General features: G+C 39.1%; 2 protein-coding genes across 6 annotated transcripts; both read right to left on the bottom strand.

Moving 5' to 3' along the window:
* Window positions 1-6622: 6622 nt before the first annotated feature.
* On the bottom strand, window positions 6623-8735 carry PHLDA1 (pleckstrin homology like domain family A member 1). Its single transcript, XM_028162031.2, has 2 exons — window positions 7579-8735; window positions 6623-7140 (listed from the first exon to the last, which is right to left on the bottom strand). The coding sequence occupies exon 1, from the start codon at window positions 8718-8720 to the stop codon at window positions 7605-7607; it is 1116 nt and encodes a 371-aa protein (XP_028017832.2). The 5' UTR covers window positions 8721-8735; the 3' UTR covers window positions 6623-7140; window positions 7579-7604.
* Window positions 8736-23572: 14837 nt separating this feature from the next.
* NAP1L1 (nucleosome assembly protein 1 like 1) lies at window positions 23573-56880 on the bottom strand. 5 transcript variants are annotated; one of them, XM_057556428.1, is made up of 16 exons: window positions 56724-56879; window positions 46107-46143; window positions 41710-41795; window positions 40116-40218; window positions 33012-33153; window positions 32682-32762; window positions 31514-31642; window positions 29869-29940; window positions 28909-29048; window positions 28328-28473; window positions 28215-28234; window positions 26817-26939; window positions 26028-26057; window positions 25467-25517; window positions 24390-24461; window positions 23573-23700 (listed from the first exon to the last, which is right to left on the bottom strand). In XM_057556428.1, the coding sequence occupies exons 2-15, from the start codon at window positions 46121-46123 to the stop codon at window positions 24426-24428; spliced, it is 1176 nt and encodes a 391-aa protein (XP_057412411.1). In that variant the 5' UTR covers window positions 46124-46143; window positions 56724-56879; the 3' UTR covers window positions 23573-23700; window positions 24390-24425. The 5 variants fall into 5 exon arrangements, with proteins under 5 accessions (XP_057412411.1, XP_057412412.1, XP_007195056.2 ...); XM_057556429.1 differs by having other exon boundaries at window positions 24418-24461; XM_007194994.3 differs by lacking the exon at window positions 23573-23700 and having other exon boundaries at window positions 23780-24461.
* Between the last annotated feature and the right edge of the window lie 15209 nt (window positions 56881-72089).

Here is a 72089-nt window from a genome sequence, read left to right as displayed (position 1 = left end):
TCATTTTACTCATGAAACCTGAGGCTGAAGTAAATTAAATCACTTGCCCAAGGGAATTCAGCTAATAAAATCAAGACTTTTTGACTTTAAAGCAGGGTTTCTCAACCTTGGCACTACTAACATTTTGGGCTGGATAATTCTTTGTTATGGAGGACTGTCCTGCGCATTGTTGGATATTTGACAGCATTCCTGACCTCTACCACCAGTTATGAAAACCAATAATGTCTCCAAACATTGTCAAAGTCTCCTGGGGGAGAAAAATCACTCCAGGTTGAGAGCAAAACTCTAAAGCATAAGGTTAATCATTATGCTGTAGACCCCCTTCCAACACCACCAGCCTTCCTACAGAACCATGGTGGTGGAAATACACACACACACACACACACACACACACACACACACACACACACAGAGTCATAGACAAGATCCCCTGAGAAGCAGGTTCTTGACACTCTGATGTTTGACTGCAGGAGGTTTTGGGGGTGTTCTTGGGAACCTCCCCTGTGAAGGAGCAAGGGAAAGAGGACTGGGCAGACGGAAAGTTGAACTCCAAGGCCACCTCCTTGTTGAGACAGGCGTCAGCCATTTCTCCAGGGAGTACTGGAGCTGGGATGGCCCTTCACAGTTGTCCGGCTTGAGACAACAGGGCCTGGTCTTCATCCACTCCCCATAGGCCAAGCGCACCCAAGGAGGGGGTATGTCCTAGGGCAAGGTAGCTCTCCCTGAGACAAGGCTGAGGACAATTCCAGGGAAAGGGCTAACTGACATCATGACAGCCACCAACAGTCTCATATCTGGGGACCGAGTACCCTCTCTGTCCTCAGGTGGCAATCTGGGTGGAGCACCGCAGCACCCTCTCCAGGCGCATATATGAGTATCCTGATCGTTTCATTGTAACTCACTTAAAATACATAAGCATGTGAACGGAGACTGGAAAGCGATAAGCAAAGGAGAATAGTAGTACTATAAATAATGCCTTTTTTGTCTTTTTTCAAAGTTGAAAACAAGAATGTTGCCATCATACTGTTCTGACCATTTAAAAGAAGTGCTGAGGTATCAGAAAATACAATTCATAGCTTTAAAACACCATATATTATATATTCACATGGTTATAATGATCCCCAAACCTGCTTATGTGCCCTAAAACGCAGGGAGCTTCCTTTCATAGTCACACCAGGCACTGTTCTAAGCACTTCTACTAACTTATTAAATCTTCTCAATAACCAGAAGGTGGGAACCTTTATTAACTCCACTTTACAGAGGAGGAAATTGAGTTTCCAAGAGGTTAAGTAACTCAAGCTCTACATGGCTTGTAAGTGGTAGAACTGGGACTTGAACCCATGTACTCACAAATCCTGACTCTTACCAACCCTGCTTTACCGCCTGCTTCACACATTTATTTCACATTGTACCCCTGAAATTCCCTCACAATGGCAGTAATTGGTCTTCTCAGATTTCATTTCTTCTTTAAAAACAAAACCAGGGGCTTCCCTGGTGGCGCAGTGGTTGAGAATCTGCCTGCTAATGCAGGGGACACGGGTTCGAGCCCTGGTCTGGGAAGATCCCACATGCCGCGGAGCAACTAGGCCCGTGAGCCACAACTACTGAGCCTGCGCGTCTGGAGCCTGTGCTCCGCAACAAGAGAGGCCACGATAGTGAGAGGCCCGCGCACCGCGATGAAGAGTGGCCCCCACTTGCCGCAACTAGAGAAAGCCCTCGCACGAACCGAAGACCCAACACAGCTAAAAATAAATAAATAAATAAATAAAGTAGCTATAAAAAAAAAAAATTAAAAAAAAAAATCTTTAAAAAAAAAAAAACCAAACAGGGGACGAATCAAGATGGCGGAGGAGTAGGACATGAAGCTCACCTCCTCCCACAAATACATAAAAAATACATCTACAAGTGGAATGATCCTCACAGAACATCTGCTGAACGCTGGCAGAAGACCTCAGACTTCCGAAAGGGCAAGAAAACCCCCACATAACCAAGTAGGACAAATGAAAAAAGAAAACAAAACCAAACAAAAACAGTAAAGTAATAAAGCTCTCAATGTAAGACTATGCTAAGAGATAAAAAATGTCTTCAAATTTCCTATTTTAAAGTCTTTGAAGATTTAAACACTTTTAGATGCCAATGGAGATTTTAAGTAAAGATAACGCCATATTCTTTTAAAGAATCGAGTCTCGGGACTTCCCCGGTGGTCCAGCAGGTGAGACTCTGTGCTCACGCTCCCAATGCAGGGGGCCCGGGTTCAGTCCTTTGACGGGGGGAACTAGATCCCGCATGCATGCAGCAACTGAGTCCGCGTGCCGCAACTAAAGGTCCCGCGTGCCGCAACTAAAGGTCCCGCGTGCCGCAACTAAAGGTCCCGCGTGCCGCAACTAAAGGTCCCGCGTGCCGCAACTAAGACATGGCGCATCCAAAATAAATAACTAACTAAATAAGTAAATAAATATTTTTTAAAAAGAATCGAGTCTCTCTTCTGCTTTCAACACAAAACAGGAAGCTTTATAGATACCAGCTTGAAAGATGATTCTCCTAGAGTCAAGGCTTCACCCTCTCAAGGGACCTAGGAGGACTCAAATCTCTCCGGAACTCAAGAAGGAATTGCCTCCAAGCTAATTCACTAGGGACCATTTCTTGTCCCCTGGGCACTATGGAAAAATTCAACTCAAATTCATTAGCATTCAAAAAGCAATAATTATTTCACCAAATAACCTGAGTGAAATTCTATACCCTATATTCAAAATGACTAGGTAATTTTTAAAATAAATTTCCAACCTCAAAAGATGGTCTTTTTCTTCCCAGAGTGGTCATGGCCTTTACAATAGCCAAGCCCTTTAGAACATTGCTCCCACAGGTACACGCAGCGCACGTGACTGGTGAACAAGGCCTTCAAAAGGTCCACAGGTCAGTCATCTTGATAGATACTTTATTTGAAATGGAATGCATTTTGAAAATACGAAAAATAAATCACATCTCTCCAAAATCATTTAAGAGACATATTTACACAAATGAGGACCACTTCATTAAGTTCACAAATGTGATAGTTTGTAAAGCATTTGGTACATGGTGATGCTTGCTTTTCAAAGCTCGTATTTGCATATTCTGAAATTTTAAGCAATGTAACAGACAATTGTTTTATCTTTCTTCTCAAAATAAATACAATGGTCTGGAAGGACCACCTGTGTGAAAATCTCCTTCCCCACCACCCAGCTGATCACCAGCAGGCCAGCTTCAGAACAGGTAGTTTTTATGCAGCTGCTTCTAATGGTCCAGGGCCCTTCTGCTTCCTTCATTGGGCAATAATGCCCTTTCTAGGAAACCCTGTTGGATCCTTTACTCCATTTGGCAGATGGAGTCCTGCCAACAAAGTCACAGATCACTTTGTCATCCAATCTTATGTAAATCTAGATTGGCTGTTCTGCACCGCAGATCAAAATTCACCCTTTAAACTGTGTCAAGAATTTAGAAAATAGTTCTTAAAAACCCATCCAACCCAATTCCACAATTAATACATCTTAGGTTGTTTTAGGTAAATAGGTGTATTTCTCTTGAAAGAATCACTGATGGATTCATCGAGCTCTATAATTCCCAAATTTAGATTTTATTCTACTGAGGGCATTTTACTGGTAAAGCAAAAACGAATTAGTTTGACATTTACAAAAAAGAGAGGAAAACGAATGTTCACAGGCCCATCGTCATCCTACAAAGCTCTATTTTCTATGAGATTGCTCCAGTTTCATTCGTCTTAGATCCCTCTTGTAAACCTGCCACCGAACATGACACTGTAAACACTTGGAGCCAAGCTAAAACCAAGTCACTCTCCCTGGGGACAGAAAACAAGTGATGTGTTTGAACCCACACACTGGCAACAACTCATATAGTGTCAGACTTAAATGAAGAGTCTTTAAGAGAAATAGTGTTCGGAATATGAGAGCAATACAGCGTTAAAACGGGCCTCTCAGCTTAAGCCAGACTTCCTAACGGTGCTAACGTGTTAAGAGGAACTCTTTTAAGCAACAACTGGGCTTCGTTTTTTTTTTTTTTAACCTCCATTGAAAAAAATACGTGAAATGAAGTTATAAAGTTGGTTTGATTTCTACATGATGAGAGAACCCCCCTTCCTCTATGAGGGAAATGTTCATTTTGAAAGGGCCCTTTATAGCCATTTGCTCTCTGACCTCAGCACTCCCCGTAGGGCATACGCAGATCCATGTGGATCTCCACTAAGAAAGTATGTCCGAGGAGTTCCGTCATGATGCATAGCCGGTCCCGTGGTAGCTGTCCTCAGGGAATGGCATGAGAGCAAGTAAAGAAGGAAGCACTGTGTGAGGCCAGAGAAATCACCCTCCTGGGTGCTGGGGAGTTAGACATTTTTTCCTTCTTTCATTTGTCCCAACAGATAGTCATTGAACTCACTGTGTAAGAGGCTTGGTGCCAACACAAGTTCAAAGACAAAAAGTTCAGTTTCCAGATGGGACATTCCTTTTAATTTTCCAACTTTTTACATTTTATGTTTATTTAAGGGGTGGGTTTTCTACTGGACCTGTCCTCTCCTTCCTTTTCTTGGGTTGAAAGAAGAATCACCTTTCTCCATGAAGGTGATTTGTCAGGCCTCAGAATACCCTAGGTGGTTTGTATCATTTTCTTACAGGTAAAATAGAGCCACCAACACATTAAATGATTTGCATTTGTATTTTGTTTTGCTGAGTATCATTAAGTATGCTCATTTTTTGTTGTTGTTGTTCCGGAAAAATTATTAAGCCATAATTAGTGTTAAATTAAAAAAAAACCATCCTACTCCTCTCCTTTCTAATTTCTGAGGTTTCACAGTTAAATGCTAAGAGGGGTTCAGACTAGAGAGTCACTAAGAGGGTCAACTCAATATAAATATCACAGCAGAGCAAGGACTAAGGGCTGTGGAAAGATAATACAAGGAACCATGATTCCGGTGGCCACATTACAAACCAGAGCCATTGTGAGAAAGAAAAAAATTCTAGCAGCCACGAGGAAGCCTGGGCATACTTTTTTTTGACAACACTACCTAGCCGGTATGTAAGCTAACAACATACGAGTGCCTTTAAAAGCCTACAAGAATCTTAATTTTAAAAGTATTTGGTATGGATTTTACTTTTTTTATAGCATGAGAATCTGAAAGAAAAATCCTTCCGTCTGGAAAAAAAAGCTGTGGTTGAATTGGGGTTACATGATCTGCATGTATTAAAATGACAGTACAATGAGGCATTATTAAAAAGCACAGCAGTGGTTCCAAAGAAATCAAACCGAACTTGACTTAAGAACTCTTGAGATCTGCTCTCTGAGCTGCCCATCATATACACATTTTTTCACAACTGCAACTTAGCCTGTGCAAGTGGGAGTCCACTTAAATTCTGCTTGCCATTTGGTTGACTTTTATTTCCCCTACCACTTTTTGGATTTGAGTTATGATCTCAAATTTTCGTCATTTAAATATTGCACTGAGAAGTAATTTGACCTTGAAACTCCTTTTTAGATGGAGGGAGAATAAAGATATCTCTAGCATGAAATTCTATTTTCATTTCTTTGACTACAGAACCTACCAGTGGCCCAATACTGACCATTCCAATTTGGAAGCTGGAAAAATACTGATCCAGACTTTGCAGAAAAGATGATGGAAAACAGAGACCTGTTAGTAAAGCTAGGCAGATAGGAAGTGATTTTCAGCCGCAAGAGGATTTGGTAGCATCTATGGGCTCTTTTTAAACTTAAGTAGCATCTGCCCTTGTGGATTTTGACCATCCTTTTGATTTAACACAGAAGAGGGTTTGTTCTACCTTTAAAAGCACATGCTCTTCCCCCACCTCCCCCCCCCCCACCCCCCCGCAACCCCCCAGACTCCTGAACAAGTCGCTGCTAAAACAAGACTGGGGTTGTTTTCTTACTGCAAATCCAGTGTTTATCCAGTCCTTCCTTTTTCAATTTCTGAGTTTAGCTAACCTAACAACAAAACATATAACCCTTGGATTTCTCACAGAGCAATAAAAAGCAAAACAGCTGGTGTATCTGATCAACATTATTCTCAGAATGAAAACAAAAAGCTATGACTCCTAGTCCTTTGCAATATTTACAAACTGTATTTTAAACTATGAGATTCTAGAATATGCTTCTAGAACAAAGTAAAAGGGCCAGAAAATGTGGTTCACATCAAGTGTGCAAAGCTCTTGGAGAAGGGTAATCTCTATTGTGGATAAGAGCACAAATGTTCTCTCAAACAACTGGAATAGTTCTTTTCCCCCACTATGTTTTTTGAAATGAAACACCTAATGCATTCATACTCAGAAATCATAGAAAGCTCCTTATTAAACCCTTCACACATAGATAATCTAAGAAAGGCTTTTCCTACAGCAGACCCAGCCCTCCTTGTATATTCAGGATATGATGATCATCTTGCCATCAGTTGGGTTATGTTTGAAATATTTTCAATCAGCTATCATTACTACTGATTTCCTTTTAGAAAAAGCAATTCGATTTTTATAATTACATAATTCTGAACATTTAGCTTCTTTAAACTTCCATTCTACACAAAATATATGTCGAAGAAAAAAAAAACTCAAAAGAAAAAAAAAAGAAAGAAAACTCCACGTAGTATCACAGAGTTTAATTTCAACCACCTGGTATAACATTTAAGTGTCAGACCTTCTGAAAATGAATTCTTGATGTGTTCCCCCTCACCGCCCTTTTACTTTCTTCTTTCCCAAGATTAGAACTTACTAGGGAATAGGTTTTTGAAAATAAAGTTTCTTTTTTGGAAAATGGCCTACATTCAGAAATGTCTCAGAACAAGCATTTTTTAAAAAACTAATAAATAATCATAAATCAAAATACATTAAAATAACATTACAGTACATCATCGCTCCTAAAAGGTCCACCATACTGGAAGATCCTCTCAAAGGTTCATAAATAAAGCCTTCTGGACTCAAAATCATTTCCTGCACTGTGATGAAGAGTATGCAGAAAAACTAAGAGGAATCGCAAGTTATCGGTCGGATTCTGTCCAAACTACTTGGTCTGGTGCGGGCGGGGCGACTGTTTTGTTTTCGATCCAAGTGAAGACAATAGAAAGGTGCTCGTCCCACTTCCTCAAGTCCTCACAACCTGGAAAGAAATGACACGGATTGAAGTAGCTCGGACTCCTACAAGACCCAGGTCTCTTCGGGCCAGTCCCGTGGACAAAGCGAGCTCAGAAAGCCACCGGGGTCGCTCCCTCGAGTCCCCAGACACACTCAAGTGGCGCTGGTGACAAGGAGAGAAGCTGCGGCGTCGCTGGGGTGCGCACCAGTGAACACGCGTGGGTCAGCGTGGGCGGGCGGGCGATCAGGAGACCTTACTGCCCGGCCCGAACCCCGCACCCTCCCCTCTCTGCCCGGCCTCTCCCGGCTCCAGCCTGTTCCCTTCTTTCTGCCTCCCAGAAACCTGCATTAATTTCTCATTTTTCCACCCAAGATCCGAACCGGGGAAAAGGCTTCCTACTCCTACCACCCCCAGCCCCACTCCTCGGAACCTCCCTCGGGAGCCGAGCTGCCGGGACCTTACCTCGTCAGCCCCGGGTGCTGCCCTCTTCAGGCAGAGTTGGAGGTGCTACGGAGAAGCCGCTGGCCGTGCGGCTGCGAGAGCGGTAGTGGGTGCGGGTGCGGATGTGGGTGCGAACGCAAGTGCGGATGCGGATACGGATGGAGCGGCTGCGGCTGCGGCTGCGGCTGGGGCTTGGGTTGGGGTTGCGGCTGCGGCTGTGGCTGCGGCGGGGCTTGGGGGTGGGACTGGGGCTGAAGCTGCGGCTGCGGCGGCTGCTGCTGGACCAGGTGCTGCTGCTTCTGCCGCGTGGACTTGACCGCCAGGATGGCCTGACGATTCTTGTACTGCACCATCTGCAGCGTGATCTCCGCGTTCCAGCCCTGGTCCTGCGGGCACCGAAAGTCGATTTCCTTGCCCTCGGCCATCACCACAGTGAAGTACATATACTTGCCTTTGCGCTCCACGCAGTCCACGGTCTTCATGTTGGAAAAGTGCAGTTCCTTCAGCTTGACGGGCGGCTCGAGGCTGCCCACAGCGGGGCCTCCGGGCTGGGATGGCTCGACCGGCCCCTGCCCGGGCTGCTGCTGCTGGTGTTGCAGTTGTTTGGGCGGGATGAGCAGCAGCCCCTCCTCAGTGAGGATACAGCACTTTTTCTTCCAGAGCTGCAGCAACCCGTCGCTGCGCTTCTCCAACACACCCTCCTTCAGCGCCTTGCAGCCGCTGCTCTCCAACATCCTCCCGGCATAGGGGGGCCCGCCGCTCGGCTCGGCCTCTCCTCTTCCAGCCGCCCGGGCCGGGGGCGGCAGCAGCAGGCGCGCGCCGTCCTCGCCCCAACGGCTCCCGCGGCCGCCCGCCCGGAGCGCGCAGAAGAGGCTAACGCGCAGGAAGCAGAGCGGCGGCGGCGGCGGCTCCTCGGGGTCCGGGCAGCAGGGCAGCCGCGTCCTGATGCGCCACAAGGTTCGGGAGCTGCGAGCCGCCGGGCCTCTGCCGTCCTCTTGCGAGCGCTCACGGAAGGGCTCTGGCTGGGCCCCCTCGCGGCGCTTTTGAATGGGCCATCCCTCCCACCCCCGAGTGACACCCAGCGGAAAAGGCGGCTCCTGGCGCCCGCGCCGCGGGGGAAAGCCCAGCTCCGAAAGGCACTCCGCCGCCGGCGCACGCCTCATTAACTTGGGGCCTTTCCAAAGCCGGCCGCGTCCACGCCCCCCGCGTCCCTTGCTCCGCCTCTCGCCGCCCACTCGCTTCCGCGCTCCTTCCCCGGGATGGCTGCAGGGACCCGAGCCCCGGAAACTCCTCTCCTCCGCCCGGGGCCACAGCCGAGGGCGCCCGAGCTGGCCAACGAAGGATGCCGAGGCGCAGAGGGCGCTGAGAGGACATCCCCAGCCGTCCCGCCTCTCCTCCCGGTGGGGCTCTCTGCTAACAGCCTCAGAAAATGAGGATGGGGCTGCGAGGACGGGTACAGCTACCAGACAGTGCCTGGTACGCCAAGCTGACCCTCTGCCCTCGGGAACCCAGCCCTGGGGATTCGCGCTGCCTGGGCGAGCAAGGAGCCTGGGGGTGAGGCTCGCGAGCCGCGGAGTCCCGTGGAAGCGTGCCTTCCCCGGACCCTACGTGAACATCTTAGTGCACAAAGGCCGAGAAGACACGGTGTCTTTACACTCACATTCGCTTACGGTCACTAACCAGCTCTTCTTGGAGCCGAAGGGGCGATTGTTAAAGCAACAGCGCTACCGTCTGTCCCGTTTGGAAGGGGTAGAGGAAGGGGACCACTTCGGATGGCATCTCGCCTTCCTCTTCTCGAGCCAGGAGCGCAGGCACTGCCTATCTTTACCCGTGACACAAGCGCTCTAGCTTCCTTCTTGACCCATCCGTACAGCCCGCAATATCTCACAACAGTAATTCAACTCTAACGACAAATTCAGGTAATGCCCGGTCCCAACACTTTAAGGCAGTTTAGCCTTCCAAACGGCAGGCTAGCCTCCGCGGGTCCCTCTCTTTGCAAACGCCTAACGGGTCAGATCTCTTGTAATCTCATTTATCTGTAACGTGGGGAAAGTAATGCGGTACTCGCCCATAGCTCCCTCCTACTCCATTTAAACAATTTCTATAGAAATTCTGGGAAACAAGGCAGAATAAAGAGCCTAAGCCGAGACCAAATCTCTTGGGGGAAATGTATTAAGTAAACAGAGAACCCCAACTATGTACCGACCCTGAATATACGAAGAATTACACAAAGAAGAAATAAATCAGGTGTGGATAAGTCAGAGTTGGCCAAGGTGAGAGGAAAGGCTGCTATTTGAACTCAAGAAGGAAGAAGGGAGAGCTTAGCTCATCTGTAGTTTCATCAGGCTGGAAAAAAGAATTCAAAGGGGAAGAAGTGAGAGATGAGCTTGGAGAGCAGAGCAAGATTCAAATTCTTTGTGTGTCACACTTAAGAAATTCCAGGTTTATCCCAAGGTAACCGAGAACAAAAGATAACTTTTAAACACGGGAGGGTCCTGAATCTTAATCTAAGGAACAATGTTTCAGCAAATGGGACAATTCCAGCACAATCCTGAGACCCACTGAACTGCACTTAGTGGGCTCTCGGGGCCTTCACATTGTTGATGGATTAGTCTTTTAAGGAGAAAGGCAAAGTCATGTAAAGATTTCTTTACATGATTACATTTTTAAAAGGTTACATTTTTAAAAATTCTGTATACCAATGAATGACAAACACTGCACCTAACATCTCAGTTTTTCCCCTGCCTTTGCAGGACAAGTGAGCATTCCAGAGAATTTCCACATGACCAGCTGTTCATCTTTTTAACAGAATGCCATTCTTGAGCTCATTTAGAAAGGATACTTCCTTTAAGTGTGTAATTCAGAGTCTCTGAGGGCAGGTGTAGTTGGGAAAGACATTTCATATGGAAAATTGATACTATACAAACTGAAGTGGGTAAAACATTAAAATGTATTCTGGAAGCCCAAGCCATTTTCTTGAGAAACACAACATTTGGTGTTTCTATCCTTCTGCAGTTTATCAGGATGCAACAAATGCATTCTATCTAAGCTACTTCACAATGTCTGAACAACCAGCAGCACGATTTTCAAAAGCACTTGTTATAATTAGAGACTTTAAAACTCAGAATTTCCAGTTGGGTATTTCACGACTTAGTGACTTTGTGAACAGCTCAGAAGTAAGTATACAGTTTGCCTTCTCCAACCATAGTGCAACTGATTATTGGAAATCTCAGTAGTATAATATAGGAATCTTGTAGATAGGTGACAACTTTACTCTTAATTTCACCAGTCACCACCAACTCACAAAATGGCCATATTACCATTTTTAAGACAATTAAATAAATTCGCAGAAAATGAATTACAGGAAATAACTGCCCCCTCCAAAAAACCCCACAACTTCAGTTGTAGATCATGAAAACCTACAAATGTCACTTAAAAATTACTAAAGTTTAGAAAGCTAGCTAACAAGTCATTGCTTTGGTAAACAAGTCTGAAAAGGCTTAAGTCAAAGTGGATATTATGGCCAGCTGCATCAAGTTGTCTATCAGCAGCATCTGAGAGTTGATCATCTTCTGCTCTAGGATAGTTCTTCACTGGCTTCGAGGACATCGCTTAGCTTTCCTTTCACCTCCCTGGTCATTGTCTGTCTCCTCTACAGGTTCCTCCTCTTTCCAATCTTTTGAGTGCCCCAAAGCTCAGCCCTTGGTTCTTTTATCTACACTCACTCCCTTGATCTCATCCATCTTATCATTTTCAATAAGATCTATATGCCCAAGACTCCCAAACTTATATCCAGCTGCTTGTCACCAAAGAATAAAACAAAGACTACCAAAGTTAAAAAATAATAACACCCCCAGGCAAGGGAACACATACTGGTGAAGACATGCACTGAGTAGTTCGCTAGAGGGAAAAGTCTGAGGGGATTTTCGATCATAGAAAGCAGGATTCATAGAGCTTTTGCAAATAAAAGATAGGATGGAGTCCATAGGCTTATATATGACTGGTTAAAACAAATTCCTGGGTAGAACTGGTTCAGTAAGGGTCTGAAGTCAAAGTTCATGGTTTTTTTAAAGAGCCTTAGCTGGTTAGAACGGCTGTAATGAAAAATAGCCTTCAGTTTTTATATATTCCAGGCCACTGTTACTGTAAATTGATTTTTTTCCTTTTCTCTTTCTCTTCAGTACTATTGGGTATCTAATAGAGAACTAGAATATATGCACTCCCAAACTTATCTCCTCACCCTGACCTGTTCTACTTACCTGCAGTCCCCCTCTCAGCTGATGGCAATTCTATCTGTACAGTTGCTCAGGCCAAAACCCTTGGGGTAGTACTGCCCTTAAAACAAGCCAAAAGGAGCCCTGTGCTTTGAAGAGCCAGTACTACATGTCTATCTGGAACTCATACTCGTTCTAGACTATACTCCAGGTACTCATTCCAAATACCCTACCCAAATGACCTCAGCTATTTCAGAGTATTACATGACCATTGTGTGCACTGGTGTGTAAGGTAGGTGGACAGATTTTGAACATGCAGGCTAGGATGTCCACACAAACGTGCAGGGGGCCCCTTGCCATACAATTCAGAAGCAGGGATGGGAAGAGAAGGAAAGTGGGACACAGGCAGAGGATCAGCTTCCTCACAAGGAAGCTTCTGGCACAGGAGTTTTAAGGATCTGAATTTCAAACCTGGACCTCCAGGTACTTGTGAAGCTGTATATGGCAGGATAGTAGTGTGGGACATATTTTTATAGAACAAAACTTTAAAATATTTAATCACTGGCGTCTCCATTGCACTCTTACCCCAGGACGGCAAATGTTTAGAAGCATGCCTGCATTGCAAAAATCCTTTACTCTCTTTCCAGTACCCAATCCACAAATTGAGTCAAGAAATCCCATCGGTTATGCCTTCAAACCACATCTATATTCTGTTCATTTCTCTCCACTTCATCACCACCTTGATCATCTCTCCCCTGAAATACTGCCATGGCCTCCTAACTTTGCCTCCCTGATTCTACCCTTGTTGTCTTACCATCTATATTATAATCTATTTAAGACATCCCAATCACTGTCTTCAAGTCTTTGCTCAAATGTCATCTCAGTGAGGCCTTTCATAATCACTCTAAAACTGCAACCACCCAATTTCCCTTAATTTTTCCCATAGCATGTATTACCTCCTAACACAACTGAGTAATTTATAATGCCTATTGTTTATTTCTGTTCCCATTCCTAGAAAATGTCAGTTCTTCCAAGAGGTCAAAGATCATTGTTTTGATGTGTCCCAATCACCTAATACATTTCTTGGCACACAGAAGCTCAACATATGTAGAAATTTTAGGTTGACTCACAAGCCCACATCTGTCATAAAAAGATAATCAATGTCTTCAAATGCTTGACAGATTTTTCATAATGCATCCTACTTTTTAAAGTTTTCAAACTGTAACAAGAATTTATGAAAAGACTTCTAAAACTTGCCATACCAATACATGTATTTGGTAATAGTTTTTTTTTAAACTAAGTTTATTTACTTTATTTTTGGCTGCGTTGGGTCCTTGTTGCCACGGTGCGCGGGCCTCCCAGAGGTGGCTTCTCCCGTTGCGAGCATGGACTCTAGGCGCACGGGTTTCAGCAGCCGTGGCACTAGGGCTCAGTAGTTGTGGCTTGCAGGCTCTAGAGTGCAAGCTCAGCAGCTGTGGCACACGGGCCCAGCTGCTCTGGGGCACGTGGGATTTTCCCAGACCAAGGATCGAACCCGTGTCCCCTGCATTGACAGGCGGATTCCCAACCACTGCACCACCAGGGAAGCCCTGGTGATAGTTTTAAAAAACTGAATTAACTACTGTACATGCTAGGCCTCTCTGAACTTTAAATGCTACTATAGTCTATAAATGCTATCTAAAATACATCCTACAAACCTTTCTTTTCCTGAGCAGCATGCAGCTTAATATTGAGAGGTATTTATACATCATCCTATTGCTTGCTAGTAAGAGTAATCAAAAAAAATAAGAAACAACACAGTAATGGACTGAATTGATAGCATTTTCTCTTAGTTGGCAGATACCTGCTTAGAAGTTCATTAATACTGGCTTAAAGACATTTAACAGAAGTTAGAAAGTTATAAAGTGTTTACTTTCATTTACAAGTTGATTACAAGATTATAAAACTTTTAATCTATAAACTTCCTAATTTGCAACATAAAGTAGAAACTCATGAAAAATATCATTATTAAAGATTTGGATAAAGTTCAAATGTCTTTTAAGAAATAGTTAAAAGCCAAGTAATCATGAAAATACAAGTCACCTTCATTAGTGCATAAAGGCCGGCGTTCAGACTGCAATTTAGACTTCTTAGCCATTCATCTCTTAATTTTAAAAAATTCTATTCAGTAAAAATATTTTATAAAGATTCTTTTGGACCAAAACGCTGAGTTGAAAAGGTTAACAACTCTTCAATTGAATACAGAACTATTTTTCTTCACAGATGCATCCCTCTAGCTGCCTTCCTTTTCGCCTAAAGTTGATGAACTATGCCTCCTAGTGACCAATTTGTATAACACAGCTTAGAGCAATTGAGAATAGTGAAGTGTTCAAAAAACGGCTGTTACAACCCATTTACAGATCAAGCTGTCAATCAGCTGTCTCTGTCCTTTCTATTGTGCCAACAGCCTAATTTTAGGTTCTCATTTCTCTCATTCATGCTCTTGTAATAGCCCAGCCACTTGAATCCACACTAATACACTGCACTGCTACCACTTCCATTCCTAAATTATGATAGAAAATTTTCAGTCTCCCCCCATTCATATAAGAGAACATCCCAACTCCTTACTCTAGCATGAAAAGCCCTCCACAGAATTGTAAAGCTCTACCTGCCCTTACAATTTAGACTCTCCTTCCACTCAACCCTAAGTGAGCTCGTCACTTACCTACTTTGTGTTTTTGCTTTTCCTAATCCTCAGTAACATTTGAGCAGGCAACACTGTACTGCTACTCTGACTTCTGGGTCTTCAGGGATGGCAGTAGAGAAGCACCAGGTACTTCAGTGACTTGACAGTGGAAGCATTGGTAAACTTGTTTGCAGGTTTACTTTGAGCATTGCCCTGACAGATTAGCATTCAAGCCTCTGCCTTCCAATAAGAGCCCATAAACACCTAATATCCTAAATCTACTTCTACTCAGACTAGGTAAATGCTCCTGTTGCTTGCAACTCAAATATCTGACGGATAGCCAGTGGGCAAATCTCTCCTTTTAAGGGACTAGAATACATGAGGAAACTCCCTCTTTTGCAGTCTTCTTTTACAACATAGCACACAGTCCGAGAACAGACTTCAGTTTGATCATTATTGATACCTGCAAAAAAATGAATAAATCAGTAAATGAGCAAAGGCCTTTTTTAGGTGGTAGAGGAGGAAAAGTAAAAGCAGTGAGTATAGAGAATTCCTTCCAAAAATTCAAGGATAAAGGAGAACAGGTGGTATGATAAACTTGCTTGGGTGCTGGTGTAAATGGCAAGGTTACTTTAGAAGAGGAACTCAGGTTTCGAAGACCAAGCATTGGAGGGTGGAGGGTGCATCACAGATGACAGCTGACAGAGAACCAAGGAGCAAGAGAGATGGAATAAAAGAATTCTGTGGGGTGGCCAGGCCCAGAAAGATGGAGGAACACTTTTTACCAAAGATAGAACCCAGGAAACCTTTTTATGGCAAGCTTCCACACTGCCACTAAACCTATCAGGAAAAGCAAGGCCCCAGGTTAGAGGCAACAACAAAATCGCCACACAACTCATGACTACAAACTAACAATCAGCATCCTTTAACAGATCAGAAACTGGAACATTTAGCAGTTCTTGTTTCTAATGAGATTCTATTTACACTTTTGCTTAAGTCATTGTCTCAACTTCACTTGTGTATGCAGCGGTTCTGGGAAAGATTATCATGTAAGACAAAGCGAAAAACCCAGAAGATGGATAAGACTCCAGTCAGAACTCATCTTCAGGTTGTATTCCTAAATCACCTTTCTGGAACTGGTTTACGTATTTCTGAAATGCAGCTGTTTGCCTCCTGTTTTCCAGGATATCCTCAATCCTTTTCTAACCCTGAAGCTCTTCAGCATGCGTGGCTGATGTGGCTGTGACCCAGCCTTTGCTCTACCCAGGGTCTACTATATTAAGCAGCCCCCCTTTTGTGCTGAAAGCACAAATCATAAGCTCATCTCTGAAGATGGTTGCATGCCAGGAGTCTTTTGCCTCCTTCAGCCCCACCTGCTGCCTAAAACCTGCAAATAATGGGTCAGAGTGGCAGCAGCCATTTCAGACGATAAAGCAACTTTAAAGGTGGAAGCCACACGTCAAGGAAAACAAAGCAGAGGATGAAGCTCTCAGAGCAGGTGGGAGCACCGGCAGAGGCCAAAACAGCTGCCATCAAACACTGACTCCAACAAAGATCAGCTGGGCGGCCCTGTTATTTACCTTTTACCCTTACATGTCGAGAGGGAATAATTACCATTTTCAAACAAGTATTAAGATTAAATAAAACATTATTTCATTACCTTAAATGGCTGAATACACATTTGGGGCTTTTTTTTTAACGCTGATTTAGATTTATAATGCAAAGTCCCACCTAGTCTGAAATACAAATAGTAGAGCAATGAAGCTTTCTTCTGAACCCCAAACTATGGAATATACCCAACCTTTGAAAAGAAATATGTACTTAATTGTCATCGTATACTTACCATTTAAGGTTCTTTTACTAATCAAGCTTGACATTTTAATGACTCAGAGTGAGCTAATTATGTGTACATTTGGCAATCTCAATTGTCCAGATAAATTCAAATGATAAGATTCCAGTATGATAAAGTAAAACATTCTTTCTCCATAAACAGGCATACAATATATAATTTAACCTTTCCTGATGTTTCATTTTGGGAAACTATTGTAGCTTTTGTTTTATCAATACTGTTATAGCCAACTGTATTTTCCAAAGACAAACTGTGGCCACTAAAAGATTCCACTTCCTCTCCCCTTCCCCAAACTTTATCATTCCTCCAGCAAGATATAGAGTCCTCTCCCATTAAACCTTGGTGGGTTTGACTATAACCAATAGAGTACAGAAGTGATGACTTCCCAGGGTAGGATAAACCTTTGCCTAATTCTTGGAACCCAGCCACCATGCTGTGAAGCAAAGTCTAGGTAGCGTTCTAGCCCCAACCCAGCTGAAGTCTCAGCCAGCACTGACCACCTGTGTATGAAGAGCCTTCAGGTGAGTCTCGTCCCCATCCTTCAAAGTTGCCCCTAACGACGCTCAGTAGAGCAGAAATGAACTACCCAAGCACAGTTAGCAAAAATAAATCTTGTTGATGCTTTAAGTTTGGGGAGTAGCTTTTTTATGCAATACTAGGTAACTGCAACAACAACTGATTCAACTCTCCACATTACAGAACAATATACACAGTCCAGTTTTGTGGTTTTACTGGTTTTCTCAAAATAAGCAACTCAGTATGCAGAAATGTGACAACTACAAAGGAACTTGGAGCATCTTGGTTGACTCAGGAGATTGAACTAATGAGAATCAGTCACTTGTTACATGGCCCCATACAGTATCATGGCTGGTAAATTGGAAGGAGTCCAGATAAACCCTACTCCATCTACGCATTGGCTGTATAAAATTTCCTGTACAGCTACCATCTTCCTGTCCCCACACTGGAAACTAGAGAATCCAGCAGTGAACAAGCATTCCAAGAGTCCTTCTTGAACTGGCAAAACCAGTTCAGAACTAAAGAACCAAAAAAAAGTACGTGTTAGTTCAAAGAAAAAGAGACTGTGTTGAGCTAATAAGGTACGTGCACAAAGGACCCAGGAGAAGGAAGTGAAAGAAAAGACAGCCAAGCATAACTGAAACAGTACAAATGTAGGTTAAACAGGGCAGGTTGCTGATGTGCAAGTTGCTCTAAAGGTTCTAGGTCCACTCACCAAGCCAACTCAACAGCAAAAAGACAACCAGCCTAATCCAGGTCTAAAACCACCTCTGGCCTGAAGACTGACACGTCTCACTGTCCACCCCTAGACGGTCCACCCACAATGTCCAGGGATCCAGGTTAATAAATGTTTGGGATGGAAAGGGATGGGCTAAGTAATGACAACTTGGAAGTTTTGGAGCATGAGGTATCTAAATACAGTCAAACTTCATTTAGTTTTACCCTAGATGATTTCTGGACTTCACAAAAGAAAATAAATCAGCATTTTTTTAAAAATGAAATCAGATTTTAAAGACTGATTTTAGGTAAGGGGGATAAATTATTCTTTTCTTCTATTTTTCTTCTCTCTTTATAAAAAACATCAAAAACCTTCAAAATGGGGGCATAGGTTTATATTTATTACCCAGTTTTAGTCTCAGGGTTCTTTTGTACACCAAGTAGGGACACCTCTTAGCCAGGAGCCATTTTGCCTTTAGAATCAACAACAAAAACAGAACAAAAAAACCCCAACTAATTCTGAAATTAACTGCCAGAATCTATTATAAAAGGTGATCCCAACCACAAATTCTAGGTTTTCTTATGTTTAGGAAGCATGTTTACTAATTGCTCATTACATACATCAGGTTCTAAGTACTCCTGAACTACTTCAAGAACTAATGTGTTCTCTCATCAGTGCCCACTACCATCTTTCACAAAACATCAAAATAATGAAGCTAAAAGAACAAGTGGTAGATGAACTCCAAAGCTTATATTTAACCATTCTACTATCCAATGTATCAACTATTTTATTCCCATATTCATTAAAAACAGATGGTAAGGGTCGTTTGTTTAGGGCTGCCAAAGTTTCAGTCTAAAATCTTTTCCACTTTTATTCGTGGTTTCTTATTCCTATAGAGCAACCTCACCTACAATTCCCAGTTGGATCAGCTACTACTAACCCCACCTGTTTGAAGGTAGTTACAAATATGTACTGGGGTTAGGCTAGAAAAAAAAATCCTATTGTGTTGGATTAACTTTGAAATATTCAGTGTGTACTCAGTTTTTAATATATTTCCTAAGTCTGTCACCTGAAAAGACCTAGAAATAAGTCACCTGAAAAGACCTAGAAATAATAACATCCCAGGAACAAGCAAACCCATCACCTAGACTTGATTTCTAAGTACCACTCCCCATTAAAGGGAACCAGGGATCCTTGGGGAAATAAGTCAGTTTCAGAGCTGGTACAAAAAAGCCTAAGATGATCCCAGAAAATCTTTCTGAGCTATAAAGTATGCAAGAGCTCAAATGATGCAGGACACACCAAAAGCACACAGGAACCAATTTTAAAAGGATACCACTGATCAAATCTGAGATGACTGAAGCATCAAAATGAACTATGATTACACAGTAAAACTTCCTGATTTTGATTAATCATACTGTGATTCTATAAGAACGTCTTCCTACTGAAAAAATACAGCATTTAGAGGCTAAAAGGGCACAATGTCTCCAACTCTGTCAAGTAGTTTAGAAAAAAGATATATGCGTGAATATAGAATTATGTAGCAAAAACAATAAATGGTGATTTTGAGCAAAGAATGTACAGGAATTCTTCCAACTACTGTAATTTTAGAGTTAGAGAAAAGTTGCAATATCCATAAGGGCTTCCTTGAAATAAGCAACCTGGAACTTAAGAGGATTCATTGCAGATAACCTTGAATCTATTATTTAAAAAACAAAAGAACCCAGAAACCTTCATCCATTACTTTGACACTCTACCCTACTTTTAGACTCAGCCTCTAACCAGCCGCAATGTTCTTACCTACGAATGGCTGACTTAGTCTTAATCATGTCTTACTTTAAAGTTATCTTCATGGAAAGGTCATCGTCACTTGAAAACCCCTTTAAAAGGACTTCTACAGCTAAGCCTTCCATGGCTTCGCCCCTTATGTCATCCATTCTTTCACTGCCTTGAAAGTGCCATGGATTGTCCTACTTCAGGACCCTCATGGTGTGTTTCCTATAATACCTTCACCTGAACTGCTCTCTGCTCGGAGGCTCCATCCCTCACTACACAAATTCCTACTCACCCGTGAATTCCCAGCTAAAAGCTCTTATGTGAGATGTGAGTATTCTGGCAGAAACTTTTACCACTCCATGAAAGTTTCTGAGCAACAACTGCTTAACTTCATTATGAATGAAAAAATGATAAGTATTGATACTACTAACTCTTGATATGAAATCTGTCCACTTCTGGCACTTTTCATTTTTCAACACATCCCCAGTTCCTTCTTATTTTCAAACGTAAAATACATGAAGACCTAGCCTTTCTTAAGAACAGACAAAATAGCAGAAGTGGAAAGCAGCAGCAGCAGCAGACCTTCCACGAGCTCACCTACTGTGGCCTGGACCTCGACCCACCGCTGCACATATCCCAGGAGCAGCTAAGGCAGCTTCACGGCGCGCGAGGCAGTGGCGGCGGCCGCACCGCCGCCTGCGAAGGAAGCCGCACTGGCTGCCGAAGCGCCTGCGCAAGGTCAGGTACGCAAGGTCAGGTACGCGGCACCGCCCAAGGAGAAGCCCGAGGTGGTCAACGCACCTGCGCAACATGATCATCCTGCCCGACATGACGCGCAGCATGGTGGGCGTCCAGTCTACAACGGCAAGACCTTCAACCAGGTGTAAATCACGCCTGCGATGATCGGGCACTACCGAGGCGAGTTCTCAGTCACCTAATAGCCAGCCCGTGAAGTACGGCCGGCCCAGCACGGGGCCACCCACCCCTCCCGCTCCATCCGCCTCAAATAGCCTGCCGGCCAATGAAGACACAGACTTCTCTTTAAAAACAAAAAACACCCACACAGATGAACTAAAAAGTACTGCTTTTAACTAACACATCCCCGAGTTTCAAAATAATAAAACTCAAAATAAGAGATCTACAAAAGCTATAAACTCTCATTTCTCAATATGAAAATTAAGCAATTTGATTAACTTATTTCCTGCTGGCAATTTATTATTTCTAAATTGTTATGCTCCGTTTCTCATTTACTTCACACTTAAGAAAATTAGTCAATACCTCAATTTTTTAAAAAACTGAAAAACAAAGTATGGTATATAACGTCAAATGGAAGAAACACAAGATACAGCGTATATTGTATTTTTTGAAAATATAATTAACTGAATACAAGTTTTCTAATAAGCATTTATCCTTAAATAAAGTAATTCCACACTCCAACAAAGATGTTCCCATTTCTCTGAAGTAATCCTTAATTAATCCAAAAACTTGGCTTTTTCTCCAAGTTATATTTTTAGCATCTGGATTTTTAAACCAGTATACAAAAATCACCACTATATAAGTTAATCTCAGTTAATTTCACCATTATCATTTACATTTACTTTTCAGCTATTGGAGACTTAGTGCTTTAAGTAGCAAACTACCTAAATTATAAACACGGATTTTCAAAACAAAATCCAGTTCACAATTACCAAGTATATATACAGTGCAGAAGATTAAAATCTACGTTAGCATATGATTTCTCTTTCCTAAGGTTCCCATAAAGAATGTATGTTTCTTCTAAACTATCCATTAATTCTGTACATTTAAATAACATTTGGCTTGATTTAAATAGTCAAAAATATAAAGGCTATAATTTTTATAAGACTCAAAAAAGGACTCAAATTCTAAACCAAGCCCTAAAACCAAGAAAAGAATATTTGAATATTAAATAGTTTAATATTTCTGCATGGTACAATGAGGTTTTCACAATGATTCAGTTTTATTTTTATTTTCAATGATGGGAATGGCCTACAACTCAGAAAACCCACAAATTCATACTGTCTTACAAGCAGCAGTAATATACAGTTAATTCAGTTATCTTAAGGGCCTTATCATACACCAATCAATACCATTAACCCGTTCACAGAATAATTAAAATGTTTCTATCAAAGCTAATGTGTCCTTTTAAGGTTTATGTGTTGTTATTAAATGTGTTAAAAAGGAAACAGAGGTAGAATCCCACGTTTTAAAGCACTACTCTGTAAGCCAATTCCACACAATTAAGACATTTTTATGTCACATAAATACTAATACAGCTTCAGTGAACTACATAAAATAACGTTGAGATCCATGTTAAACTAAAAACCAATCAATTTATGGAACTGTTGTTCTCTGCTTATAACCATATTTGAATAAAAAGATAGAAAAAAATTTAAGTATTACTTTACAGGTGATCATATGAGATTTTACCATTTCTAGAGAGAAACAGAGAACTTCTTGGTAGTCACTGCCTGGGCTAGAGAATACTATAAACTGAAAATGTAAAGACGAAATTCGAAGGGCCTCAAAAACATCTATAGTTAACTCAGAGTATAATCTGTAGAACTAGGGAATCCCTTTCTGTCTAGTCTTCCAATAACAAACACAATTTAGTGGGGCTTGGGAGGTTGCTCTTAAAATGACACATTTTACAGGCCATCATGGCCTAAGCATTGAATAGCCTACTCAAAACATCTCTACTCTCCACTCTTCCAAAAAAAAAAAAAAAGTATATACTCATTCCTTTTTAAAAACCACCCAAAATATCACCAGTACATTTTATAAAATTAAATGCAATTTTATTAAGGATTTCAAATTACATGTCAAATTTCTAGAATGGAATAGAACCATTTTGAAACTGGAGAGATGGCATAGATGAACACTGATATCCCTTGAAACTCCAACTTTATTTAAAAAAACAATTCCTCTGCAAACCATATTCCCCCTTATATAACAAGACGAAATAGTATCTACCTCTTCACTTTGGCAACAGCTATTTCCTAAAGAAATGAAAAAAAAAAAAAGTAGTGATTTTGCTACTTTTTTAAGCTCATTAAAAATGGGATTCTATCTTTAGGTTAAAAATTTTAAGTTCAGAAAAAGCTGTGTTCAGATGAACTATGGGTACAAAAGGAAAAAAAATGTCACAGAATGTCTAATCAAAACAACCAAAATCATTTTGAAAATAAAGAGGAAAAACAGGTGTTTTCATGGCATTTTTCCCCCCTATAAGCTACTGCAATTGGTTAAGGATTTCCAGTAGTTAATTAAAATCTCAGGAGAGGAATGGATAGTACTATACAAAGAACACAATGTGTCTACATTCCAAGACCTTAATACTAAATTTTTAAAACAGAAGCTCTATCACCTCTAAAAAGGAATGCAGTGTAATTTTATTAATATAGCAGGAACTCTAAGGCCTTCCTATAATTACAACCCAATTAGTCCATCCTCATTGTCAAAGCTTTAAAGTTCATCCCCAAAAGTAACAGTAATTAGCCTGAGGTATTTTAAACGTGGCTCTACAGTCTCTAATTTAATGGCATTTCCCCCCTCTAAAAATGGTCTTATTTCTACTTTAGTCCCATGATATCTGCAGTATTTACTACAATATGGTCATAATTAAAAGAGCTGGAAAAAAAATTCTTGGACCTTTTCAAACAGTTGCTCGTCCATCCACTTCTATTAAAATAGGAGGCACACAAAGATCTGCAAGGGTTGCCTGACCGGATCCAGAATAAAGGTCCTTAATCTTTGTTTTCCAGTTTAACTATCAGACCTTGGTATAAATAAAATGCTGAATATCACATACTTGTGGTACAAATAGGTCCAAACTTTTGAGTTTTTGATGAGACTGAGAAACATTTCATAAAATTTAACTTAATATGCCTAACACATCTGTGAGGTAGTTAAGTAAACAGTACTACCCATTTTAATACATAGTAAAACAAAAGGCGTGGGTAAATGACACACTCATACTTTAAGGAATAAGAATTGGAATTAACTGTAGAGGCTTGGGGCCTTTTGTCTAGTTCTGATGAAAGGAAATAAAATTTACCCTTTTAATCTTTCTATTAAAAACATTAAATCATTTAAGATTTTGTTTTCTTTTTTTAATCCTCTCTCATTAGTAGATGTAGTACCTCTTCCAAAGTTGGCACCCTTTTCTTCAATAATGCGGTAAACTGGGTACATAATTTAAGCTAGGCCTCTGCTTCTACCTGAATTAGTACAAAATTAAGACATTATCTCTGGAGAACTAAAATTATATTTGACATTTTTATTTTAGGCTGCAAAAACAAAAACGAGCAAACAAACAACAAAAAACTTGAAATAGGCTTGTCAAATGATGTAAATTCATCCTTTCCAGGGAAGCAGAAGGTAGACCCTACCACAAAGAAAAGATGCTTAGTTAATGGAGGTTAAATTTAAAAAGTACAGTTAAAATAAAAATAATGAGACTTAACTTCTGAAAATACTAGGTTTTATTCACCTCCCTGTGGTAACCAATAACCATACTATTAGTTAATAAGATTTCTTTATAGTAACTGTCACCTGAAATACAAAAATCCATTAACAATCTAAGTTATCAGGTGTGGTCTTACTGGAAATTCTTAACCATATACTTGTCTTGACAAGTGTTGTTTTTTAAATGATGAATTGTCTTAGTATAAGTCACTGTATTTCTGTAACAAAGTAATGAAAGGCACAGCTAGTGCAAGCGAACTTAAACCCATTCAACTACCCGCTGAAAAAATACTTTGGTTCTTCAGGAAAAAAATTAGCAAGACAAAAAATCTGGTTCATTTCACAGTTCTGTTCATTTTCATAACTGTAATCTAATAGTTACAAGATAAAAATACTCCAGGAAGAACCAAATATGTAGCAATGAACAAACATGCGTGAGAGAATTTGTGCATTCAATGTATCTGGCAGAAAAACTAGTTAAAATGCTAAGTAGAACAAATTTGGTCTTTAAAATATCAGTTCCTTTCCTTTAAAAAAAAACTTGAGTCTACCAAGAAAATACAAAAACATAAGGCTGTAAGTAAATAATAGTTGTGTTTAGGCTATTACAGTGCAGGTTATCCTCAAGGCCACATACATCCTGCTTCACTGCTGCTTGCACTCTGCTGGGTTTTGATCCTTCTGTTAAAGGAAAACAACAAGTCAATCTATCTTTTTCTACCTGCTTCAGTTTAGTTTTCAATAGTAGTTAACTATCTTAATTATCACATTATCTCACTGTTCTGTCAAAATTTCTGCCAAATTAAAAAAAATAAATGATGGCAAATTATTTATTCAAATATTACCAAGTCACAAAAATGCTAAAAAATAAAAGCCCCAATTTTACATTGTAGAATGAACTCCATAAAGTGAAACACATTAAGCTATAATCTGAAAATAGCCAAGCAATTTAAGTCATATTACCGATTATTTTTGCCTTTTAATAGGTCAGTTATTCTAAAATACTAACTCCATTCATATTTAGCTGTTAACACCAATTCATACCTATTAGAATATTTGATTTTTTTAACTACCCTCTCTTACCTGCTCACTAGGTTAAAGTATCTTCTGGATATTTTTAAAGCATAAGCAAATGAATAAATACATTAAAGAGAAACCAGAAGTTCCAAATGAATTCTGATAACATACTAAGCATTCTGTGGGAGATAAAGTCCTTTACTAACCGTGATATGACAACTTCCCAGGAATAAGAAACTGGGACTCTCAGATATGGAGCAAAGAGATGACTGGGAGAACCTAAGAGTATTGCTCCCCTATTCCTGTGCACTCCTGCATTCAGATGATTTAAAAACTGACCTATGTTTATAAGCTTTCCTTTGGGGAGAAAACAACCTAAAGAACACAAGCAGTAAGTAATTTCAAGTGCTTCTAAAAAACAATTTAAAAAGAAATGCCCAAGATAATGTGCCATTAAAATAGAACCTGAAACTAGGAAAAATAAAGGTCAGAACCAAAAATAAACGTTTCTTAGGAAAGGTGCATTGAAATTACATGTACTACTGAAATGCCAGTGAGGAGAGATTTATTAAAGACTTTAATAGACTAAAATAAACTTTACATTCAGAAACACTAACTCATATTTAACCTGCCTTAAATTTAACAGAAAGCAGCACTAATTTTGCTCACCTTTGGGTCATAGTCTGGATCATTTTCCTCATCTCCTTCTTCTTCCCCTTCCTATATTAAAGTTCAAAATGCATCCATGAAGTAGGTACATAATAGGAAGAAACGGCTCATAATGTAGGGAGAATTTAATACAAGTTACTCTATAAGTCAACAGATTTTCATGATTACAGAGTTTGGTGACAATGCAATTTAATTTGAAAGCTTCTAATATGAAAAATTTCCCAACACAACTTGAGACATCCAGACAGGTTTTATTGAAAAGATTTACTGCAGCCAACGTTGAAAAAGTTTACTGCAGCTTTTGACTTCTTCAAAGAGCTGATAACCCTGCAGCAGAACAGAATTATTTGAAATAAAAAAAATGTTCTGAGTTTTGCAATTTATTTATTGAAACCTCATACATACATTGTTTGGCTGTAGAATTCTAAAACCATATTTTTTTCCAAAAACATTTTTATCCCGTATCACAGAGTAATGATTTATAGCAAAGGAATACATAAGTCACTCAATTTGCTTCTCAATGTGTTAAACAGAATTATTTGCTCATTTGGTAAACATTACCTCATCCGCTTCTTCACCTTCTTCATCATACTAAAAAAGGGAAAAAAGGATGACATTTGAATGAAGCTAACAAACATCTGAAAGTAGCATTTAGTTAATATCCACCATTGTATCCCCTAATATCTAAAGAGAGGAAAAAATACATTCCTTACAGTGACGGATTATAAATTAAAACAAGGACAATAGCTTCAGGAATCACCCAGCTCAGTGCCATTATCTAAACCTGACACTTTAAAAAATTAAAATAAAGAACACAGTACAATCATGGATGAAGTATGATCAGATAACTATGACTGTAAATATTACTTGCCTGTACAAAAAGGACCTAAAGGCTATGTGAATGATTGCCACTTAACAAGAAAGATATCCAAAATATTTGAGAGCAGCCTAATTTTACCTTAATCGTTACTTAATATTCCTATGGATAAAAATTCCATGCTTCCTAATAAAGATTTTTATCAGTAGTAGAAAATGTACAGGGTTACGTTTTGTTTGGTCAAAGACGTGTAATGGATTTACAACACTAACCCAACATAGTAAAGTTTTACTACTTCAGAGGAAGTAGCCTTCCTAATAGCAGGAAAATAAAAACTACAATAAATGAACCCAAAGATCCTAAAAGGACCTACTTAATTCAAGGAAGTTATCTAAAAGGACATAAGTAATCAGCCTAATTTGAATTATTCTGTCTTGCTTTTTAACAATTGCATCTATTCATTAAACCTCTCACCGATTCTGACTATCACACCCTCACCAAACGATTTCACTGCTGGATTCAAATTCACTCACATCATCATCATCATCTTCAATAGCTTCTCCAGTAAAGTATAACACTGATCTTGGGATTATGCGCTCACGTAAAAAGTGACCGATTTCAAAGTCCGCAGCAAGGATAGCTTCAGCATCATCATCCTGTTAAAGAAAAATAAAAGCACATAATTTAATAACTTATTTAATTTGGCATATGTGAGACTTGGATTTAAATAATATGCAGAAACTCTCAACTTCACTTTTAACTTTAAACTTTTAAAATTATCTTACATGTGCATGATCAAATAGTCTCTACATATGCCCTAGGTTTACAGGTTTTTAATAAAAAGAAAATAAGTTAGCAGGCCAGTATACATACTGGTTATTGCTTAAGCTTTCTCTAGCTTAAAAGTTACAAAAGCAACTTTGCTATATGACAACTTTCTTTTTAAAATATTAATTACTGAAAACACCAACTGGAGTAACAGTAAGAATCTCACGCTTTTCTAAGTAACATTATGTATATGGCACATAAGACCAGAGAAGATCATTTCACACTTCCTAAAAGACAGTATCCAAGCCTCTGTGTAATGCCAAATGAGATGTTGTCCTACTTGATAAAGACTAAGTCAATCTAAGATTTCTACTTAATGGCAAAGTACAGCACAGAAATGCTGTTGATATTATTCAAAATTAAAATTGTTCCATGATACTAAAGTTCTAGTTCTGTGATACTAAACACTGAGTAACTATTCTGTGAATTCCTGAATGTTTATTTTGACTCATCAACATAATCCACTCTAACAACAACAACAATAAAACACCAAAGGGTAGTGGGGGAAGACTCTGAAGGAAAGAATTCTAATCACAGGCAGAGGTGTTCTATCTGTAACTCAAGATTGTTTTGCTACCATCAATATTTCGTAACAGACTTAAGCCAAATTCAAAACAGACCTAGCCTACCTTGCCTGTGTAGATTTCTTTAAGGCAGTTCCTCATTCCTGGCTGTGTGCCAGGCATATTTCACAGTTTTCGGCTATACGACCACATATATAAAACCAAATTTCCATCGGAATAAAAACCACACAAAGAACTCTAAGCAGAATGTGGTTAGTGTTTAGTAAATAGTATAAATGATTTAATACATTCTATTTTCAATAAGGAAGAAAACTAGTTTTGAAAACTTGAATCCCTCACAGAAGTATTTGCAAGTCTCAGAAGAAAGGACTATCTTTAGCCTTTCACCATTTCTCAGTAGAGGCACCAAAAGCATTTTAAATGGAGTAATTTTTCACACGCATAAAGGTCTTCCTCTATGCATTGCAAGCCTCAGAACAAAATACTAGTAGCAACTATTCTACTCCATACATTTAAGAACCAGTCCTTTAATTTCATATTTAGTAAACAATTCAACAAATAAATAACAATTCAGCTTACCAGATCTCCACTCTCAGGAACTGCAAAATTGAGAAAAGAAATTCAAATGAATAAAAAGTAAACAAAGCTTACAATAAAACCACCATAAATACCCAAAGTAAAACACTATTTACCTTCAGGAGGGGCAAAAAAATTAAAGAAAGAGTCATTAGAAACTGTTTTGGTCACAGTACGAACTGTCCCACGTCCCTTGTGTTTCTGCTTCTTCTTAATGGTTTTCAAAGTGACATTCTTCCCTTTTTTCCAATCTATCTGGCACCTTCCAAAACAAAGGGGAGAGATGGTCTATCACAATTAACACATTACTTTCAATTGCTAGGAAAGCTGCGATTTTTCTAATTAAATGTTCTATTTAATTTCAAATTTAGAGGGGAAATTTGTGCTTTTTGTAGCAGTACAAAGAGAAAATTTTTATTTCTAAACAAACTTTTTCAATAAATATATTTACAATTACCACAAACTCACAATATAATAAATTTAAATGTACACTCCTTTGGAAAAATATCTGTAATAGTCTATGGAGAATTCTAGGAAAATGAATAAGCCTTTCTCAGAAAACATTTTACTGAAATGTGTGGAGATAAATATGTATGTATGTACTAAGCAGACACACTAGAAAATACCAAATATCACAAATCATAAGTAAAGCAAAAACAGATATAACATTCTGTTAAAGTAATAAAATTAAACTTACCCTGTACAACCCATAATTTCTGGTCCATCAAAAGAAAAAGGATCAGAATCATCTGGTTCTGACCTCATCCTATATGTCTTTGTCAACACTTCATTTGTGAAATATTCATTGGGTTCAAAGTGAAATTCTAAGACAAAACTCTTAAAAAAAAAGAAAAAGCATAAAAAGTAATTAAATTCCTACATGATAAATTTCAATGCTTCAGTAAATAAAGCTTAATCTATGATTTCTATAAACATATAAAATCTTAAGTGACAAAGTCCTACTCTGGGAAAGAAAGGGTCATATAAATCCCAAAGTATCTTAAAAGCAAAATGTGGCACAAAATAAACTGAATAAAACTTAGTTCAGCTAACACTACTATTTAGTAACATGTTTATGACATAGGTTAGGTACAGCTGAATAAACTGACCAACCCCCCACCCCCCCATCTCCACAGAGAGGGCTTTAAACCTTAGACTAGAACCTAGCTTGACAGAGAAAAAGCCCAACATTATCACATGTAATATAAGAACTAATAGCCTACAGAGCCTTTGCCCATGCTTTACATAATACTGATGGTTTTGGAGAGAAGCCGTTGGCTGATCTTTCATAATGGGGAAGTGGGAGCCCTCTAACATCTTCTGTTTTATTTAATTCCCAGACACATGTCTTTTAATACAGAATAAGCATTTTCTTATTCATGTTCCTTTGCTATTATTTTTATATACATTCTTAATCTAGGATCAAAAATTGACTATATTTCAAAAATAGTTTACATTCAGAGGGAGGAAAAGGAATAAATACTGCATCACAACTGTCAACGTCCAAACATTTATTTCCTACCATCAATTAAGTATCAGTTTTAATTTCTTCCCACTCCCATGTCTAACCGTTGAATGTCACCTTTCTTTAGAAAGTTCCATTTATCTACTTGTAAACAGTTGTTACAAAATTGAAAATATTTCAAAATTCTTTTACCATAGGCTGACCAGCATCTGAGAATTTCACTTTAATATCTTTCAAGTGCTTCAGAATAGGTTCATCATGTTCCTTCAAATTAAAAAAAAAAATTAAAATGAGTATCTGAATGGCATTAAGATTAGTGTTCTGTTATTGGACTAAGCACTTAACTGACAGACATTTTATTGTTCAGTTTTCTGTACGATTATGAACCATAAAGACTTAATTCTCCAGGTTATGCCTTATACTGAAGCTAGTTTACTTAGTTCTACCTTCTATCACCACTGGCTGAAAAAAGGTGACTAAATAGAGAACTACATCATTATATAGACTGAATGGGCTGAAAAGTTCAAAACCAAGTCTAAATAATTCATGTTTGCTTTAAGAATGTTTCCAGATCTGGACTTCCCTGGCGGTCCAGTGGCTAAGGCTCTGTGCTTCCACTGGAGGGGGCAAGGGTTCGATCCCTGGTCGGGGAACTAAATATGCATATACCACGCATGTCATGTGGTGCAGCCAAAAATATTAAAAAAAAAAAAAAAAAAGTTTCCCCGATCATAATTGCTGCCTTTTCCAGATGCTTGTTCCTTTTCTACTTTGCTAAAAAGTAGAAATGCAGTAAGCAGTCATTGTTTTGAGACAGTTTCTTTTTCTTGACATTAACATCCAACAATCACAATACAAGGTAACAAGTACTACAATCCAGATGACAGGGGATCAAGAAATGATTCAGATTAGGAGAGGCAAAGTTTCCCAGAGAAGGTGACATCTGTGTCAGTTTCCCAGGGAAAATGACAATTGTTAAAATAGGTAAATATTGGGCTTCCCTGGTGGTGCAGTGGTTGAGAATCCGCCTGCCAATGCAGGGGACACGGGTTCGAGCCCTGGTCTGGGAGGATCCCACATGCCGCGGAGCAGCTGGGCCCATGAGCCACAACTACTGAGTCTGCGCGTATGGAGCCTGTGCTCCGCAACAAGAGAGGCCACAATAGTGAGAGGCCCACGCACCGCGATGAAGAGTGGCCCCCGCTCGCCGCAACTAGAGAAAGCCCTCGCACAGAAACTAAGACCCAACACAGCCAAAAATAAATAAATTAATTAATTAATTTTTAAAAAATAGGTAAATATTTTTACAGTATTCTTTTAAAATGCAAATGTCCCTTGGAATAGTTGTTTCAAACTGAAAAGGTCACTGGGGTAGGACAACTGAAACTCCCCCATCCTACCACCACACTCCACATCTAAAAACAGGGATATATGAGAAAGCATCATACAGTGAGATGAGCAATTACCAAAGGGACTATTTCATTATCTAATTTTTGAAAACAAATTATAATTTATTTGATTACATTAATCAAAGCGGCAATTTTCCTTCTACCAATAACAGTTCTTTCAAAACAAAGCAATCATGGGAACTCCCTTGTGGTCCAGTGGTTAGGACTCCTCGCTTTCACTACCAAGGGCCCAGGTTCGATCCCTGATCAGGGAACTAAGATCCCACAAGCCGCATGGCACGGTGTAGGCCCCCTCCAAAAAAAAAAAAAAAAAAAAAGAAAGCAATCATTCTATAAAAATCAATAATAAAGAGACTAGTCATCAGAGCCATTTAAACTTCAAAGGTTTACCCTCTGAGGTAAACTGGTGTTTTTATGAATAAAATTACCTGAACCATATCACTGAGCAAGTCAACATTCTTAAAAACAGTCAACCAAAATTCAGGAATTCCTTTGGGGTCTTCTTTTTCTTCATCCTTTTTCTCATCTTCAATCTTGGCCTTTTCTTTTAGCTCCTCCTTAATAAAAGACAGCATTCATTATTACTGGATACCTAGATTAGACATCTTGATAAAATTTTTTACATCCCCTTAACTTACATGCAGTGGCAGAGAACCCAACAAACCCTCAATGACTAATTTTAACATTTAGCCAAAGAAGTTCTAGTCTAATTGTGTAAACACTGCTGTCACCCATACCAGACCTTACTTCCATAATATTTCTACTACCATACCCCTTCCAAAAAGAAAGCCACTAGGACCATGAGCTGTAGGAAAAAACTTTCAGCTTCATGGGAGAGAAGAGAAAAAAAGTAAGACTTAAGCACAGTAAAGAGGAAAAGCAAAAGAAATACAAACCTTGTCCACTGCCTCACCCATTGGTGTTCTTAATCAAAATATATTCTCTTCATCACCAACATTAAAACATCAATGCTGGAGAAACAGGGTCATGTAACAGAGCAATGGATTTTTATCACAGCTCTGCCGTCTATAAGTTGTGGGCAGGACATTTAGAGACCTCCATTTGCACTTTAAAAATGGCAACAATCCTTTTGTATGTCATCATTAAGTTCAAACGAAAAGTTTATATGAATCTATAAACTTTAAATTCTATAAAAATTCAAGGAAAAGGTGAATTTGGGTACAGATGGAGCTGGGCTAACAGTGGCTCATCTGCACTCACTATCCATCTCACAATAAAGATAATTATTTCCAAGGTATAAAAACACACTAAATTAGGGCTTCCCTGGTGGTGCAGTGGTTGAGAATCTGCCTGCCAAGGCAGGGGACATGGGTTCGAGCCCTGGTCTGGGAAGATCCCACATGCCGTGGAGCAACTAGGCCCGTGAGCCACAATTACTGAGCCTGCGCGTCTGGAGCCTGTGCTCCGCAGCAAGAGAGGCCGCGATAGTGAGAGGCCCGCGCACCGCGATGAAGAGTGGCCCCCACTTGCCGCAACTAGAGAAAGCCCTCGCACAGAAACGAAGACCCAACACAGCCAAAAATAAATAAATAAATAAATAACAAAAAAACCCACTAAATTAAAGTTAATACCAACCGAAATTTCATCTTCCTCATCTGGTTTCCATTCACATTCTTCTTCTGTAGGTTCATAAATGGCATTAATGATCTCAAATCGCTAAAATGATTTAAAAAAAAAACTTGCATAAAAACACTGGCATCAAAGCTAAAAACTAGATGTACCTCATTAAGAATGCTTAAATATTTAATTAATTCATACAACTTGAATTGCTATTATTGATAGTTCTCCCAAATTCCTCTAATAACCATTTTGCTGACAGTTCTAACAGAAGTTTGTTTATATTTCCAGAGCTTTATTATCTTCTTGAATTTTACATTTAAAAAACAAAGTATTAGAAAGCATTACCTTATCAAATAGAGGTTGATAGAGAACAGCATACTTTCTTTCAAGATCATGAACTTCCTCATAGAACTTGGCTTCTATCTGTGCACATTTAACTTGAAGGTTTTTGAGAGCATTCACACGTCTTTTAACTACCCTAGGCAAGCTGAAAGGTTAGAAAGCACCAGTTATATAGCATCACAGTAAAACCCAAGTAACACTTCTTTTAGCATACTGAAATTGAAGCATGAAAGTTAGTGAATAACAGGTTTCCTATTTGAAGCAAAAGGTACATTCAAAGTAATTAAAATTCAAGAGATATAAATACCCAGACCTCTTGACCATAAAACATTTCAAAAGAGGAAATTTAACCAGGTACAGTAAATTGATAAGAAAATGTAAATCGTATCACCAACCCTAAATCTTTCATTGTAATCAAGTTCAGCACTGGGCTTGTCAGTGCTGGCATCACAGGTGTAAAATGCAGTCTAAAAGTTAAAAAGTCACGGACTGACCATCCTAACAATGATAACCTGAATTATTTTTTTAAAATATGTACAATTGAGGGAATTCCCTGGAGGGCCAGCTGTTAGGACTCCGAGCTCCCACTACAGGGGACACAGCTTCAATCCCTGGTCAGAGAACTAAAATCCCACAAGTAGCGCAGCACGGCCAAACTAAATAAATAAATAAATAAAATAAAATATGTACAGCTGACACTTTAACACAAGTTTGAACTGCATGGGTCCACCTATCTGCAGGTATTTTTCAATAGTAAATACTAGAGTACTACACAGTCTGTGCTTGGCTGAATCCATGGATGGAGGAATGGCAGACACAGGGGGCTGACTACTGATTAACTCCTGTGTTATTCAAGGGTCAACTGCATATCTCACCTGTTTCAATTATTAGGGGAAAGAAGGGGAGCATATGTGTTTTTGGAAAAAGAATGGTATCCTACACCATTATTTTCTTTTTAGTCTTAGTATTTAATTTGGAATTTGAAATTACATTAAATAAGTATGTAACATTTTATGAAGAGGGGAGGTAGATTTTTAAAATAACCGCTTTTCTAAGATATAATTCCTATACAATTCACTATAGGGCATAGACTTTTTTTAAAGGTTATACACACCTAGTTTATGAGCCCCTCGAAAAATGATTAAAATTATGAATCCCTCTACCACCCAAAAAATGTTCACACTCAAAAGTTCCATAAGTTCATGGAATCTGTACAACAGATCCAAGATCCAGGTTAGAATTTCCTGCCATACACAGATTGGTGTAAAGCAAATTAATTCTCTACTTAACCACTTTAGTTAAGGTAATCAGAAGTAAAAATAAACAAACAACAAAAACAAAAACCTAAAATACCAACTTTTATTTCTTACAATTAAAATTAAAATGTTCTGTCAAGGTGGTGAAATAGCTTGGTCAGCTAGCCTCCCTGCAACTCCACATCTCAAAAAAAATCAACCCTGGAAACTTTAGAACCATGAAGCAAACAACTATTTCTCACACACACACACACACCCCCCACACACACCATCACACCATGAGCAATTTCTGAGTAAGACTGAAGGTTGTCTTTAACTGGTACAGACAGGGTGAGCTGCAACTTGGAAAGCAGGGATGGGGGTGGGTGGGTGGTGGTGACCAGAGTGGGTAGCAGTGAGGACAAGGTGGAAGAAAGCTTTTTGCAGAAAAGCTTTAAAGTTCTACACTTGCCTTCAACACTCACTGCCTGTCCCCTTCACCCTTCACAGAGCCCAGTGCCATTGCTCCTAGGATAACATGAAGAGCTGATGAAAGCTGGACTGGCTCAGAGCCCATAAGCACTCACTCTTCCACCCCCTCCAATCCAGAAACAACGGATTACAACCAAAGGAGACTGGCTCCTCCCAAAGCAGCCAAGAAAACTGCCTGTAATTGTCAGTCAACTCTGAGTCTGAGGTGACTGGAGCTCTCCTTAGGCTCATCCAGTCGCCTTTCTCTTTCTTTCTCCATGAGACTGTCACAAACTGAAGTCTAATCTTCATTCCTCCCTCAATACTCATTACCAGAGTAACTGATATCGCCCAGTGTGCTGGAGCTATAAGGCCAAAATAACTAGACACTTGAAGAGTACTATGAAAGAATGAAATATTTAGCATCTGAAGCATTATTAAACAAAGGATTTAAACAAGAATGTAAATATATTTAAAGAGTTGAAGAAAGATAGATCTTAACTCTGAAACAAGACCAAGAAAGCTAAAACAAGGTGGGAATATTAGGTATGAAAAATATAGTTAACTAAAATAACCAACAAATAGGACAAACAAGATATGTTCAACTGAAGAAAAAAATCCATGAGGTTTAAAACCTTCAGAAAGGCAGCAGGAAAGACAGACAGAAAAGCTATGAGACATGGAGGCACTGGTGCCAAATGAAACAATAGCTGAAAAAGAGAAGGGAGGTGGATATTTGAGGAAATGAGGGTAATGAATTTCTCAGTTACAGAAACGTGAAAGCCCTTATTCGAACCACTAGACACGTTAATGAGATTGATGACTATCAAAGAAAAAAGAAAATTCTAAAGATATCCAAAGAAAAAAGCAAACAACCTACAAAGGAAAAGGAATCAAAGGGATATCGGGTTTCAAAGAGAACACTGTAGACAAGAAAAAATGAAGTGAATTTTTAAGATATTTAAGAACTTTGAACTTAAAATGTTCAGATATGAAGGCCAAATAAAAACTGTATAAGGTATATGAGGCTTTAGGAAGTATGCCATAGATATTATATTCATGAAAAATATTTTGAGGAAGTAAAAAAAAAACCCAGGAGATGCTATATAACATATGGGTGAATCAAAAATATCTTGATAAATTTCACTGTTGCCTTGAAAGAAAAAAAAAAGAGGCCTAGAAGAAATATATTATTGGTAAATTTAACAGATCAATAGGGGCAAATAAACTGTGGTATTAGGTTATGATCCATTTTACCATAATAACAAAAAACAGAATGCATTAACTTTGAAACCAGCAGAAGACAACTTGATCTTTTCAATGGAAAACAGAAAAGGAGAAAAAAGTACCATAAATTAGATAATAAGAAAAGAGAAGAGCAATTAACTCCAAAAACAATACCACTTCTAAGAAATGTAAAGAGTTTGAAATTACTAATAAAGAAGAAAACAATCATACTAGAGTAAGATACAAGGATGGAAAAAGACATGCCAGATAAATAAAAACCAAAACAAAGCTGGAGCAGCTAAATAAAAACCAAAACAAAGCTGGAGCAGCTATCTTAGTATCAGACAAAACAAAATCTATGACACAATCCACAACTGACAGAATTATAGGACAAGAAAGATAAACTAAGATTTTTTATACATTCATCCCAAAAACTGTTAGATCAAGCAATCAATACGCAAAAATAAAGAGAATCTGAACAATACAACTAATATGCCTAAGCTATTGATTTCGGCATACAAATTTTCATACTTATTCACATAACATTTATAAAAACAGTTTTATGGCCGTAAAAGAGACACATTAATTTTTTTTAATTAAATGAACTAAGCAGGCAATTAAGAAACTGGGAAGGGAATAGAGCAAACCCACATAAGGAAATAACATTAAAGCCAGAAAAAAAAAGCAATAACAAAAAAATATGCAAATGGAAAATCAAAACATTAAGATTGAGACAACTGGCAAAACTAATGCAGATACAAAATACAGAATATGAAAGGGAAAAATCAGATTTTTAAAAATATGAATTATACACTAATCAATTAGAAACCTAGATAAGGGCTTCCCTGGTGGCGCAGTGGCTGAGAATCTGCCTGCCAATGCAGGGGACACGGGTTCGGGCCCTGGTCTGGGAGGATCCCACATGCCGCGGAGCGACTGGGCCCGTGAGCCACGGTTACTGAGCCTGCGCGTCTGGAGCCTGTGCCCCGCAGCGGGAGGGGCCGCGATAGTGAAAAGGCCCGCGCACCGCGATGAAGAGCGGCCCCCGCACCGCGATGAAGAGTGGCCCCCACTTGCCGCAACTAGAGAAAGCCCACACACGAAAACTAAGAGACCCAACACAGTCATAAATAAATAAATAAATAAAATAAATAAAGTATTAAAAACTATTAAAAAAAAAAAAAAAACTAGAAAAAATATAAAAAAAAAAAAAAAAAAAAAGAAACCTAGATAAAACGCATACAGCTTTAGAAGAACATAAAACTCCACAATTGGCACAAGAGAAATTGAAGAGGTCAGTTAGTATGTTATAAAAAAAGAAACAAACAAACAAACAAAAAGGATAAATTCCCCAGGACCTCTAGTTCCCAAATCTCAAAGGCCCAAGTCAATTTTTAGAAGAGTTCTACCAACTGTTCAAGGAATTCCTACCTTATACAAGTTGTTCCAGAAAACAAAGAAAAAAGTAAAAGCAATCTTGTTCATTTCTAGGCAGTTGAAATCTTGACTCTAAAACCAGGGATAGTGTGTGTGTGTGTGTGTGTGTGTGTGTGTGTGTACAGGCACACACAAGCTCTTTTCACTAATAAATAAGGACCCCAAATAAAATATTACTATCCAGCTCAGATTTCCAAAAACATATTTAATATACAATTAGTAGATTCAAAGAAAAAGTCAAAAGACCATCTGAATTGATAAAGGAAAAAAGGTCATAATAAATCACAAATAGACACATTAATGAAGAGATTACATACTCATTCCTGGTTAAGATAAGAAATAAGACAAGGATGCCCATTTTTAATGCTAATGTTTAACACAGTATTGAAAGTCCTGGCCAATGTTACAAAGAAAGAAAAATAAACATGCAGTGTGGTGTAATGTGGAAGATTAGAGTTAAAACTGCCACTTGCAGATAAGATCCTTTGGGCTATGGGAGAAATAACAGAACAAATTACTATACAGTAAGAGTAGCAAGGTTTCTGGACACAAGATCAACTTTAAAAAAATAATAATCAGTAGTACTCCTTTATCAAGAACAGCCAACCAGAAAATACAATAAAAAATACTATTCGTAACAGCAACACAAATATAGAGGAATTAACCAAGAAGAAAACTTTGTAATAAACGATACAGAATATGATCTGAATAAATACAAGGATATGAATGAGACAATTTAATACTAAAAAGATATTGGAATTCTTATGAAAATTCTAGTTTTTTGTTTGTTATTTTGAGGGTTTTTGTTTTTGTTTTTTTAAGAGAACCCTGATAAACTTACTCTCAACTATACATGGGATAAAGGGCTTACAGATGGTAAGATCAACCTTAAAAGTGTGTTCCATGGTGGGTGAGGGGTGGTAGAAGAAAGCAACTCACCCTACCAGATATTAAAACATACTATAAAGCCAGAGCAGTTAAGTGGGACAATGACAAAAGAACAGGCAAAAAAACCAATGAAGAAGACTGCTGCTCAGAGACAAACAAAGGTGTTTATAAGAATTTGATATATAATAAAGGTGGTAACACAAATAAATGGGGGAAGAATGAACTGTTTAGTGAAGCATTATAAAAACTAGCTCACCAAAAAAGAAAGGAAAGAAAGATGCCTATTTAATATGAAATACAAAGGTGATCTCTAAAGGGATTAAAGACCTAAAGGTAAAAGGTAAAACTAGTCAATAGGAAATGTAGAAGGAGTAAGGAAAGACTTATCTTCAAAAGAACAAGCCGTAGGTCAAAAAATTTAACAAACATAAAAATTAAGGATTTGTTTAATAGAGGACACCACGGACAAAATTAATAGAAATGACACAACAGATTATTTACAAAGTCTAAAACTGATAAGGGATTAAAACCTAGAATACATAAGAACCCATACAAAACAAGAAAAAGACAGTAAACCAGGGCTTCCCTGGTGGCACAGTGGTTAAGAATCCACCTGCCAATGCAGGGGACACAGGTTCGAACCCAGGTCCAGGAAGATCCCACATGCCGTGGAGCAACTAAGCCTGTGCGCCACAACTACTGAGCCTGCACTCTAGAGCCCACGAGCCACAAGTACTGAGCGCGTGAGTCACAAGTACTGAGCACACGTGCCACAACTACTGAAGCCCACGTGCCTAGAGCCTGTGCTCCGCAACAAGAGAAGCCACCACAATGAGAAGCTCGCGCTCTGCAACGAGGAGCAGCCCCCGCTCACCACAACTAAAGTAACCCCACGTGCAGCAACAAAGACCCAACGCAGCCAAAAAAAAATTAATTAATTAAAAAAAAAAAGATAGTAAACCCCAAAATGTGAATGGGCAAAAGGGTACAAAATGAGCAACCTAAAAGGCTCATTCGCAATCATTATGAAAGGAAGCTCAACTCATTAGAAATCAGAAAATACAAGTAAAACAAAATGAGCCTGCACCTCTTAGACTGGTAAAAACAGAAAAACTATAAAGCTGAATGATGTCAATTGTTGGCAACGACACAAGGGTAAAGTAACCTTCACATACTGGATATAGGCATTGCAGAAAGCACCTGGAAGTACTGAAGGCCTGCATATCCCGTAATTAACAATTCCACCGGTAAGTACATATCCCAAAGAAATTCCTACACAGCTCCTTAAGAGGACATACACAAGGGTGAACAACATCACAACTGAATTCGTGTTGATGAAGCTTGGAGACAAACTGGATGACCATCAAGGAAAAAGCATATAATAAAGCATGGTGGACACACATCACAGAGAACCAGGAAACATTTAGAAGCTAGAAACTAATGACGAGAGATACATATAGACAGCAATGTGGATAGATCTTAGAATTATAAAGTTATGTAAAAAATTATAAGCAGAATAAGATATTTGGGCTATTATTAGTGATTTATATCGCCAATGGAATAAATAAGAAATCTGTATTTCTTCTAATTCTGTGCATTTCTAACAAATCTCAGAAATGATTTAAGATCAGTATACTTCCTACAGAGATGAACCAAAATAAACTTTAAAAGACCAACTCTAAATCTGTATTCAGCAAAATTTTAAACTCCCAATAATCCTAAACTAGATACTAATGAACATTAGCTTTCCACCGTGACATACATAAGTCCCAGATGGCCTTAAAAATATACACTTGCAACGTTGATTATAGAAAGATAAATAAGGACTATGAAAAAGAAGAACTTGTACCTTTCAATGTATCCTGTTGGTGTTTCTACCAGACCATCAAGTCTTTCTTGAAGGGCTGCAAGAATCTGAGGATTTTGCATCATCTGAACAGTCAGCTGACGCGCTTTAAAAAAAAAGGGCATTGAAAGAAGGATTTTATGAAAATGTATCATACTATTTGAATAGGACAATCCAATCATGAAGCTTTCCTGACTAGCGCATAAATTGCTGGTATGAGTAGAGACGAGCAGCAAGCTAAAGAAAATTCACTCTAGGAAAACCCAGTGTACAGGAAAAGTTCAGATTCTAATGATGTCTAACGTACACCATTTCTCAAGGCCGCTGCCACAACTACTATGAACATTATCCTTTCTTTTCCTACTACCTTGTGTTTTACCCACCTTGTGTTTTGGGAAGCTCAAAGATTCATCCAGATGCCTATCTATGATCCTTGATAACCCTTTGAAGTCAAACAACACATACAAGAAAACTGCAAATATAGTGACAGTTTCAAGCCTGGGACAAAGATGGTCAAATAAATCTGAACGTTTCATTGATGCTTGTATAATGTGCTTGTGGGTATCTGAACAGAGAAAGTTAACAACTGATATAGTCAAAAGTTGTAACTAAAGCCGAATAAAATTTGGTTATTAATGGCATCTAAAAATTATATTAAATCCAAAAATAACCTAGATTTATGCAAAACAAATTATTTTGCTATCTTATTTTCTTCATCAATACAGACTTTACCAAAAAATTACCATTAATTTTCCCAATTTATGTTTTTAAACATCGATTTACTTCTAATACTGATTTTATTATTGGATGATGTACAGTTGTGATAACCAACATGCTTTCAGAAATACCAATATTGGCCACTAAAGATACAGTCCTGTATCTTTTAAAAAAACGCTGCACAATGAAAGCTGAAGCTAGAAGTTCAGCAGTCTTTTCAGAATAAACCTCACTCTGGCTTAAAAATGAGAAGTTGAGTCATCTGGTACGTTGATATTCTTGGCTCCTAAGCTACAGGGCATATCCTAAAGCAGTATAATTCCCCACTACCATTATTACCCCCTTTAAAAATAATTTGCTAAAGAAAATTTTGAATGATTTTGTCTACATTTAATAAATGTCTCTTTTTGATTGGTTGGAATGGATTAAAAAACACAGACATACACTACATATTTTCTACATATTAAATACTAAACATTTTCAAATAAGTCTAAGCTAGTGTTATTTAGAAGCACCACTAGAAACAACTCCTACCACCACCTATAACATACCTAAATTGAGACAAATCTCACAGGCAACTGTTTGACAAGCTATGACATCACCTCAGCAGTCGAGGGTACACACAGTGACTTCTGCTGGGTCACTACATCCATTCCCTCCTCCCTTACTACCACTCCTCTCCATCTCCAGCTCCCTCTGCCCCTCCCTTCCTCCCTCACCGCCCCCCACCCCAAACATACATTTACACACAAAACTGTTACTGCAGGTTTGGCTAGTCAGTAAAATGGACAAGTATCCAAAAAGAGAATGGTATTTACTACTACCCTCTAGAAGACATGCGCCAGCAATCACTGGCTCCTGAAGGAATTTAAAATAATACCTTTGATTTTTGTTTCTTCACCAGTTTCTTCTTCTTCTACTTCTTCAACATCATCCAAATCTTGATCAAGTTCAGACTGTTCTTTGCTATAATATTATAATATCACACCAAGGTTCAAATGTACCAATTACCCAAAAAAAATAAAAAAATTATAGAAAACTTCAGTTCATTTTCTAGGTTAATAGTCCTCTTTCAAAAATATGAAGTAGGAAATCCAAAGGGTGATTCAGTTTTCTAACTTCATATGTAAACAAGGACAAATTAGAAATACTTAAAATTTCATTTAAAAGCATATGGTCTAATATAAAGTTTATACTTTAAGCTTTAAAAATGTGGTTTGATAGGTTGTGATTCAGAGGATATAATGTCAGAAAGTATGTGCTTTCTACCCAAATCTATTGGTTTCATTCTTCCTAGTAACAGCACTCTGATTTTATATGAGATGGTAATACACCAAGCTAAAAAGTCTACATATCCCAGCCTACCTTTCAGCTAGATGTGGCTATATAACCATATTTTGGCAGTAAGGTAAAAAAAAGAGAAGGAATGTAGAATTTTATATATATATAAAGCCTCCTTAATAGAATGGTATACAGCTGGAAGCCTTTTCAATATTGCACCCTCCCTAGAACAGGGATATGATGGCTATAGCTCCAGCAGCCATGTTGAACCATGAGGCATCCTAGAGAATGGAACTCACCAGCTAAGAATAAATTAAGGAGTCTGGAAAAACAGAAGGATCCTGGATCCCTGGTGGCTGTGGAACAACCGCATCAGCCTGTACTTATTATCTTTGGACTTTCCTTTTTCTTCACTTCATAGGGGAGATGGGGAAGAACAGTAAAAGTTAAGAAGACCTGAGTCTACTTCATGCTTAGAGTAAAGCCAGGAGGATGGACCATTGAAAGAGAAGGTAAAAAGTAATAACATTCTTTCCATTTCATCTTAAAAATCTAGTTTTTGAACATGAGATTACAATCAGCATTAAAATGGGGAATTAGGATATCTAACTCAACATACAGATCATCATACAATTCCTTGTGTTATTTTACATTTTAGTACGGTATTTGGTTTAGAAAATTAGTTGCTTTCATGTCTAGAAATAGCATTTGAAAAATTAATTTTCATATAGGAACAACTATAGAAAAGTTCAACTGTATTCTGCTAGAAAAATCTGTTTCTGTCAACGAAGGGAAAAAAAACCAGCCTTCCCATCAGAAACAATACCGATTATTTTGGGAATATCTTTTACTCACTATAAAGTTAAGCATAAAGATAACATGGAACAGCTCTTCCTCCAGTACCATCTCATTCAATCATTTATTGAACATCTAAAACTTAAAGCTTTAAAACAGAAGTCCACAAACTGTGTCATATGGCCAAATCCAGCCCAGTCTTATTTTTATAAATAAAGTTTTATTGGAACACAGTCATATTAATTTATGTATTGTCTCTGGCTTCTTTCACACTACAACGGCAGAGCTGAATAGCTGCAACAGAGACCTCATAGCCAAATGCCTAAAATACTTACGATCAGGTCCTTTAAAGAAAGTCTGTGGACTCCTGCTTTAAAGAACAAGGATCTTCCTCTTCCTCCTACCCTCCTAAGAGCTCACAGGCATCCAATAGTAAATAATGGGGTGGGAAGGGTAGGGCAGAATCAAGCTATCACAACCAATTTACTCTTTTTTCAAAGTTTAAGACAAAATGAAGGTTAGATGGCAGACTGCACATACTCATCTGATCTTAATCCTTCCAAAATCTCCACTAAAATTATGACAAAGGGGTTTTTAAACAAATACTGAAGGACAAGGAGACAAAAAGCAGCAAATTCACCGAGAACTGAAATCAAAGTCAGCAGTGGTAGAGCTGAGAACCAGCCTAAATGCAGAATCTTAAAAAGGCCACTTCTAGAACTAGGGCTTGGGTGTGAGGGTGGATAAAATAGGGAGAACTAAGCAAAAACTAATAAACAGTTAAATCTTTCGATCCTCTTTCTCCCTCCAGCAGAACAGTTTCTCCTCTGGAAAGGGAACTGGAAGCTCAGACTAGAGGATCACAGATATATACATACTACTGACAGAATGCTGAATGCAGAGACCCCTCCCCAGCTGCCTTCTCCCAAGTTAGTTCCCAAATGTATGGAAGCCAGATCTTTACCCAAACACTCTTTACTGGGGTATGTGACCAGCCCAGAAAAAAATGCCATTCTGACAGTGGGGAGTCTCACAACAAATGTCTGCCCTGGTGAGCCCACATTAAAATCCTAAATTGAAAGCACTCCCTCCCTCCCAACACTCAAATTCTCCAATTAACTTTTAAAAAACATCCTTCAACTATGCATTTTCCCCACCCAGTCTTAAGGAGCAAACAAGTATTACCTCCTATTTGAGGAAAGCCTCCTACATGGAGACCCAAACAGTAAAGAAAAATTTAAGACCCAACAGACTATACAGGGGAAAGAACATCCAGAGAAAAGATATTACAATCCGTGAAATAAGAACAAGATGCTACAAAAATAGGAACAGAGAGCAAAGGAACGCTTGAAAACTAAAACAACAGAAATTTAGAAACTCAATACAAGAGTTAAAAGATAAAGTTTCTTCAGCTTTGCCCAGAAAGAAGAGCAAAGAGACAAAGATGGAAACTAGGACAAAAGGTAATCACAAGAACCAGTCCAACATATAACAGAAGCTCCAGAAATAGAAAATGGGAACAAGACAATCAACAAAATAAGTCAAGAATATTCCCTAGAACTGACAGCTATCAAGTTGCCAGACTGAGAGGGTCTACCACTGAATGCCTAACAAGAGATTTAAAAAAAAAAAAAAAAAAAACACCTAACAATGTAAAAATTTCTGAACTCCAAAGCCAGAGTAGCTTCTAGAAATAGATATATATGTCTACGTTTTTAAAAAAGTGTTACATACAAATGATCAAGAATTATGACGACTTTGAACTTCAACACAGCAACACTAGAAGTAAGGTGACAATGGAGCAATGCCTTCAAAATTCTAAAGAAAAGTGATTCCCAAATTACAATTCTACACCCCAAATATCAAGCAGAAGGGTAAAATAGTCATCTTCAGTCATGCCATCTCAAAATAATTTACTTCCCTTGTACTCTTCCAAGAAGGTACTAAACCAAAGAACCAAAAAACGAAAACATGGGATATAGCAAACAGCAAACCCAAGAGAGGAGAGACAAAAGGAAACCCCAGGACGATAAAATAAATCCACAACGACAATTGTGCAACCAAGGTCAAGCAATCCACACTGGAGCAGTGTGATTCAGGAGACAATCACTTTGACAGCCACTATCACTAAAATGTCTGCTGCCACTCTTCTTTTTATGCTGAAGACAGTATACATGGGAGGATTGGCCAGATTCTTATAAATACTTGAATGTGTTGCCTTTATGATAAAAGTTTCCTGCCCTCCCACCTCCATGTTCTGCTGCCTACAACAGCTGTGGATAATCATATCATAACCCCTTCATCCTGAAATGTTCTGTTTTACCTATTCCTGAGTTGGCAGACTATTGTGAAATTACAAATAGCAACAAACAGTGCAGGTCACCTCATTCTCCTTCACCATACTTCTGCAAGACATCCATCCACACTAGAACCCTGACAGATGCCAACTTCAATAAACCTAGGTTTCCAGGATGTATGACCTTGCCCAATGACTTCTCCAAAATAAGCCCTTGTAAAGACTCAGGAAAGCTGAAGCCAGTCCATGACCCAGATAGTCTCTTTTACTTTTTATTTTCCTACCTTGGACCCTTCAACTAACACTGCTTTTTTCTTTACACAGCTAAGTTTGTAACTGCTATTCAGATTTTCAAAAGTAAACACTGATTAAGAATTTGTAGGTGGTAAAACTCTAAAGAAAAACAAAGAAGTGAATTAGACAAAAGCCAAGATAGTACTGACACCTCTGGAGAGAAAAGAAGGATGCAATTGAAAAGGGGCACACAGGGCTTCTAAAAGTAATGATCCATTTTTAAAAACTTGTACACAAGTGTACTGTTATTCTTTAAACTCTACACATATGTTTCATACACTTTTTATCTTGTATGTATGATACTTTACAATGCAAGTAGTAAAATCTTTGAAAAATGGTAAAAATGAATTCTCCAAATATTTATGACTCATTATTGTGCTCAGCACTTCCCTAAGAATAAATACTGACAAACGGTTTACTATATTTATGACAGTGATTATGTATACTATATTTTGTCTTGAATACATTGTACCCAACTTTAAAAATAGCAGGCACTAAAGCATGTCATTACCATACATTTTCATAGTACATAATTTGTACCACTGTTAACTACATCACACGGTACAAAGTGATGCCAAATCTGAAAAAGGAACCAACTATCTGCCACTTACTTGTCGATGTCTGCCATGTTGTATGAGCGCCAAATATCTATGGAGAAAAACATCAATGTTAAAAAAAAAAAAAAAGAGCATACGACTTATTTATAACCAATAAAAATATATGAAACCAAAACCCTTTAAATGAATACCACGTTAAAACTATTCCAAGAAAAAACATGGAACATAGACACTAGTCACTGAAGTAATTTTTCAGAGGATGCTGCTTACAAGTTACTACTTGGCATTCAGAATCTATTGGGCAAGGATTTCTACAATAGCACTGTTGGTGAAAATCTAATGTATGCTAGAATCACAGGAAAGGAACAATACAAAGAGTCTTTATTCAAATTCCTTTAACAACCATGAATGGTCAATTTTTGCTTAAATTTCTGGGCTGCTTAGTACCTCACACTTGATTTTTTTTTTTTTAACTTTGACAAGTTTTCACATATATATACACCCATGAAACCATCATCAAAGTCAAGATAATGAACATATCCATCACTCTCAAAGTTTTTCCCCTGCCCTGTTAGAACACCTCCCTTCTCCCCTTCCTGCTTCCCACCCCAGGCAACTGTTGCTCTGCTGTCACTCTAGTTCATACTTTCTAGAATTTTATAGAAATGCCATCATACAGTATGTACTTTTTTCCCCCCGGTTCCGGCTTCTTTCATTCAGAAAAACTATTCTGAGATTCATCTATGTTGTAGTACTTATCAAATAGTTCATTACTTTTTATTGTATAGTGGTATTCCATTGAAAACATATATTCTATTGTACGTTTAAATATTCAGCTGTTGATGGACATTTGGGTTTTCTTTTGGCAGGGGGCTATTATAAATAGAGCTGCTATGAGCATTTCTGTATAAGTCTTTGTGTGGACAACTGCTTTACCTCTCTCAAACCCACTTGATTTTTAACAGTATTAATTTTTATCAAATTCATGTTAGAAAGTCAAAATCTGCCACATGCTGTACTGTACTCATTATGCTCCCCCTGGAGATCTTTTTTTTTTTTTAGTTTAATAATTCTTGTTATCAAATGTCAGCCCTTTAAACTATTTAATGGCAGTTTTAAAAAGCTCTGGTCCCAACCTATGTCAAGTAAACCTTCCTCATCTCCGTGAATGTACCTCATGTCACATCACTGAATACCACCATACCCCCAGCCTACCCCGGATATGCTGGCATATTGTCCATAATGTTCTTGCTTATCAGACCTGAATACTGTTAGGACTGATCAGAACATATCCTAAGTTCTTTCGCACTATAAAATTAGTATTAACTTAGAGAATACTGCTTTTAGAAAACCAAAACCTTATAAAATAGATAACTAATAAGAACCTGCTGTACAAAAAATAAATTAAGTTAAATTAAAAAAAAAATGGAAAACCAAAACTTAAGACAAAATGTGTTACACTGAGCCAGAAAAATGGCTGAATGCCAGAGGTAATGCACAGATTACTTTTTTAAAAGTTAAGGTTAGAATTCCACATTAAAATCAATTTTTAATCTTTTAAAAATTAAAACCTTAGTCTTTAACTCACAAGATGCTACAAGATGTGATTCCTCATACGAACATACTTAATATGCTTTTCACTTAAAGAATTAAGTTACTGATTTTAGCAGTGAAGTGCTATCATTTGGAATAGTATTGCTGATCCAATACCCACCCTTTAGACAATTTAGGAATATTTCTTCCTAATGTATCCTACTCTATTTTATACACTTTCTGTTTGCTGTAAATAATTTCTAACAGCATTGATAAATTTCTCTAGTGATGCTGGTTAATTAGCCAGCATTAACAAAACATTTAGCAAAAAATTATGAAGATACTAATTCAAAAATAAGAAAAATATTCAATCAGTCAAAGAAACACAAGCGGGATTCAGATTTGTCTATGAAATCAGAGTAAGGATTTTCTTTTAATGCAGGGAAAATTATGGTGAATATGCATTCTTAAATATGGCTAGTGTTCCTATAAACCATTACCTTTCTGGAGAGCACTTTGGCCATGGGAATAACAAAAGCCTTAAATATGTCCATCTCCAGCCTTGGTTATTCACTTATGAGAACCTACCATGAAAAAAATTAAAGGATCTAAGGGTCTGTAAATGTTTCATGCTCGCCTAATAGGTTCTTCCCAGTCCTATACATTCTTTGGCTCTCAGCTCAAAGATTTACTTCTTCAAGACAGAACAGGCTGGCATTTACTTCTTCAGAGATGCCTTCTCCAACTTGTACATCCTGGCTAAGTAAGATTTCTTGGTTGTACACACTCCTATAAAGCTCCATTTCTTTCCCTCATAGGATGTCTCAAGTTTGTAATTATAAATTATCGTGATTATTTGACTAATGTCTGTCTCCCCCAACTGACCAGGCCATAAAATTCATGATTACAGGGATTATATCTGCTTTTTCCAATCACTGCATCATATCCTTCAGAGTAGTATACAAAGTAGTATACAAAAAAAAACACTTAGTATTAATGTGCATACAATGGAATGCTTTGCAGTAAAAAAATGAAGCAGATCTGAGTTGATATGGAAAGAGCACCAAAGCAGGGGTAAAGGATGTATGGCAAAATCCAATCTGGATATATATGAATGTGCATACTCATACATGTACATACTTTCTTATGAATAAGACATTTCTGGAAAGATACACCAGAAACCTAACAGGAGCTACCTATAAGAGAGAAAAGACTGGAAGTAAATGAGAACTTACGTTTCATTCTGCATTATTTGGTTTTCCTATACAGATACTTATTTAATAACATTTTAGAATTTGCTGGGTTGAATATACAGTGTAGTAAATTCAACAATTATCAAAAGTATGAAACAAAAAACACCCAAAACTTCTAAATTCAAATTTTTAGAACATTTTAACATGTTCACAGAAAAATGGCTACACTTCTACCCTCAGTGTCCACCTTGTGGCATTACATTTAGAATTCAAACTCTTATAATGAAATTCTTTTGATTCTTTATTACAGAGGATTCAAGATAGAACAGAATGGCATTCACTTCTTCAGAGAAGCCTTCTCCAATCTGCTCATTCTGGCTAAATTAGGTTTCTTGGTTGTATACACTTTTGTTTTTTAAAGAGAAGTATGCCTAATTTTGCAGTCAGATCATTTGGGTTGACGCCAGCTTTGCAGCAATCTAGCTCAGGCGAACAACTTCTGGCCTTATTTCATCATCTTCAAAAAGCAGGAGAAAATTTTTCCCTCATTGGATTTCTCTTATTAAGAAGCAAATTCATGTAAAAGATTCGTGTTTGACACCTAGTTAACACTCAATAAACACACACAATGTTTTTCATTCTGTCCATTTTGAATTATTCTTTACATGGGGTCAGTGTTTCTGCAAAATAATTACCTAGGATGATGGTTAAAAACAGCTTCTTTCAGTTTTGACAAATGCACAGACTGACCAGTAAATGCACCATGGTAGTATAAGATGTTAACACTAGGGGAAACTGGGTAATGGGCATATGGGATCTCCGAACTACAACTTTTCTGTAAATCTAGAATTACAAATAAATCAAAAATCTAAAAATAAAGGAGCTATTCCCATACCCAGATTCAAAACCAAGGAGTGGACGCAAAAATCTGCATTCGAAATAAGAAACCCAGCTTCTGAGGCAGGTGGTCTCAGACATTCAGATCACATTGAGAAACACAAGTTTAGGTTAACACCTACATTGATTTTTTTTTTTATTGTAGTCAACAACATTAAGTAAAATCAATGAGAATTTTATTTATCAGACATGAAATTGCTTTCTAAGAGTTCTGAAGAATTTCCACTCCTGGTAGTGACAAGCTAGATTATGCAGACCAACTCTACCAATGAAAACTAATTAAAAGTACAGAATAAAAATTTGTTAAAATCTTAAAAGCATGGAAAAATGTTAATAAGATAGTAAGAAGTTACTAACCCAAAACTGAAGGCAAAACAGGAAGCAAAAGGATAAGTAGAAGGAAGCCACCTTTGCCCTGAGGGCAACTGCCAATCTCAAATTTGAACTACTGTCTGGTGAAACCAAAAGCCCTGGACTTATTCAAGGTAGGAAATCTTTATAGCAAACCCCCCAAATTAAGCAGGAACATCAAAGTGCTATATTCTCAGAGATAATAAACAGGTCCTCCTGTTCAAAAGCCCAAATTCACCTCATCTGCGTTGCACCCAAAACCTTAAGCTATGAGCTTAAAGCCATCTCAGCATTCCTAGGCACCTGTATATCCAAATGTAAATGAAAGGTGCCTTCATCCTAGACCTCAAATAATTCATAAAGCAATTTTCGAGAACAATAGGGGCCCGTCCTATGAATGGACTTGAATACTGTCAAAAAGACCACAAAGAAAAAACAATCATGCTTATTAAGTTTGAAAATACAGTGTCTGTAGCAGTACCTACAAGAAACAGTCATTTACTAAAGGTGATAGAGCAAATCTGACAAAGAACTAAACAGAACTTCTAGAAATAAAAATAACAGAAATCAAACTAAATGGGCAGGTTTAACAGTAAACCAAACACAGCTGGAGAGAGAATTAAGTGAGCTGGAAGCGAGCTTAGAAGAAATCTTCCACAGTATGGCAGAGACTAGAGGATAAAAAATACTGAAAAAGCATTTTAGGACACAATAATGTCTTAAAAAGATTCAATGGAAGTTCTAGGAGTAGAGGACAGAATGGGCAGAATATTTGAAGAATAAATAGCTAAGAATTTTCCAGAACTAATGAAAGACAAGCGCTACAAATTCCAATCAGGATAAATAAAAAACCCACACTTAGATATATGAGTGAAAATGTAAGACAATAGAGACAGAAGTCACCTCAAAAAGCACACAGAGAAAAGACTTAGACTAACTTCAAAGGCACAGAAGACTGGCGACTGTTTTCTCTTCAACAGACACCAAAAGACAACAGAACGTACTGTGTGCTCAATGTGCTGAAAATAACTAAGGATCTTAGAATATCACACCCTACCAAAACATCCTTTAAGAATGAAGGTGAGGGACTTTCCTGGTGGCAGAGTGGTTCAGAATCCGCCTGCCATTTCAGGAGACACGGGTTCAAGCCCTGATCTGGGAAGATCCCACATGCTGAGAAGCAACTAAGACCGCATGCCAAAATTACTGAACTTGCACTCTAGAGCCCACAAGCCACAACTACTGAGCCCGTGTGCCACAACTACTGAAGCCCACGCGCCTAGAGCCCGTACTCTGCAACAAGAGAAGCCACTGCAATGAGAAGCCCATGCACCACAATGAAGAGTAGCTACTGCCCCCGCTTGCCGCAACTAGAGAAAGCCTGCGCTCAGCAACGAAGACCCAACGCAGCCAAAACTAAATAAATTTTAAAAGAAGAATAAAAGTTTCCTTCAATTAAAAAAAAAAAAAGAATGCAAATATAACAGGTACTTTCAGGCAAAAATATCTCCAGCACTCTCATTAATAAATGCTATTAAGTATATTCTCCAAAGGCAAGTGATCCCAAACAGAAGATCTAAAGATACAAGAAGAAATGAGAGGAAATAAGGATATCAGCATATACCTAAACAAATATTTTAAAAGACATAATATCTCCACTGTGTAGTGTTAAATTTAAACTACCATAACATTGTCAGTGGTGAGAATAAGGGGGGAGGAAATGGATTATTCTAATGTTCTTAAGTAAGCATGTTATAATTTCTAGGGTGACTCCAAAATTTCAGAAAGAGAACACGTAGCTTCCAAAGTACAAGGAACACCAAGTAAATTATACCTATTTTTACATCAACCTAAAAGAAAAACAGGTTTTGGACAAATAAAAAGTACACACACACAAAAATCAGATTTAAACCTAATCATAGTGATTACATAAGTCAACCAAAGGCTCCCTTTTAAAACTGTCAGACTAGATTTAAAAAAATCCAACTACATCCCACTTATAAGAAACACATCTGGGGCTTCCCTGGTGGCGCAGTGGTTGAGAATCTGCCTGCCAATGCAGGGGACACGGGTTCGAGCCCTGGTCTGGGAAGATCAGACATGCCGCGGAGCAACTAGGCCTGTGAGCCACAACTACTGAGCCTGCGCGTCTGGAGCCTGTGCTCCGCAACAAGAGAGGCCGCGACAGTGAGAGGCCCGCGCACCGCGATGAAGAGTGGCCCCTGCTCGCAGCAACTAGAGAAAGCCCTCGCACAGAAACGAAGACCCAACACAGCCAAAAATAAATAAATAAAATAAAGAATTAAAAAAAAAAAAAAAACACATCTACAACGTAAGAATACAAAAAGCTTCAAAGTAGAATACAATCCTTAACCAAAAGGTGGTTATCACTGTTTTAAAGTTTAAAGAGATTAAAGTTTACAATAAAAGGTTCTACCCACTACCCAATCAATATATGTTATAGAAGATGTCAATGGAAAGACACAGTTCATAACATGACTGAAGGCAAATCTTAACCCAAGAACTTGAACACGAAGAAAATCTTCCATTGGAAAAAGAGGGGGAAACAAGTGATTCAATCAGACCATCATTTGATTATTCTGTGGTCTTATAATAGCTAGATGTCCAGACATCAAATGACCTACCATTCCAGTATACCTGATTCTGTTCTCCTTACTTTCAATGAGAAGGAAAGAAAGCTAATATTCATGGAGCTTACTCTATAAAAGATTATTACATGCTTTCCTCTTATTTGCAGATTAGTAAGCAACTTGCTCAGCAACACACAAGTGAAAAAACTAGTAATTAAAATCTGACTTCCAATACCCATGCCAATTCCACTATTCCAAAAGCCAAGGGGCCTCCCCTATCAGCCTACTGCTACATAGATTATATAGTAACCTATAGTTACATTCCTTTATAGAAAATGACTACTTCATGGTGAAACAGCCAATCATTAAAAACTACAAATGTTTTAGGAATTCCCTGGCGGTCCAGTGGTTGGTTACGACTCCGCACTTTTACTGCCGAGGGTGTGAGTTCGATCACTGGTTGGGGAACTAAGATCCCACAAGACATGCGGAACAGCCAAAAATAAAAAAGTAAGAAAATAAGAATTAAAAAATAAAAATTTTTAAAGAATTAAAAAAAAAAACTGCAAATGTTTTAAAGCAAAAGAGTTCAAGGGAACCAATAACATCCCAAGGAAAAAATTTCCCTTTACCTCAGAACTCATATCTCACTCCAAATGCATTTTAAACTAATCTGTATTTTGGACATTGCTGTTCTATTAACAATTTCGGTGGTCCAGGGGCTCAGTACTTTACTTGATTCCAGCACAACCTCACAGTTAGAACATCTCATTCTTTATGTTCACTTTTTTCACTTCAGGGATATCAAAAGTCAACCTAGAACTGACTTTTGTATTACACTCCCAAGCCAAATGAACTCCTATTTGAGAACACTATCTTCTGTTCAAGGGATCAAGGTATCATCTGACCCAACAGCAGAGAAACATACTGATATTTCGTGAAAATTCACTCAGCATTAACAAACTAAAACAACTTATTCACATATCAGACATATGTTGGAAGAAATCTTCAGGATTGTAAGTGCTTGAACTTTCCCTTGAAGCCCAGTGGAACCCAAGCAGAGTGCTTTTAAATTCCAAGCAGATGTGTATACAGTGCAACAGTTTAAGTCAAGGGAACTCCCTTTAAACCAATATAAAATCCTTATTATAAATCATCACTGCTCAGTTATGTAACCTTGGATAAGTTCTTTAACTGCTCTGTACCTCAGTTTCCTCATCAAAATGTTGATACTAGCTATCTCCAGGAGCATTAAATGTGTTAATATACATGCAGAGTAAAACATTGCCTGAATAATCATTCAAGAATATTTTCTGCCTGTTGTGCTCTTCTTATGTACCCTCTTTACCTGAGAAAATAATTCAAATTAATAAACTCTTCAAAATTATAGCCTCCTTTCCCAATAAAAATCACAATATACAAAACTTCTGAGCAAGTAAAAATACATCAAACTATGTAGCAGTAAAAGGCAGAGTTGTTAACCAGAAGTGTAGAGGCCACTTTCCATGGCAAGCCCAGTAATGTGATCTAGTGGTCTGCAGTCAGAGTACTAAGCAACTTACAAGGATGAGTGAAAGCAACCGTGCTCACCTTCTAACCCCTACTCTGCCCAACAGGGAGAGAACTTACTCAGATGAAATTAGTATGAAATGGGTCTTAATGTTACCGTTTTAACAAATTCCTTCATGTAAAGAAGGTTACAGATACTACACTATCTCCCACTTCCCCCACTTTCTTTTTCTTCAGGGCACTAATCACAACTCAACACTTTCTATCTAGACAAGCAATTTGCCTGTTTGGCTCATGAAATAAGGTGTATGTCCAAATAGGAGCTAAAATATTTACTCAAAGAATCAACTAAGAACACAAGTAATTACAGCATTGATTAGACTTGAGGATATGAATAGATTGATCATTAGTTTTCTAAATTGATCAGGATTCATCCCCTTTCATTAATATTTCAAATTTACAATCAAGCAGAAAATAAAGTAAGCAAAGCAGTATGTTGACATCTTCATACCTTCAAGTCAATCAGATTCTACCTTTTTTAGCCCCTTTTCCTACAAAAGGACGCTATACTGAATACATTTTGGGGAGTTTAGAATCAGTCAGTCATCTCGAGGCAATATGGGCAAGTTGAGTAAGTAATAAAAAAAAAAATAGCACCTGGATTAAATTAGTTCTGGCACAAGTGTTGGGTTTTGTTTTTTTTTAATCTCTAGAGGACAAGGGTGTCACATTTAGTATTAGCTTAGTAATTTTCCCTGTCAATAGGTCCTGTATCAAAAATAGGTACTTTGCAACATATACATTTTATTAAAGTTTTCAGACTGGTATGGAAGGACCAGTCTTCTTAAAAAGCAAATAGCACATTTTAGATTTGTGCCATTAATTTGAACTCAGAAAACTTCGAAAGAAGCGTGAGACTTCAGCCCCAGAAAATCACTGTAAACCTCATTTACCTCCCGTCAGCTTTAAATAAGTCATTCTAAATATAAGGTTTTTCCCTTATCCAAAGGTGTATTACTTCCTAAGTAAAGTACGTGTAGAAGTAGTATTAATTAAAGCCGACAAGAAAATAGGAACTAAATACTAATTTGCAAAGGTATTTTGATGCTACGTATTTTCAAAAATGGCAAATTTCGTTTTCCAGCTCAGCTCTCCTGAAATCAGGCAAGCAGTTTTAAGTTGTGAGCTTTTAAAACGCGGTCCTTACAGAATCATCAGACAGTGAGAGAATAAAATTGGGGCTCCTTGAGGACATCATGTGCCTGGCTCTTCTTGTACTCGGAAAACCCAGCCCTCCCCTATAGGACCTCATTACCCGTCTCCCGGCCCTGCCTCTTTTTTTGAGGGCAAAGCGGGCGCACTGACAAGGCAGCAGACTATACACTTCGCTCAGTACGTTTGCATTTACGCCGCATTCCACCCCATAATACCTCCTCCACCATAACCCCACTCACCTTAAAAACAAAACAACTGGTTAACTATCTTAGAGTGGGAACGTGAACAAAGGAACTAATTTGTAAGAAAGCAATATAAGTCCTAGAAAAATTAAAGACACTGCAGGCCAAATCCTTTACTCCCACGTTAGAACTGTTCAGGCTTAGACTGATTAGATTCAATTCTCCCCCAAATAAAAAACCCTGGTCAAGATATCCATCCTAATTCTAATTTGTACTTGAGATACACAAAAGAATCTCTTGTTAATAACAGCTAACGTAAGCGCTTTACACGTGTTAATTCTTTAAAATCCTAGCAGTGGAGGCCCTGCTTCATCATTCAGCACCTAACGTTCACACTTTCCTCCGGTACCAATAAAAAGATTAAGACCAAAGAGAAGCAGGGAAGAGTTGGAAACCCAAGGGCTGGACTTATTGGCTCACTATTCATTTTCACGTCCCACCATCTCCACAACTTTCAGTAAAGTAGGGACAACCAGACAGGGGTCTCCAATCAGGCCCCGCCGGCGACCACGTGCGGAGGGAAGCCGCCGGGGGTTTCCCCTCCCAGACCCATCGCCGCCTACAGTGGGCGGGGAGCCCAGGAGCCTCGCTGCCTCCCCGCCCCCTCCCCGCCCAGGGGCCTCGTCCCCTCACAGCCCCTCCCTCCCATCGGAATTCGCAGCCTCCGCGGTTCTTTCCATCCCCCAGCGGCCTCCCTCCGAGTATCATTTTTGAGTGAGCGGGGGCGTCGAGGCGGCGGTGGGCTACAGACCTGGGCCCGGGCCGCACCCCAGGCGCCTGCCGGTCCCTAGCGGCGCGGCCGCCGCCTCCTCCGGGCGCCCGGGCGTCGCCGCGGCCTCGCTCCCGTCCGCGCTGAGAAGCTGGTGGAGCTCAGAACCTCGGCGCAGACCAGCACGCGGGCCGCACCGACCCCCGCGCGTGTCCTGATCGGTTCCCCCGAGAAGCGCCGGCCGATCCCGCGGGCCCTCTCCGGCTGCGGGGTCGAGACTCCGCAAACGGCTCGGGCTCTGGCCTCACAGGACGGCCCCGGAGGCCCGGGCGGCCAGAGGCCCCCGCTCGCGGTTCCCCGTCCCTTCACCCCTTCCCTCCGCGCAGGCCGCCTCTACGTCCCCCCTTCCCCTTCGAGTTCCCGTCCGTTACCGGTGGCTAGCACGGGGAGCCAGGCGGCCGGAGCTGCGCAGGCAGTGACTCAGGGCGACGGCGGGAGGAGCAGAAGGCGGCGCGGCGAGCAGATGGCGCTAAAAAAGACCCGAGAGCCCGCCGCTCGCGCTCATATACAATTAGCGTCAGCACGTAGGGCCCCCTCCACCGCCCTCCCCCTGGCCTCGCCGTCTCCTAGCAACGCGAGAGGGAGGCGGGTCCAGGACAGGTTGCCTAGCAACAGAACCGTCCGTCTTCCCCCGGCGACCTCCAAACCTCCCGCGCCAAGCTTGGGTTCCTCGGGTTCCCGCCTCCGCCCCTTACTAAGCCTCCAGCCGTCTCTTTTCTACCCGCTTCGCTGGAAAGGAACTCGCAATCCCTTCTGTTCCCGGGAAGGGCCCAGACCCGCCAGCCTCGCCCCCCGCTCACCTCGTCCCCCTTGCGTGGTACTGGGAAGGGTGAGGGCAGGAGGCCAGCCACCGGGTCCCGGCTTGCCGCATCCTGACGGCGAGCGCTCCTTAGTTCCCGACGCTGTCACGGCCTAATTCCTGCAAGTCTCCGGTCCCCGGTAACCATTTTCTCTCCCCGCCCATTTTTCCCCCTCAGAACAACAGTTCTTTCCTTCTGACCACCTCGGCGGCGTCTTCTGCTGGTTTTGCTTCTCCTAACTCAGTGGGTCTCCGTGGCTTCCGGGGATGCTCTTCACTGCTACCTCTCCATCCTTTTACTAGACTTGAGATCCTTTAGGACTTTCGATGGATGAAAATAGCATGTTTGTGTATTGTCTGGATGCTTTATAATGAGGACAGTGTTGTTTCATCTTTTTGAAAAAGTAAACCATGTAAAGCCTCAGGGCCTGTGAAACCTCATGGCTATTTTTCAGTTGAAGCTGGATTGACTAATGTTAACTCTTAAAACAGTGGTTCTCGAAGTGTGGTCCGAGGGTCCCCAGACTCTTTCAAGGGGGCAGTCAAAAGTATTTCCATAATAATACTAAAATGTTATTTGCCTTGGCACTCTCATTCTCTCATAAGTGTAGAGTGGAGTTTTACAGAGGCTACATGACATGTGATATGGAAACACTGAAAACAGAAGCAAATATTAGAATCCAGTCATCTGCTGTTCAACCAGACGTTAAAGAGATTTGCAAAAACATGAAACGATGCCACTCTACTCAATTTTTTTTTGTTTTGAAAAGTACTTTTCATATAAAGATTATTTTCTGTTAAAATGAAATGAAATAACGAATGTTTAAAATGAAATAACGGGGCTTCCCTGGTGGCTCAGTGGTTGAGAATCTGCCTGCCAATGCAGGGAACACGGGTTCGAGCCCTGGTCTGGGAAGATCCCACATGCCGCGGAGCAGCTGGGCCCGTGAGCCACAATTACTGAGCCTGTGCGTCTGGAGCTTGTGCCCCGCAACAAGAGAGGCCGCGATAGTGAGAGGCCCGCGCACCGCGATGAAGAGTGGCCCCCCGCTTGCCACAGCTAGAGAAAGCCCTCGCACAGAAACGAAAACCCAACACAGCCATAAATAAAGAAATAAAATAAATAAATAAAGCATGACACAAATTAAGCAATGTGAATACCATCAAGCTTAAAAAAAAAATGAAATAACAAATAACTACTCTTAAAATTTCTTAATTTTAATTTCAAATATGATAATATAGGTATCTATAATACACATAAAAGCTCTTGGAGTCCTCAATTTTTAAGAATGTAAAGGGGTCCTGAGATTAAAAAGTTTGAGAACTATTCTCTCTTGTATTCCTTGAAACTTCTAACTGCTTAGAGTTATCTATTGTAATTCTCATGTTTAGCAACAACCCCTATTCCATTTTAGAGTATATGGTTTTTTTTCCTCGGCACTCCCCAACCTCATTGAAATTAGTTGCCTTTCCCACTCTATGCTACAGATGACTGAGTTTATCCATTCATTTTGATTTTTCTTATGTGATTATTTTGTTTTTCTCAACCTTCTGTCTTCATATACATCCTACTTGACAATGATGTAAGGCTAATAAGGATTATAATCACATCAATAATGACTCCTCATGAAGAATCTACAATACACAAACTAGGTAGACCAGTGCCCAAAATGTCAGTACACTTGGCACTAATTTCAATGGAGTCCTCAAGAGCACCGCAGTCTAATCAAAGGTAAATAACTTTCACCTCCTTTCCATACACTTTGGTGGTTTGAACATCTGAGACCAAATTGAGAAGTTAGCCTTTATGATGGTTTCCATCCCACTCCAGGGAGCCCCACCAATTTCAGGCACTGATTCAAGGCTCCTAATTTCTTCAACCCCCACTGCCATATTTAAAGGCTTCATCATTACCAGTTTATATTCTCTCTTTCCCCTTTACTCCAGCTCCTTCCTCCAGCTTCCTCCTCCCTTTCTTTCAATTATCCTAGCCAATCTAAGGAATGAAACACGAATAAATTGCTAATAAGTCATGCCTTTTAATGTGATCTTTTGAACCACAGTTTGTAAATCTAAACCTCTACCATTTAAGACCCAGGAAGGGCAATCATTTATGCATTAATTCAACAAATATTTATATGTCAGGAACAACTTGACACACTGGAAATACAGCATTGAACAAGAAAGACATGGTTCTTAATTTTATTGAACTTGTGTTCTGGTGATGTGGGGCAAGTGATAGACAAGTAATGAAATAATCTTAGGTATTAGTAAGTGAAAGAGCTGTGGAGAAAATAAAATCACATAAAGGGGTAGAAGGTGACCGATCTGAGCATACCCTTGAGATTTTCTCATGGCTTAGACCCCCTTAGGCCCCCAAATCACACAATGTAGTTAACTCATGTAATTAATTTACAGTAAATGGTGGCTCTGGTCACTGATCGTGGATCATGCTAAACTTTTCGTTAGAGTTCCTTTTTTCTTCATTCCCCATTAATTTCATTTGGTAGGTGCTTACAGCATTATAGCCCAGTGGTTTAGCAGTGTGGCTTTGAAGTCAAATAGCCCAAGTTTCATCCCTATTTCATTGTGCAATGTTAAACAGCACGTAAGTTGCTTAACCTGGCACCTGACAGATAGTAAACACTCCATAATAGTTAAACGTTATAACCCTCTTACTGAGGTTTTGTTTTTGTTTTTGTTTTGTTTAAAGGTTGAAGGGACTGCCCTGAAGTCTAATCACATCTGACTCTATTTTTTGCGAAATATTTTATCAAAGCTATCTTGTCACAAATTTGAAAACATACTTTCCTGAGCTGAAGTAATCCGCACTGATAACCACAAAAGGACTATATTCCACATTTCTCAATATTGGGTACAGACACTGTAGAGCTCAACCAGAGAAGTCAGGGACAGAGATGCTGTCTTAAATATGCTTGTGTCTGTAACTGTCCCTAAGTGGTAGGAAAGTACATAGGCTTGAAAGTCAGACAGGCTTAGCTTAGTCCTAACACTGTGACCTTGCAAAAGTACTTACACATTCTGACACTTAGGCTTCCCCATCTGAAAAGTGCATCAATAATTCTAATAAAATTTGCCTCTTCAGCAGCATGAAATAGAAAAATATACGTAAGCCCCCAGAGCAGTGATTGCATTTAAGTACCCAATAAATGTTTATTTTCTCCCCTCACAATTAATCAATATGTAAGATATGGCGCCAATCATAATTATCATCTAAAAAACTACACATTTAAATACCTTATCTTAGTTTTGAATCTGGCAAACATGACAAGTGTTTTTATGCCCTCATGACAAGTGTTTTTTTGCCCTCAACATGACAAGTGTTTTTATGCCCTCTGCTCTCCCCTTCTTTTTTTTTCCATTTTTTTTCCAAATTATTATATAATTGCAACATAAAATCAATCAAAATTCCAGTGAGGAATTGTGGAAAAGTTGCCTTAAATCTCTTCCTCTACATCCAAAAGGAGATTAATATATATATATATATTTGGTTTGAAAATATCTTAATTTTGCTATCATTTTGAGTTGAAATTTTTATTAAAATGATTGTAGATTCACACACGATTGTATAAAATAACGCAGAGATCCGCGTAAACTTTACCCAGTTTACCACGATGATAACGACAATCCACAATCTTATTCAGATTTCCCCTTTACTTCAGTCCTCTTGTGTGTGTTTGTGTGTTTAATCCTCTACAATGTTATCACGTGTAAGTTTCTGTATCATGTCAGGCAGGATACAGAACAGTTCCTTCACTGCAAGGATCCCTTATGTTGCTCTTTGATGGTTGTTTTTTTTTTTTTTCTTTTCCAACTTACATGCCAAATAAAGTTCTACTTTCCCAGATTTTACTTTTTTTCCTTGTTTCTCACAAATAGACGACTTAGGGAGAAAACAAGCCATTCCTATGTTCAATATTTCTTATCTGAACTATTTGTAATAGACTTGCAATTGGTCTCCCTATTACCAATCTCATTCCTCTCTGGCCTATATGCCAAAGTTATGGTTCTAAAATACAAGTCTAATAAACTCTACTTTGTTATAAAACCTTCAATGGCTCTTTGATGTCTACATGACAAAATAAGACTTGCAAAGCCCATCCCAATCAGAATCCATCCTATTTTTCTAGCCATACTTCCCTCTACCCACTTTCATGGACCCCATATTTTATAATTTTTGAACTACTCACCAGACGCTCAACAAGACAAGTGTTTTTATGCCCTCTGCTCTCCCTTTCTTTTTTTTTTTTTCTTTTTCTTTTTTTTGGCTGCGTTGGGTCTTCGTTGCTGCACGCGGGCTTTCTCTAGTTGCGGCGAGCAGGGGCTACTCTTCATTGTGGAGCACGGGCTCTAGGCATGCAGGCTTCAGTAGTTGCAGGACGCGGGCTCCAGTAGTTGTGGCTCGCGGGCTCTAGAGCTCAGGCTCAGTAGTTGTGGCGCTCGGGCTTAGTTGCTCCATGGCATGTGGGATCTTCCTGGACCAGGGCTCGAACCCGTGTCTCCTGCATTGGCAGGCAGATTCTTAACCACTGCGCCACCAGGGAAGTCCCTCTCCCCTTCTATTAATCCTTCAACAACTAGTTCAAATCTTTATCTCCTCTGGGGAACCTTCCCTATCCCACCAGGGCAGAGCTGGCGGCACTCTCTTGCCTGTTTTTAAACAACTCTTTCCTGTATGTCTGTATGTATGTTCCCATGTTTCCTTCTCCCCCAACACACACTACACCAGATTGTCAGCTACTACAGGATCGGGTTCTTGTTTGTGTATATCCCTGGCTTGAACAATGACTACTACAGGCAAAGGCCTTCAATAACATTTTTTTGAGGGATGAAATGAAAGGAAAGAAGCAAGGAGGAAAGCAAGAGAGGGAGGGAGAAAGGAAAGAAATGTTATTGAAAACAAACCAGAAGTCATAATGCTTTATTAAATAATCCTTTTTTGAAGATAATTGTATCAATTCTATATTTATCATAGAGTCTATGTGAGAAAATTTGAGAATCTAGTCTATGCAAGAAGATTTTTAGATATGGTTTAGATATTGTTTGACTATTTGGATATTATTTTCCCTCATGTATGAAATAACTTGATGATGAAAAGAAACTAAAGAAATACTGAAATCTCTGAGATCATAATGAATAAAGAAAATAAATTTCATGGTATTATTTGGAGACAGTGGGAGTGTCTGTTATTGGGAGAATTGATAGTGAAATGTGGTAGATGCACATCATAGAGAATTATGCAGCAGAACATGGGATGTAATATGGCAACAGGGATGAATCTGTAAAATGTAGTGCTTGCAAAATAAAACCACAATCAGGGAATTCCCTGGCGGTCCAGTGGTTAGGACTCCACACCCTCACTGCCGAGGGCCTGGGTTCAATCCCTGGTTGGGGAACTAAAATCCCACAAGCCGCATGTCATGGCCAAAAATAAAATAAGATTAAATAAATAAAACCACAATTAGATATCATTACACACCTATTACAACTGCTCAAATTAAAAAAAAAATAACTGATGGTACAAAATGCTGGTGTATATGTGGAACAATAGGAACCTTCATTCATTGCTGGTATGAATGCAGGATGGTCAGTCACTAAGTCAGTTTAGCAGTTTCTTATAAAGTTAAATATACACTTACCATAATGAACCAGCTATCTCATATTTGGGTATTTACCCAAGTGAATTGAAACACACACAAACCTAGAGGGGAATATTTATAGCAATTTTATTTGTAATTGCCAAAAACCAGAAGCAACAAAGATATTTTTCCACAAGTGAACGGATAAATAGTGGTACAATCGAATACTACTCAGAAATAAAAAGGAAGCAGTTACTAATTTACTCAACAACATGTATGAATCTCAAATGTATTTTTGCTAAAGTGAAAGGAGCCAGATTCAAAAGGCTATATATTATGTAATTCCATTTATATGACATACGGAAAAGGCAAAATTATAGGTATGGAAAACATACCAGTGGTTGCCAGGGATTCAGGAGGAGTGAAGGGTTGACTCCAAAGGCACTGCAGAGGGAGGGGATGTTTTAGGGTAGGAACTCTTCTATACTCTACAGGTAGTGGATACCTATAGACTTGATGCATTTGTCAAAATCCATTTGCTGTATTCAAATTAAAAAAAAATCAACCAAGATGATGAAGAATCCTGGGATGGAATGCAGGCTGTGACAAATTAATCTAACTATATTATAAATATATAACCTCATTGAAGGGGTAGGTAGAAAAGGAACTGACTTTGGAAAACAGTGTTTTGACTAGATATTATAAGGCTAAAGGCAAAAAGAGCTACACATAAACTTTGTACTCTGTTTGGTAAATCTGTTTCTCATAGGGCTAAGTATTAGGAATTTCAAAACTAATTTACCTGTACACCAGAAAATCTATATTAGTTTGCTAAGGCTACCATAACGAAGTACCAAATTGGGTGGCTTAAGCAACAGAAATGTATTGTCTCACAGTTCTGGTTACTCACAGTTCGAAATCTAGGTGTTGACAGAGTTGGTCCCTGCTGAGGGCTGTGAGGAAAGGAACTGGTCCAGGCCTTTCTCTTTGGCTTGTAGATGTTCATCTTCTCCCTGTCTTCACATCTTTCTTCCTCTATGCATGTGTCTGTGTCCAAATTTCCCCTATGTTTAAGGACACTAGTCATATTGGATTAGAGGCCACCCTAATGATCTCATTTTAACTTGCTTACCTCTTACCTCTGTAAAGACTCTCTCCAAATAAGGTCACATTATGAGGTACTGGGGGCTAGGACTTCAACATATAAACTTTGGGAGAACACATTTTAACTCATAATAGTAGACTCAAACAAATAAGTAAATAATTGTAGATAATGGAAGCCAGGTCTCTCATTATTAGAGAAAATGTCATAAATAAGCAAGAAGAGAAGGCTAAAATGAGCCCTGGGGTGCTGGATTAGGGCCAGAAACATCAGTAGAAATTCATGTTTATAGATAGATAGATAAATAGAAGATAGATAGATAGATAGATAATAGATAGATGTGTGTATTCATAGGTTACTATACATACATATACTTCCTAGCTCTGTCCATTGAGAGGGCCTAGAAGCAGTGACATTCCAGCAGCAATAAGCATGCCCAGCAACCTGATTTTGATTTCTAAATACCATTTTCCTAGAAAAGGAGAAATGGCTGACTCTAGGACTGGGGAGGGAAAATATGAGTCTGGAATATCTTATAATGCCAAAAAGGAAGGAAGTCTGAAAAAAGATAAAATAAAAGTGATGGAAGCATGTCAAAAGGACACAGGAGCCAATCTGAAAGAGCTCCCAATGTCCAAAGCTGAAAAAAATTTCAGCAAGAAAATACTTATGGCATTGGATTATAACCCAAAGAATAAAATAAATATCCATGAGTCCATAATGATACAAAAATTATTTAATAAATAAATAAATATTGGAGAAGTGACAACTTTTCTTTATAGAATTCCAAAGAATAGATGTAGATACTCCTCCTTCCAGGAGGTAAAGATTAATTCTCTCCGCACCCCCTCCCTTGGTTGTGGACTGGACTTAATGACTCACTTCCAAAGAAGAGTATGGAAAGGGAAAAAAGTTAACTTTATAGTGGAGAAAACTGGCAAACAGCACCAGGTTTCAGATCAAGGTTAACACCATCAGTTATAAGTCATGTTACTGTCAAGTACTCCCTGATGTGATGGGGCAGGAATTAGTACATCCATTTAATTAGTACACTGTACTAATTAAATGCAAACAGATATATATTAAACACATTACAATGGGGGTAGAAGGGAAGGAGAGTGTAGTACAGAAATAAAAAGGAATCAATTTATTAATCTAGAAAGGTCTTACCAGGGAGCAGGGAGGAGTTACAGGATAAGTTTTTTTGTTTTTTCTTTTTTTTTTTTTTTTTTTAGTTAATTTATTTTTGGCTGTGTTTGTTGGGTCTCCGTTTCTGTGCAAGGGCTTTCTCTAGTTGCGGCAAGCGGGGGCCACTCTTCATCGCTGTGCGCGGGCCTCTCACTATCGCGGCCTCTCTTGTTGTGGAGCACAGGCTCCAGACGCGCAGGCTCAGCAGTTTTGGCTCACGGGCCCAGCTGCTCTGTGGCATGTGGGATCCTCCCAGACCAGGGCTCGAACCCGTGTCCCCTGCATTGGCAGGCGGATTCTCAACCACTGAGCCACCAGGGAAGCCCTGTTTTTTCTTTTTTGTTTTTTAAAGGAGTGGAGTGTGGCTATGCACCTTTTGCCAAAACTAGACATTCAATATTTTTCATTTCTCAATATTCTGTCTCTGCAGGATCAAATTGTGATTCATATTTTGAAAGCTTATTTCTTAAACTAGAAGAAGCAAAGGGCAGTAAAATTAGATTCGTACCAGTTGTAGCAGAGTAAATTTGAGCAATTGGAGGAAACTAGAGACAAAATATGGAAGTAAAGAAAAATCAAGTCGACAGCAACAACAATAATAATCACTAACATTTATTAAATGTCTTCCATGTGCCAGATACTGTTCTATAGAGTTTTACAAATATTAGCTCATTTAATCCTCACAACAACCCTGTGAGTTACTGTAGATGAGGAAATTGAGGTTCATAGCGATCCAGGACCTGTCCCTGGGCTACAAAGCCCATAAGTGGCAGAGCCAGGATTTGAATACAGGCAGCCTGGCACCAAAGCCTGAGCCAGTCATCATGTCCTTTCTAGTGAAGCACGTTAGGATGTCTCAGAATTCAAGCAATTCACTCTAAGAGAAACAGACATGTAAACAAGTAGTTGCGACTCAGTGTAAGAGAAAAGAGAAAAGAGTATCAGAAGTGACACTGAAAACAATCTTGAAGGGGAAGTACTTGCTGTGTGATGAAAGCAGGACATCACTCCTGGCAAGAGAACAGCCATATGGAAGAAGTTTGGGTCTAGTTGTTCAAGGTCATACAGGAAATACAGTGTGGATACAAAACTGCTCAAACAAGAACTTCTGCCTTTGGCCGGGCATGGATTTCGCAAACAGAAAAACTCTCATGTAGTCATGAAATATGTTCATTTCAGGTATTTGTCAGTTCCATTTGGGCCAACTTTCAGTTGTCAAACTGAATCTCTACTTAACTCCGGAAATGTGATTTCTTAGTAATAGAAAATGCATTTACATATTTCCACACAGTTAAGGTTGGAGTCTTTACAGGTCATGAACCAAATTAAATCTATTTTCTGAAATCGTATGAAACCATCAATTTTACAAATAGTTTTGAAAAATATGTCACAGAAATCCAGAAAAGATAACAAAGAACAGGGGCTGAGAAGCAAACACTGTGGCTTACTATGTGTTGGGCATTGTTCTAAGTTACCTACATATTTTATCTCATTTAACCCTCACAACAACCCTGTGAGGTAGCTACTATAAATATCACTATTTTATAGATGAGGTCACCAAGGTACAGAGAGGTTGAGTAACTTATGCAAAGATGCAATTAGTTTAGTACCTGGGGGAACCAGGATTTAATAAAATCAGGTAATTCTAGCCTGAATAGAAAAGAGTGATGCTATTTGGTTCTTCGATTTATTTCTTAATTCAGCATATGGTATAGTATGGCCTAGACCATGGTCACAAACTCAAACATCTACAGTTGCCAGGCCAAGAACATATTGTGTGAAGTCAGCCAGGTATCGGACAAAGGGAGGGGGAGGGATTGTGAACAACCCCTCAGCTCCAGCCAGCTGTAGTCACATGGACTCGGTATTATAAGATTTTCCAATTTTTCAAGAGAAGCTGACTTTTATATGAAATCATCCAATATTAGGAGAAGGAGTGCACAAAATGAGTTCAGTTCTGGACATGCCGTGTTTCAGACAGCTGTGACGCCTCCAGCAGTTAGAAATCTGAAAATGTGCACGCAGTTCAGGAGAATAACTCCTGAGTGGGAAGTACAGATTTAGAAATCCTCAATGCAAGGAGTGTAGATGAGGATGCCCATAGACAAGGTAAAAGAAAATAAGAGGACCAGGAACCCCAGCATTTGAACAGCTGGCAGAAGAGGAAGAGCCAGCAAGGAAGACCTAGAGCAGGAGGAAAGGGAGAGGAGAGCGGAACCTGCGATGCCAAAGGAGGAAGGTGAATCAGACAGTATCTACCAGCCTAATCTTGTTCAGAGTTGATGTACTGACTCCCTTCGGTGAAAGAGATCCCAGACCTCAGTAAGAAATATGACAAGTTCAAAGAATTCTTATTTAAAGCCCAAGTGGGCTATGACTTTCTGGTATCAAAATTAGCACCAGAAGAGGATCCCAGAACATTCCTACTGCTGATCACTTTGATGGCTCTAACTTAAAAGGTAGAAGGATTTCACTTCCATTTTTCCAACTTTAGTGATATTTTATTAGTATTATAATTATTATTTCATTTCTTCAGGCGTTCTTTTCTAGTAACCAGTTTGCTCTTATGACACATTGAAAGTTCTGAAATACTTAGCACCAGAACCACCAATAATAAAAACTGTGGTTTTAGTGGAAAAGCAATACCCATTTAGATTTATAATTACATAAAAACATTTCACACCTACAAGTTAAAACTTGGTTCACGCATCAAAAATTATGTATAACTTTGCTCAGACACATTTTTCCCCAATGAATTTAGGACAACTGCTCATATAACAAGAAAAGCAAGTTGAGTTCCAGGGAGCCAGTAAATAAAACCCATTTTCCCTGCCTGAGTTTAGAACCAACTGAAAGACAGATGCAGGAGGCAAGCAAAGGGAGATCAAGATAGCACGGATAGGGTAAATTGGAGAACATGGCTTTGTACTTGCAGTGGATTTCCTCAGATCTCACCTCTAACACAGGCCCCCCGCCTCCCTGCAAGCACAGGCCCTCCTGTACCCCCAGCAAGGCAGAAGACAGACCTGGACAATTAATTCTTAATTAAAGGGAACCCAAGAAGGGACTGGGCTTTGTTTGCCCAGTTCCTTCTCCCAAACTCCCCAATCAGGTACATCACGCCTTCTGCCCTGGGGATAAATGATCCAGTCAGAAAGAATAAAGCAGGTTTCTCTGGTGGAGTTTCTTCTACAAGGAAACCGGAGGCCAGGGAAAAGGAGGCCCCTTTGTAATACTCCCTACTGGCTTATCTCCTTCCAAGCTCATCCCACAAGGCGGGTTCCATTATCCCCACAGAACAGTAAATGACTAAACCTGGACTCAGTCCCAGGTTGTGGGATTTTAGAACACTGACCTTCATACTACCCTGAAGGCTATGCCCCAGAGGTCTGTGGTTAAATGGAATAATCCCATTTAAATTCATTGCATGGGCAGTTAGGGAAGAGGCAGTAATGATATAGCCCAAAAAAGGCACTGTAATGAGACTCAGAAGACCTAGATCATGATTGCAACAATGTTCCCAAATGGTTGCTTGGCCATGGTCAAGTCACTAAACTCTTTGTTACTTAGTTTTTTGATCTGTGAAACTAGTTTAGCAAGTCCTGCCATCCTACTGTCTAGACCATCAAATGAGATATTTCATAAAAGCACTTTGAACCAGCATCATGCTACAGTAAAAAAGACAAATTATTTGCAACAAAACTATTATTTAAATAATCTTAAATAAAATTGGAAAAGCAGACTTTTTCTGAATGTTTACATTTCTGAATGTTTACAGATGCTCTAGAGGCTGACAGAGGTGGATTTAAATCCCAGAATCCTCCACTCACTGCCCGAGTAAACCTGGACAAGTAATGTAATCTCTCTGAACATTGAAGAGGATCAGAACACTATGCCACCCAAAATATGCCACTTTGGCAAAAGGATTATTTTGAGCTGAGGCAACTGAAAGTCAGCAGATGCAGGGAGAGCTCTCTGCCCTCCCCTCATTGCCTGAAAGCAGGATATAAATTTCCCTTTGAGGAAGGTGCCTCCCCTATGCATCCAGGGAGAGAAGAGTGACTCCTATCATCAAAGATGGAGAGTCAGCACCAAGATGAGTTTGCATAAACAGAATTTACTAAAATAGCCCTTATCTTCTATTAGTTTCCCCCATATATTACTTAGTCACTTCCCCACAATTTATCATCCCTTTGATCTCAAGTTCTCTTTCCTTAGTTAAGAAGAGTATAAAAGGTCCAGAGTATAATTGCTTCTTTGAGTTTCACTTATTTTCTGTAAACTCCTGTGCATGTAAATATGATAAAAATTCTGTCCTTTTTTTTTCTTGTTAATCTGTCATTTGTTTTTTTGTTTGTCTGTTTTTTCTTTGGGCTGTGCCGCACAGCTTGTGCGACCTTAGTTCCCCGACTAGGGATTGGGGTGAGGGTTTGATTCCTGGTGAGGGAACTAAGATCCTGCATGCTGCATGGCTCCACCAAAAAAATAAAAAAAAATTTTTAAATGTCAAAATAATTTACTTATGTAGCAAGAAGTCTGCTTCTCTTAGTTTCAAGCATCAGCACATAAATATACGTTCATCATTAATTCAGTCATTCAATTAACAAAGTTCTACTAAGCAATTGCTATATTTAGACGTTGAATTTTGTAACACTGGGTATAAGACTTTATGATCTAGTTGCGGACATATCCCAAATAAACATAATAAAAGGAAAATGTACTATAATAAGGAATAAAATTCTATGAAAGTTACATAACCCAATGTCTCAATTTCCTTATCTGTAAAATGGAGATAATTCTGATCCCATAGGACTGTTATAATCATTATATAAAATAATGAAGTTGAAATTAGAAGAATGATTTCCACACTCACAGCCCAGGCAGCCTGGGGAGGAGAATACCCCTAGTGGAGACTTTTCCTTACCCACAAAAATCCAGTCTCGTTTCCTTCCAGGGTACATGGCTACCGTCCTAGACTAAGTTCCTCAGCCCCCTGCACATTGAGTTATGACTGTGTTACCAAGTTCTTGCCAATAGAACATGAGCAGAAATGGCATGTGCTGCTTCTAGGCTTGGATTTTAAGACATTTGATTTGCCTTCTCCATATTCTCATTGACTTTCTAGCTACAGAGACTGGCTTGGTGGCTAAGGGTCTTCAGCAATGCAGATGAGGACATGCCCCAGGAGGCGATGGAGAAGCCTAACACCTACCTCTGATCTGGATCACCCTCTTCATAATAATTACATGACAGAGAAATAGACTCTATACTCTTTAAGCTTCTGTAGTGTTGTGTCTCTGTTATAGTGGTTTGGTCTCATCCAAGCCAATACAGCTGTGGTCGAAGGATTCAGCTGGGCTTAAATCTTTCAGATGTGTCTTAGTGTAACTAGGAGTATGGCCATAAGAAGTAAGTGGCTCAGTGATGAGTTGGCTTCTTATTTCTGGCAGCCCTAAACAGATAAAACTGGAAACCTGGGGATAAAAAGATGAAGGAAAGGAATGAATACTACTCTTTTAAGCTATGGTGAAGCATTGAGTCCAAAGTAAGTGAGGCAGCATTGCTAATTACGGGACACGTAGGGGGAAAAATGTGTTTCTCTTCTACCTTGCAAATTTACTACATGGTATATTCTTCAAGCACTAATATTTTCCCTTCACGTGTGTGTGTGTAGGGTGAGGTGGAAGCTAGCAGTATTTATGTGTGTGTGTGAGACAGAGAGAGACAGAGACACAGAGGCAGAGATACTGTGAGACCAGGATAGACAGAGAGAAATAGAGAGAGACAGAGAGAGGGACAGGAGAGTCAGAGAGATTCCAGACCCCGTAGTTACTCTCTGGATAATGGGACAAAAAAATAAAGAGGAGGGTCTAAAACTCATTCTGGTGGACAAACCTCAAAAGGTATCACACAGGGGTATGCATACATATTTTGACTGCCCTTCAGAACTTGGATTGCTGGGTGATTCTCCTGGGACACCACCATAGACTGAATGTTTATGTCCCCCCAAAATTCATATGCTGAAACCTAACCCCAGTGTGATGGTATTTGGAGGTGGGGCCTTTGTGAGGTGATTAGGTCATGAGTGTGGATCCCTCATGAATGGGATTGGTGCCTATATGAAGGAGATCCTGGAGAGCTCCTTCAACCCTTGTGCCACATGAGGACACAGCAAGAAGATGGCCATCCATGAATCAGGAAGCCGCTTCTCACCAGACACTGAATCTTCTGACCCCTTATCTTGGGCTCTTTAGTCTCCAGAACTGTCAGAAATAAATGTTTGCTGTTTAATCCACACAGTATATAGTATTTTTGTTATATCAGCCTGAATGAACTAAGACATCACCAACCCCACTCCAGAGACATACACACTGTGCTATGGGACTTGGAGTGACCACTGGCAGCATCCCAGAATGCTATTCTATGCTGAACAACTCAAACTCAGGGGAAAGAATGAGGATCCTGGTACAGGTTCTGTGTGTAGAGAATGAGTAAGCAGACAGGTAAACCTAAGAAGAGGGGAACCAGATGAGGAACTAGCGATACCTGCAAACAGTCTAGAGTGGTCCCACCCAATGCAATAGTCACTACCCATGTGTAGCTATTGAGTGCTGAAATGTGGCTGGTCTGAATTAAGATGTGCTCTGAGCGTAAAATATACATCAGATTCCAAAGACAGAACAAAGAAAGAATTTAAGATATTTCATTAATGATTTTTTAAAAATATTTATTTATTTATTTATTTGGCTGTGTCTGGTCTTAGTTGCAGCATGCAGGATCTTCATTGCCGCGTGCGGGATCTTTCATTGAGGCGCGCAGGCTCTTTAGTTGCAGTGCGCGGTCTTAGTTGCCCCGCGGCATGTGGGATCTTAGTTCCCCGACCAGGGATCAAACCCATGTCCCTTGCATTGGAAGGCGGATTCTTAACCACTGGGCCACCAGGGAAGTCCCACTAATGATTTTTAAAATTAATTACATGTTGAAATGATAATATTTTGGATATATTGGGTTAAATAAAATATATCACTAAAATCAATTTCACCCATTG

The sequence above is a fragment of the Balaenoptera acutorostrata genome, chromosome 11 (assembly GCF_949987535.1).
Source record: "Balaenoptera acutorostrata chromosome 11, mBalAcu1.1, whole genome shotgun sequence".
NCBI classification, from domain to species: domain Eukaryota; kingdom Metazoa; phylum Chordata; class Mammalia; order Artiodactyla; family Balaenopteridae; genus Balaenoptera; species Balaenoptera acutorostrata.
The sequence above is the reverse complement of the archived record's forward strand: the minus strand, read 5'-3'. Positions and strand labels throughout refer to the sequence as shown.

Excerpts from the sequence above, each read along its gene's own strand:
- PHLDA1 (XM_028162031.2), bottom strand. The coding sequence starts at position 8,720 with ATGAGGCGTGCGCCGGCGGCGGAGTGCCTTTCGGAGCTGGGCTTTCCC.
- NAP1L1 (XM_057556428.1), bottom strand. Across the intron at positions 33,154-40,115 it reads CCAACAGGATACATTGAAAG|CTTGCCTAGGGTAGTTAAAA; the intron begins GTACAAGTTCTT and ends CTAACCTTTCAG. Across the intron at positions 25,518-26,027 it reads AAGGTGAAGAAGCGGATGAG|GAAGGGGAAGAAGAAGGAGA; the intron begins GTAATGTTTACC and ends ACTTTAATATAG.